At 39.0% G+C, this 72,089-nt stretch overlaps 1 protein-coding gene and 2 non-coding genes across 3 annotated transcripts; all 3 read right to left on the bottom strand.

The window, feature by feature from the left end:
- Positions 1-19,232: 19,232 nt before the first annotated feature.
- TRNAA-AGC (transfer RNA alanine (anticodon AGC)) lies at positions 19,233-19,304 on the bottom strand. The gene has a single exon. It is a non-coding gene; the product is annotated as a tRNA-Ala (tRNA).
- Positions 19,305-45,816: 26,512 nt separating this feature from the next.
- On the bottom strand, positions 45,817-45,920 carry TRNAL-CAA (transfer RNA leucine (anticodon CAA)). The gene is made up of 2 exons: positions 45,883-45,920; positions 45,817-45,862 (listed from the first exon to the last, which is right to left on the bottom strand). It is a non-coding gene; the product is annotated as a tRNA-Leu (tRNA).
- Positions 45,921-52,523: 6,603 nt separating this feature from the next.
- On the bottom strand, positions 52,524-68,102 carry LOC119054345 (zinc finger protein RFP). Its single transcript, XM_037152219.2, has 8 exons — positions 67,349-68,102; positions 66,043-66,138; positions 63,433-63,663; positions 59,610-59,632; positions 57,783-57,898; positions 57,629-57,661; positions 55,179-55,205; positions 52,524-53,345 (listed from the first exon to the last, which is right to left on the bottom strand). The coding sequence occupies exons 1-8, from the start codon at positions 67,766-67,768 to the stop codon at positions 52,750-52,752; spliced, it is 1,542 nt and encodes a 513-aa protein (XP_037008114.1). The 5' UTR covers positions 67,769-68,102; the 3' UTR covers positions 52,524-52,749.
- Positions 68,103-72,089: the final 3,987 nt, after the last annotated feature.

Genomic DNA, 72,089 nt, shown 5'->3' with positions numbered 1-72,089 from the left:
TAATCTGTGTTCTCAACAAGAATGCATGAAGGTATGTACACAATTGAATATTCCTCAATCAAAAATATGAAGGAAATGTAACTTCTTAAATAATGACAATGGCCTTTGAGTATATTATACTAAGATAATATAGTTAGAGAAAGAAAAATACCATATGAATTCACTTATATTAATACCCTAATGAACAAAACAAACAAAGACAATACAAAGACTCCTAGATATTGAAGACAGGTAGACTGACAGATGTCAGATGGGATGGGTTTGGAAAGCTGCATATAAACAAAGAGTAAAATTAAGCAGAAAAAAACCTCATAAGCAAAGACAAAAATATGGTAACCAAAAAAGGGAAGAAGGGTGGGGCAAAGTAAAAGAGTGTAAAAATAATTAACTGTTGATTAAAAAAACTTGTCACTGGGTGGTGAACACAATAATATATTCAGATAAAGTATCATAAAATTGTACATTTGAAATTTATATAAATTATTACTGAATATCAACCATATATTCATTACTAAATAAATAAGTAGTGAAAGTATAGTAGTGAAAATAATTAATTAAAACTTCTCTACCTGTTCCTTGGTTCTTCATCTGGAATTCAAAGACAAAATCCTCAGGTACAATAACTATACCTGAAAACACAGTGACTGGCAGAAGTAACACCTGCTTGAGTATGGTTGGTACCATAATAATATGGGTGTACTAATTTATAGTTTTAATTTCAACATTTCACCTTAAATGTCATATGGTATGCTTGAATGTGATATTGTTTTGTTACATGATTACATGCTTATGATTTTGTGATAAAAGATTTTGTAATAAAATCGGTGTTATTTGTGCTAGACCCTGTATGTTGTGTTTTCAAACTGTTTGAAACTGTACTTTGTCTCTTAGGAATATATGCTTATCTGTATGAGGCTCAGTTTTCTTCTCTGAAAAGTGAGTGTTCATATATATGTATTTTATGAAATTAATTGGATCATCCATGAAAGGTGCTTATCTGCTGCCTGGTTGTGCAGAATATGCTGCTGGACCTGCTGTGGTTGTTCAATTATATAAATTTCCACTCCTATGTGAAAGTTGTCTCCCTCTTCTCTCAAGGCTTGTTGCCATTCTGAGTTCGGAACAGCACATGGAAATGAACACGTCATAGACTTTAAGGTGCAATCCATCCTCGCCAGTTTAGGTATCTCTAGAAGTAGCAGAGGAGCTATAGACCAACTCAGATATTTGGGATGAATTCAAATGAAGTTCCTTCATGCAACTGGGGTTAAGATACCTTACTACATACTGTAACTTGCTGAGACATTTAGCATAACTCAGTGAAGTAATTGGCATAATTCTCAGTTGTAGCCTTAGCTAAACAGTCACATTAGACATCATTTGAAATTTCTTTCCCATGTCACAGATGATGTGTCCACAGTCTTCTGTGTACCTGGAGAAATGTTCCTAATGCAGAATGGAATAGTTGATGGCAGGATTATGTAAAAATTTTAGCGACCTTTGAGTCTTTAAAGAGGGGTATTTTTTCTTTCTCTTTTTTAAAAAAAGGAAATATGAATCAGAAAGGCAAGCATGGGGGTGGATGTTAGGAGTGCCTGACATCACCCTGGATTCAAGTCTGTCTGAAGATATGATCTCTTTTTTGTCATTTCTACCTCAGCTCCTGGCCTAGCTTTGGTGCCCTTCAAACTTCACTTCACCATCTTTCAAAATTTGAAGATAGAACACAGAGTCAGTTGTACAAACCTGGCAAGATTTCCTGCTAGAAACAATCCATTTTTTTTTTATTTCTAGCTTTCAGTTCAAAGAGACAGGAATAATTTTACACCTGCCACTGGTAAATTATATAAATTCAAATACTGAATGTGTTTATTATTTTCACCATTGTAATAGAGTCATTTAAAAAGAAGCACTTGTCTCAAAAGACTATTTTAATTTTTTAATTGAACTTATTGGTGTTATGTTGGTTAATAAAATTATATTAATTTCAAGTGTAAAGGTTGATAATAAGAAATATGTATATTGTACTGTGTTTTTACCACCTTAGTTCAGTCTTTAATGGTTAAGTAAATGTGGTATGAGATGTATAAAAAGAGTCATTTTAGCCAGGAGTGAAAGACAAATACCATATGCTCTCACCTACAAGTGGAATCTTATCAACAAAACAAAACAGCAAGTAAAATATAACCAGAGACACTGAAATAAAGAACAAACTGACAGTAACCAGAGGGGAGGGGGGAAGAGGTTAATGGGAAAAGAAATGGAAGTGTCATCAAGGAATATGTATAGAGGACCCATGGACAGTAGGATTCAGGGTAGGATGTGGGGGTGGGTAGGGTGGGGGAAAGTAGTGGTGGGAAAATGAAGACAACTGTACTTGAACAACAATAAAAAGGGAAACAAAGAACTAAAGGTGCAGTTTGATACCTTTCTGATCGCCAAAAAAGATCAACAAGTAAAAAATAAAATAAAATACAAATTACAAAATGTCATTTTATTTTAAATAATATATTTAAAATTTAATAAGAAAAAAATGGGAGATTACCAAGATAGGGGAAGAGTAAGAAGGAGAGGATACTGCTTCCTCCCACACTTGGGAGAAAAACCTGGCCAATCTGGAGAGGAATATAGCAAATAGCCAATAGTGCCCCAGCATATAGGAAAGTAGGAGTCCAGAAATTGTAGCGGACACTGAAAAACCAGACAATGAGGAGATGGATGCAGGTCAATAAGGTCCGAGCGACCTCTGTGCTGGGGCCAGGGGCCTGGGCCGGGTCTGCCCCAGACTCTTTGGGAGCTTAGGGATGGCAGCAGGGTCCCTGGGAGAGCTGGGTCATCAGCTTCCTCCCTACTCAGATGGGAGCGGTTTTCTAAAACACCAGGAGAGACTTGTTTGCTTGAAGTGTCAGAGAGAGGAATGGGCACAAGGAGGCAAATGCAGGGGCCTTGATCACTTGTGGAGTCTGTGGTCAACCACGTGGGAGAATTGAGAGTCGCCCTTGCCTTCCCCTGTAGCACTGGGAAAGGTTTGTGCCCAAGCCTGTGGGACCAGGGAAGCCTGGCTGGGTGCACACCCTCACCCCAACCCCCGGTGGTGACTCCTGAGGAAAAAGTGCTCTAAAAAAGGACCTGGATTCCCTCAGTGGGATGCTGGGGAGAGGTGTTGGTCTGGATCTTGAGAGAGTGCTCTTGAGACTCACTGAGTACACTGAGAAGGAAGAAAGGCCACACCAATTGCTCCTCAGCCTCCTGTAGCCAGTGAAACCAGAAAAACTGGTTTGGCCAGCTGGAAACCAAGAGGTGGGTTTAAATTTTTTTAATAATTATTTAACTAATTAATTAATTAATTAATGTATTTATATTTTATTTAAGTAATCTTTTATTTTTTAACTTTATTATTGTTTTATCTTTCAACACCTTTTTCCTCTCCTTTTTTCTTGTTTTATTCCTTTTTCCTTTCTTTCTAAACTTATTGTGTTTTCCTCCCTTCTGCTGCCTTCCCCACCCCCCAAGTGAGACAAAAAACTTGGAACTGCAAAAAGACCAGAGTTGGACCCAAAGAGGGGGCATCCCAACAGTAGAGACAGACAGACAAACTTCACTTTGCTATAGCAGCAAAACTACAAGTTACTGCATATTTGTATTATTATTTTTATTTCATTCTTCTTACATCTTTTATTTTAATAGTATCTTTGTATTTCTCCTCTTTCTGTATAGTCTTCTTTGCCTTGGCTGGATATATTGTACCATTTGACAGGTTTCCCCTACCCCCTCATTTATAGTGCATTGCTAATTTACTGTCCCTTACTTCACCTCTGCTCCATTAGCACACTATTGAAGGTCCAATACTCCCTATTCTTGGTATCTTATAGATTCTGTAATATGATTGTTGCTCTAATATTATTATAAATAATAGCTGTTCTATACTATTGTAAATACTATACAACACCCCTCCCAGATCTTACCCCACATCATTGTTTCCAGAAATACAATACTGTAGTGGATAACCCTATTCTCTCTCAAACTACACCTATTTACTATCCTTTACTCTCACCTTACCTCAAAATCTGACCTCCCATAACCTCACTGCTTTCTAAATCCAACTCACAAAACTTCCCTCCCTAACAAGAGCCTTATCCTCTTTCCATCTTTTCTAAAAAGTGGCTAGTTGGGTTGAATATTATGGTCATCACTATACATACCCAGAGAATCTCCTATCTCTTCTCTACTGGCTGCTACTGTAAATATCATAGAATACTCTCCTGCTGTCATAAACAAATTTTCCTTCCCCTTCAACTGATCACACACACACACACACACACACAAAGAGTAGGTGGAAGTGTTAAACACTAGGATACCCACTGAAAGAGGAAACCCAACAACAAAGGAACCACCAACAGATAACAACAGAAGAAGGTGAAGGAGAGAGTGGAAACCACATAAACCTCAATCCAAGACCTATCTGGAAATACAACTAAACAGTGGAGGAACTACCCAGGGCAAACAACTGAACAAGAACAAAAGAGAACCTTCAAAATTTTGTAAACAGAAAAGAAATAGCTTCAACACAACCTTCCCTCGCCAGCACAACAAACTGAAATGGGTGGTGGACAGAAGGACCATCAGTTCACCAGCTGATGGGAAGGACCCACAAAAGAAAGACCCAAAAACAACCAAAACCCAAAGACAAACTCAGAGCCAACATAAAGGACAGCCCAAGACCAGTGAGCTGGGGAGATCAAGGAGACTACAACACTGAATCTCACAGGTATACCACAGAAGTTCATACCACGAACCCAGGAAGCTAGAACAAATCAATTTAAGAAGTTGAAGCTAACAAGAAGGGTTCACAAACAATGGGAAGACAAAGAAACAATCCTCAAATGAAAGTAAAGGAGGAAGCCTCAGAAAGAATGCTAGATGAAATAGAGGCAAGTCAACTATAAGATATTGAATTTAAAGTACTGCTTGCTTATCAGGAAGTTCAAAGAGCTCACAATGAGCTACCAGAAACTACAGAGGAATTACAGTGAACTCACTGCAAACTATATCAACATGAAAAATAAAATAGAAACTATCAGCAAGAAACAAGAGGAAATGAAGAATACAATTTCTGAATTGAAAAACACAGTGGAAGGAATCAAAAGCAGAGGATTGGATGAGGAAATTGGAGGACAAGGTAGAAAAAACTCCCAGAAAGAGCAAGAAAAGGAAAAGAGGCTCAGAAAGAATGAAGAGGGAATAAGAGAAATGCAAGACAATATGAAATGTAATAACATCTGAAATATAGGGATACCAGAAGGAGAAGAAAAAGAACAAGGGACAGAAAATCTATTTGAAAAAGTAATGATGGAAAACTTCCCTAATTGGATGAGAGAAAAAGTCACACAAATCCAGGAATCACACAGAGTCCCAATCAAGAGGAACCCAAAGAGGCCCACTTCAAGACACATCACCATTAAAATGGCAAAATTCTAAGATGAACAGAGAATCTTAAAGGCAGCAAGGGAGAAAAAGGAAGTAACATACAAGGGAGCCCCAATAAGGTTAGTTGCTGACTTCTCAATGGAAACACTCCAATCAAGAAGAGAATGGTAAGAAATATTCCAAGTAATGAGAACCAGAGACCTGCAACCAAGGCTACTTTACCCAGCAAGGCTCTCACTAAAGATAGAAGGCCAAATAAAGAGCTTCCAAGACAAAGTCTAAAAAAATACACCTCCACCAAACCAGCTCTATAAGAAATACTCAAAGGACTGATTTAATGAAAGAGAGAGACAAAGAGGAACACAGGTATAAAAAGAACAATGAATAAGTACCTATCAATAATAACCTTAAATGTACGTGGATTAAATTCTTCAATCAAAAGATGTAGAATAGCTGAATGGATAAGAAAGCATGCCCCACACATATGCGGCCTACGAGAGACCCATTTCAGGACAAAAGACCTACAAAAACTAAAAGTGAAGGGCTGGAAACAAATTTTCCAAGCAAACAGCCAGGAGAAAAAAAGCTGGGATAGCAATACTCATATCAGACAAAATAGACTCAAAAAAAAAAAAAGGCCATAAAAAGACACCCAGAAGGTCACTTCATAATACTCAAGAGAAGAATCCATCAAGAAGACATAAACATTGTAAATATATATGCATCCAACACAGAAGCACTCAAATATATAAATAAAATCTTAGAGGACTTTAAGAAAGATATTGACAATAACACAATTATAGTTGGGGATTTTAACACCCCACTGTCAAAAATGGACAGATTTCCAAACAAATATCAACAAAGATTTTGTGGCAGTGAACAACACCCTAGATGAAATGAACTTAACTAATATATATAGAGCCCTTCATCCCAAAGAAGCTAAATACTCATTCTTTTAAAATGCACATGGAACATTCTCAAAGATAGACCATATGATAGGACACAAAACAAGCCTCAGCAAATTTAAGAAAATTGAAATCATCCCAAGCATTTTCTCTGACCACAAGGGACTGAAACTGGAAACCAACCCCAAAGGAAAAAAACCCAAAACACCCCAAATCATGGAGATTAAAAAGCATGCTATTAAACAATGAATGGGTCAAGAATGAAATTAGGGAAGAAATAAAAAAGTTTCTGGAAACAAATGAAAATGAACTCACAACAACCCAAAACTTATGGGACACAGCAAAGGCAGTCCTGAGAGGGAAGTTCATAGCAGTACAAAAAAGGCAGAAACATTTCAAACAAACAACCTAACCCTATGCCTGCAAGAACTCTAGGAACAACAACGACAGCCCAGAGCAAGTAGAAGGAAGGAAATAACCAAGATCAGAGCAGAATAAAATGACATAGAGATTAAAGCACAATTCTAAGAATCAATGAGTCCAGGAGCTGGTTTTTGAAAAGATAAACAAAATCGACAAGCCTTTAAGCAGGCTCATCAAGAAAAGAAAGAGGACCCAAATAAGCACAATCAGAAATGAGAGAGGAGAGATTACAACTGATACCACAGAAATAGAAAGGGTTGTAAGAAATTACTATGAAGAACTGTATGCCAAGAAATTTGAAAACCTAAGGGAAATGGACACATTTCTAGAAAAAGATGATCTTCTCAAATGAAGATGAAGCAGAAAGCCTGAACATACCAATACAGCAGATGAAATTGAAGCAGTAATAAAAAATCTACCAACACACAAAAGCCCTGGACCAGTTGGTTTCACAGGAGAATTCTACAAACCATTGAAGGAGGAGCTAACCTCTATTCTTCACAGACTATTCCAAAAAATCTACAGTGGTGGAAGAATACCAAACTGTTTTTCTGAAGTCAGCATCATCCTAATTTCAAAAACAGATAAAGATACAAGAAAGAAAAAAACTTCAGGCCAATATCACTGATGAACATAGACACTAAAATCCTCAACAAAATATTGGCAAATCGCATCCAACAATACATTAAAAAGATTATACGCCATGACCAAGTGGGATTCATCCCAGGGACGCAAGGATGGTTCTACATTCGCAAATCAGTAAATGTAATACATCGCATAAACAAAAGCAAAGACAAAAACTACATGATCATATTAATAGATGTGAGAAAAGCTTTTGATAAGGCACAACACCCATTCATGATAAAAACACTCAGCAAAGTGGGAATAGAGGGAGCATTCCTCAATGTAATAAAGGCCATATATGAGAGACCTACAGACAACATCATATTCAATGGGGAAAAACTAAAACCTTTTCCACTAAGATCAGGAGCAAGACAAAGTTGTCCACTTTCACCACTTCTATTCAATATAGTATTGGAAGTTTTTGCCCCAGTGATCAGACAAGAAAAGGAAATAAAAGGCTTCCAAATCATAAAGGAGGAAACAAAACTGTCACTGTTTGCAGATGACATGATAGTGTACATAGAAAATCCTACAGACTCTACCCAAAAACTGTTCAACCTAATAAATGAATTTGGCAAAACAGCAGGTTACAAAGCCAATATTCAGAAATCAAAGGCATTTTTCTATACCACCAATGAAACAGCAGAAGTAGAAATCAAGAAAAAAAATCCCTTTCAATATAGCAAAAACAAAAATAAAATATCTGGGAATAAACCTAACCAAGGAGGTAGAAGACCTGTATACAAAAATTACACAACACTGAAGAAAGAAATCAAGGAAGACACAAACATGTGTTCATGGATTGGAAGAATTAACATCATCCAAAATTCCATACTACCCAAAGCAATATACAGATTCAATGCAATACCTATTAAAGTACCAATGACATACTTCACAGACATTGAACAAACACTTCAAAAATTTATATGGAACCGTAAACAACCTCAAATAGCAGCTGCAATTTTGGGAAAGGAGAGCAAAGTTGAAGGGATCAAAATACCTGATACCAAACTGTATTACAAGGCCACTGTAATCAAATCAGCCTGGTACTGGCATGAAAACAGGCATATAGACCAATGGAACAGAACGGAGAGCCCAGAAAAAACCAATTCTCTATGGGCAATTAATATTCAATAAAGGAGGCCTCAACATAAAATGGAGTAATAATAGCCTCTTCAACAAATGGTGTTGGGAGACCTGGACAGCTACGTGCAAAAAAAAAAAAAAAAGAAAGAAAAGAAAAAAGAAAGAAAGAAAGAAAGAAAAAGAAACTCGAGCACCAGCTTCCACCATACACAAAAATAAATTAAAGGTGCATAAAAGATCTATATGTAAACCATGATATCATTAAAGTCCTAAAGGAGAACATAGGCAGGAAAATCTCAGATGTTTTATGCAGCAACGTTTTTACTGATATGTCCCCTAGAACAAGGAATATAAAGGAAAGAATAAACAAATGGGATCTCATTAAAATAAAAAGCTTCTGCATGGCTAAAGAAAACAGTATTAAATTAAAAAGACAACCAACTGTTTGGGAAAACATATTTGCCAATGATACCTCAGACAAAGGTTTAATCTCCAAAATATACAAAAAATGTACATGACTCCACTCTAAGAAGACATCTAACCCAATTTAAAAATGGGAAAAGGACTTGAACAAACACTTCTCCAAGGAGGACATACAGAGGATCCAGAGACACATGAAGAGATGCTCAGTATCACTAGCTATCAGAGAGATGCAAATTAAAACCACAATGAGATACCACTTTACACCAGTCAGAATGGCCATCATAAATAAAGCAACAAACAGCAAGTGTTGGAGAGCGTGTGGAGAAAAGGGGACCCTAGCTCACTGTTGGTGGGATTGCAGACTGGTACAACCACTATGGAAAAAGGTATGGAGTTTTTCTCAGAAAATTAAAAATGCAGCTGCCTTTTGACCCAGTAATTCCCCTGCTAGGATTATATCCTAAGAACCCTGAAATACCAATCCAAAAGAACCTATGCACCACAATGGTCATAGCAGCACAATTTACAACAGCCAGGAGTTGGAAGCAACCTAGGTGCCCATCAGTAAATGAATGGATCCAAAATCTATCCAAGGCATCCAATCCCTTGGAATTGCAGACTGGTACAACCACTATGGAAAATAGTATGGAATTTTTTCAGGAAACTAAAAATGAATATGCCTTTTGACCCAGCAATTCCACTGCTAGGATTATATCCTAAGAACCCTGAAACACCAATCCAAAAGAACCTATGCACTCCAATGTTCATAGCAGCACAATTTACAATAGCCAAGAGTTGGAAACAACCTAGGTGCCCATCAGTAAATGAATGGATCCAAAAACTCTGGTACATTTACACAATGGAATTGTATGCAGCAGAAAGAAAGAAGGCACTCCTACCCTTAGCAGCAGCATGAATGGAGAGCATTATGCTAGGTGAAATAAGCCAGGTGGTGAAAGACAAATACCATATTATCTCACCTATAAGTTGAAGCTAAACGAGAAAAGAAACACACAAGCAAACTATAACCAGACACATTGAAATAAAGAACAAACTGACATCAATGAGAAGAGTTTGTGGGGGGACAGTAGGGGCCGGGAATAGGGGAAGTCCATCAAAGAACATATATAAAGGACACATGGATAAAGCCAAAGGGTGTAGGTACAAAGGTTGGAGGTGGGGATGAATGGGGCAGAGGGGTTTTGGGGGGTGAAATCGGACAACTGTACTTCAACAACTACATAAAACTAAGCAAAGAACTAGAACGGGAATGAGGTGAAAGGAACAGGGAAGAAGTATATTTGTAAGCATGAAATAGGCAGGGGGATGTTAAGAATAATATAGGAAATGGAGAAGTCAAAGAACTTATATATATGACCCATGGACATTAACTAAGGGCTGGGGAAATCGCTGGAGGGAAGGGTGGATAGGGCAGAAGGTGATAAAAGGAAGAGAAAATTGGACAACTGTAGTAGTATAATACATAAAATATACTTTATAAAAGGATCCTTACATTTAAAAAAAATCCTTCAGAAAGAACAAAGTTCCAAAAAATCATACACTTATACTTCATGACCATAGTAATCAATACTGCATGGCATTTGCATAAAAACAGACCTACAGATTAATGGGACATAATAGAGAGTGGAGTAATAAACCTAAATCATTATGGCCAATTAATATTTTACAAGGGACACAAGAATATACAATGGGGTAAAGACAGTCTACTTAACAAACAGTATTGGAAAAATTAGACTGATCTGTGGGGGATAAAATGAAACTAGATCACCTTCTTACACCACACAAAAGAGTAAACACAAAATGGATAAAAGACTTCAATATAAGACTCGAAACCATAAAAAAATTATAGAAGAAAACAGGCAGTAAAATCTTGGACAATTTCTTGTAGTAATGTTTTTTCTGAAATATCACCTAGCGAGAGGGAAACAAAAGAAAAATAAACAAATTGAACTAAAAAATGTTTTGTACAGCAAAAGAACTCATCAGAAAATGAAAAGAAAAGCAATGAATAGGAGAACATACTCATCAATGAAATATCTGAAAAGAGGTTAATATCCAAAATATATAAAGAATTTATAAAACTCAACACCAAAGAAAATAAAGCAATCTAATTTTAAAATAAGCAAAAGATCTGAATAGATATTTCTGCAAAGAAGAAATACAGATGGCCATTAGATACATAAATAGATGATCAACATCACTAATCATCAGAGAAATGCAAATTAAAACCATAATAAATTGTCACCGCACACTTGTCAGAATGATCACCATCAATACATTAAAAAACAAAACACACACACACACATATATATATGAGTATATATATGAATGTATATGTATATGTATGTGTGTGTGTATATATATATATTCATAAACAACCGTTGAGGAGAATGTGGGGAAGGGAACCCAAGTGCAGCATTGGTGGGAATCAATAGATATATCCTCCAGACAGAAAATCAGCATGAAAACAACAGCCTTCAATGACACATCAAAGCAAATTGATTTATTGACATATTAAAGCATTTCACTCCAATGCAATTTTCTCAATTACCTACAGAACATTTTTTAGAATAAACCACATGTTTGGCCACCAAATTAAATAGATTGAAATTATATCGAGCATATTCTCTGATCACAATGGTATAAAAGTAGGTATCAATTAGAAGAAGAAAGTTCAAAAACACATTAATGGAAGCTAAATAACATATTATTAAAAATGAATGGTTTAACAGTGAAGTCAAGAAGAAATCAAAAGATATCTTGAAAATAATAAAAATGAAAATACGACAGCCCAAAATTTATGGGATATGGCAAAAAAACAGTTATAAGAGGGAAAATCATAGAAAAACAGGCTTACCTCAAGAAACAAGAAAAAATTTAAATAAATAACCTAATCTTACACTTAAATAACTAGAAAAAAAGAAAAGCAAACAAACTCCAAAGTGAATAAAAGAAAGGAAATAATAAAGAATAGAATGGGGAAAACAAATCACCTTTAACAGGAAGCTAAACAACAAAATAAACAAGCAAGCAGAAAAAAAAACAAACAAAGACACTGAAATAGAGAACAAGGGGACAGTAACCAGAGGGGAGAAGGAAGGGAAGTTAAGGGGAAAAAAGGGGGGAGGGATTTGGAGGAACAAATAGGAAGGACACAGGGAGGAGAACTAAGGGGGGTGGAAATGGGAGGGAGGTGGGGAACAAGGGGCAGGGGAGGCTGGGATGGGAAAAATAGACAAAAAACTGTACTTGAAAAATAACTAAATAAAATTAATTATTTTTTAAAAAAGCATCAGCAGGAAAACAATGCTAACTTGATATTTGTAATGCAGGAGCTCCAAACCAAGGGGCCGCACTTGTGTTCATGATATTCAAAAAAACCCCCCCAAAAAATCCACCTGGAGGACCAGCAAAATATATATATATGGTACATATACACAATGGAATTCTATGAAGCAGAGAGAAAGAAGGAGCTACTACCCTTTGCAACAACATGGATGGAACTGGAAAGCATTATGCTGATTGAAATAGGCCAGGTGTTGAAAGACAAATACCATATGATCTCACCTTTAACAGGAAGCTAAACAACAAAATAAACAAGCAAGCAGAATAAAAACAAAGACACTGAAATAGAGAACAAGGGGACAGTGACCAGAGGTGAGAGGGAAGGGAATTTAAGGGGAAAAAAGGGGAGGGATTTTGAGGAACAAGTATGAAAGACACAGGGATGAGGACTAGGTGGGGAGGAAATGGGAGGGTGGTGGGGAGCACGGGGGGGGGGGGGGGGCTGGGATGGGAGAAATAGACAAAAAACTGTACTTGAAAAATAACTAAAATAAATAAATAAATAAATAAATAAATAAATAAATAAATAAAAACTATTATGAGATATTTAAAAAAAGAAAAGAAATAAAACAAAGACAAAGAGATCAAGAGCTGGTATTTTTATGTGTCCCCCACTGGGGACCTGGCCCACAAACCAGGCTTGTGTCCTGACTGGGAATCAAACCAGCGACCCTTTGCTTCACAGGCCCATGCTCAATCCACTGAGCTACACTAGCCAGGGCAAGAGCTGGTTTTTTTAAATAAATAAATAAAATTGATAAACTTTTAACAAGACTCATAAAAAATAAATCATCCCTCTTTGTCAAATATTAAGTGCCCATGGAGACTTGGGTTTATTTCTGGGCTCTCTGTTCTGTTCCATTGGTCTATGTGCCTCTTCTTCTGCCAGTACCAGGCTGTTCTGATTACAATGGCTTTGTAATACAGTTTGATATCAGGTATTGTGATCCCTCCTACTTTGTTTTTCTTTCTCAAAATTGATGCAGCTATTTGGGGTCATTTATAGCTCCACATGAATTTCTGAAATGTTTATTCTATATCTGTGAAATATGTCAATGGTACTTTAATAGGGATTGCTTTGAATCTATAAATTGCTTTGGATAGTATAAACATTTTGATGATGTTCATGCTTCCAATCCATGAGCATGGTACATGCTTCCATTTGTTTGTGTCTTTCTTTCTGACAGTTTGGATGGAACTGGAGAGCATTATCATAACTCAAATAAGCCAGTTGGTGAGGAACAAATACCATATGATCTCACCTTTAACTGGAACATAATCAACAAAAGAAAAAAGCAAACAAAATTTAACCAGAGACACTGAAATTAAGAAAAATTTAATAATAACTGGGGGATGGGTGGACAATGGGGAAAAGGGTTTTCAGGAACTACTGTAAAGGACACATGGACAAAACCAAGGGGGAGGGTGGAAGCAAGGGAGGGAGGTGGGTTTGGCTGGGGTGGGAGGGAGTGGTGGTGGGGAAAATGCAAACAACGAATTGAACGACAATAAAGTAATTTAAATAAATAAATTAAATCAGAAATGAAAGTGGAGTGTTGGGAACCTTACACCTGGCTTCTAGCTAAAAACATTGCGTTGATTACAGGAACCTGTGCGCTCCACAAGCCAATCGGCTACAGGCACATGAGGTGTGCATGCGCTCCACAAGCCAATCAGCTACAGGCACATGAGGTGTCCATGTGTACCAGTTGCACCCAAGTAACCAATAAGCGGGCCCTTCTTTGTCTCAAGCTAGCCAATAGCAAGCAACCTCATCTCCTTCCTCTCCCTCCTTCCCTATATATATACCCAATTTGGAAAAATAAAGTTTGCAGCTTGATCAGAATCTTTTGTCTTGCTGCCATTCTTTGCGCCTCTTGTCCCCCCAACCCATTTGTTCTAGGTAGGTGGTTGAGTTCCAGTTGACTGCTCTGTGGGCCAGAGCAGTGGAGTAGTGACTACTGACACCACTGAAATACAAAGGATTATAAGAAAATTCTATAAGCAACTATATGCCAATAAATTGAGTAGTCTGGAAGAAGTAGATCAATTTTAGAAATATGAAATTTTCCAAGACTGAGTCAAGAAGAAACAGTAAATGTGAACAGACCAATAACTACTAATGTAATTAAATTAGTAATCAAAAACTCCCCCCAAACAAAAATCTTGGACCAGATTACTTCACAGATAAATTTTAGCCACACATTCGAGGAACTAACACCTCTCCTTCTAAAACTATTTTTAAAAATTCAGAAGAAGACTCCCGAGCTCATTTTACAAGGCCAATATTACTCTGATTCCAAAACCAGACAAATACATTATTTAAAAGTAAATTATAGCCCTGGCTAGTGTGGCTCAGTGGACTGAGCATCAGCCTTCAAACCAAAGAGTCACTGGCTTGAATCCCAGTCAGGGCACATACATGGGTTGTGGGACAGGTCCCCAACTGGGACCTGCGAGAGGCAACCACACATTGATGTTTCTCTGCCTCTCTCTCTCTCCCTACTTCCCCCCTCTCTAAAAATATTTTTTATTTTGTAAAGAACTTTTATTCAGAATAAAGAAGTAGTAATCAGAATTAAGAACTATAGAAACTCAATAATATGAAAACAAAATGACACAATGGAAAATAGGTAAGAGCCCTGTCCAGAGCGCCTCAGTTGGTTGGGCATAGTCCCACGAAGAGAAAGGTCAGCAGTTTGATTCCCTATCAGGCCACACACCTGTGTTGGGATTTGGCCCTTAGGGGCATGTGCAAGAGGCAACCAATGGACAAGAGGCAACTGATCAATGTCTCTCTCACTTTGATGTTTCTCTCTTTTTCTTTCTCCCTTCCTTCTCTCTCTAAAAATATTTTGAAAAAAAAGTGTAATATAGATTAATATTGTAGATGCAAAATTTCTCAACAAAATATTAGTAAAGCTAATTCAGCAATACATTAAAGAGATTATATACTATGATCAAGTGGGATTTATTCAATATCTTCAAATCAATTAATGTAATACACCACATAAAAATAATAAAGAATAAAAAGCATATAATAATATCAATAGAGCCAAAATTTGACAATATCCAGTATCCTTTCATTGTAAAAAAAACTCTCAGTCAAATGGGAAGAGAAGAGGTGTACTCATACTTCAACATAATAAAAGCCATATATGAAAAAACTCACATATCAGCTAACAGCATACTCAACATGGGAAAGCTAAACACATTTTCCAGAAGATCGGAAACAAAACCAAGATGTCCCCTTTATCACTTCATTCAACATAGTTTTGGAAGTTCTAGCCACAAAAAGAAGACAAGAAAAAATATTAAAAGTCACCCAAAATATAAAGGAAGAGATAAAACAATCATCATTTGCAGATGACATAATACTAATGTAAAGAACCCTAAAGATTCCACCAGAAAACTACTGAACTGATAAGTCAATTCAGTAAAGTAGTGATATATAAAATTAATATTCAGAAACTGATTGCATTTTACACACCAACAGTGAACTTTCAGAAAGACAAATTAAGAAAACAATCCTATTTACAACTGCATCAAAAATGAAATTCCTAGAAATAAATTTAACTGGAAAAGGTTGAATATCTGTACTCAAAAATTATAAAACATTAAAGAAAAATTGGTAAGATACAAATAAATAGAAACATGTACCATGCTCATGGTTAGGAAAAATTAACATAACTAAAATGTGCATGCTACCCAAAGCAATCTATAGATTCAGTGCAATTTCTTTCAAAATAGCAATGGCATTTTTCACGGAACTAGATAAAATAAACTAGAAATTTATCTAGAACTTTAAAAGACTTTGAATAGCCACTGCAATTCTGAAAAAGAACAAAGTTGGAGTTATCATGCTACCTGATATCAAACTATACTACAATCCCATGACAATCAAAAAAGAATGTTAGTGGCATAAAAACAGATACATAGATAAATCCAACAGAATAGAGAGCCCAGAAATACCATGGGAACTAGACCACCTTCTTACACTGTACACAAGAATAAACTCAAAACGGATTAAAGACTTAAATGTAAGACCCCCAAACCATAAAACTTCTAGAAGAGAACATAGGCAGTAAACTCTGGCATTTCTCTTGGAAATATTTTTATAATATACTTCCTTGGGTGAGGGAAACAAAAAAATAAATGAAGAAACAGTGTCACTACATTAAACTAAAAAATTTTTTCACATCAAAGGAAACCATCAACAAATGACAAGACGACCCACTGAATGGGAGAACATGTTCACAGTAATAGATCTGATCAAGGGTTAATATCCAAAATTTACAAAGAACTTTTACAACTCAACACCAAAACAAACAAACAAACAATTCAATTGAAAAATGGCTGGGAACCTAAACAGACACTTTCCCAAAGAGGACATACAGATAGCCAATAGACGTATGGCAAGATGCTTAAATTAGTCATCAAAGAAGTTCAAATTAAAGCCACACTAGTATCTTTCTATAATGGTAGATTGTTATGAGTGAATATGTCCTTCTGAATTTTTAACATCATTTTTCAAAACTGGTTTACAATAATAGCTATATAGGGTATTTATTAGGGATAGTAGTTATCTATAAGCTTCAATATTCATGACTTACCTATTTTTCAGGTGTTGATTTTCCTCTAACAAATCATTAATATTTTCCAATTTTTAATATAAGTTCCAAGACAGTTAAAAATCTTTGTGTTTTCATATCATAGCATTCCAAAACCACAAACAATCTAAAGTTGTATGTACCTTCAGTATAGCTGTTAACACTTAAACCTTTAGCAAGGTGTCCTGCTCACATTAGAAGTATTAGTTCTGTCATCCAAGTAGATGTTTGCAAAAGGTAGCTTCCTTTAAGAGTGTTAAGCAGTTATAACACATCCAGCATAAAATACACCTTTAAATTTTAAAGAAATGGACCATAAACTAATCAGAGTTGTCTGTCGGAGATATCAGTCTGCACATGTTAGACAGAATGTATTCTCCCTTTCTCTATCTGTTAAAAGAATCAATAGATAATTCTAGTCATCTTAGTCTTCTTTACCAGCATTTTTCTCTTTATTTTCAATTACAGTTGACATTCAATATTATTTTATATTAGTTTCAGGTATACAGCACAGTGGTTAGACATTTAGGTAATTTACAAAGCGATCCCCCAATGACTAGTATCCACCTCGCACCGTACATAGTTATTATAAAATTATTGACCATATTCCCTATGCTGTACTTTAAACCCCATGACTATTTTGTTAATACCAATTTGTAATTCTTAATCTCTTCACCTTGTTATTTAAATCCATTTTTATTCAAGAATACTTGGTATGCAATCTTATATTAGTTATATTAGTTTCAGGTGTACAGTACAGTGAGTCAGCAGTTTTATAATCTACACTACCATGACCCAAGTAATTCTAGTACCCAGCCCTCCAACCTTCCTCCTATCTGCAACCATAAATCTGTGCTCTGTATCTATTAGTCTATTTCTGTTTTGTTTGTTCATTAGATTCTTGTCACACGCTTCTTCAAAAGTAGCATAAAATATTTGGGTCTATTTCTTTGGGTCTTCATCGCCTAATGAAGGTTCTTGTGTCACATATAACTCATATTAAATAAACTTTTATCCTTTTCTCCTGTCTTTGTCATTTAATTTGAAGACCTAGTCAGTAACCCTAAATGGGTATAGGAATCTAATTTTGTAATTATTGTCGAAATCTAATCTAATGTCAAATATACAGTCTTATGTCCAGCAGGTAAAAGGGAATTGCCAAAAGAAATAGTACCAGATACATACACTCATACATGAATCAGAAAAATGGTCAGTTTTGAAAAGGTACCATGGAAGGTGAACCTTAGAACTGCATTGGAAAGAACCATTTCAGGTACCGTTAAACAGAAATATCCCCTTAAACTCTCCCAGCATCACATTTAACCCTGGGCAAGAGGTTCTCATGTCCTGGAGCCTCTCCTAGCCACATATCTTTCTGTGGATATGCATAGAATCCAAACTTTATTTACCAGGGCTCCGAGAATTCTCTGCCAAAATAGCCTTGCTTCTCCTTGCTTCTAGGGCTTTCACAGGCTTTTTTCCTCACCTATCCTTCTGAGAGCAGACCATGTTACACAATGTTAATTGTGTAAATACTTCTAGGTCTAGGTGGTGGCCTTATAGTGGCCTGAAAGAGTGTGTTGAGGTGTTCATACATGTGAGGAGGACTTTCAAGATGAGGGATGGAGCCGGATTTTGATTCTCCTCCTTAATACATCTTCTAAAATTAGCCAAGCACTGCTGCTTCAGGCCAGTCAGACAAGAAATCTAGAGCTTAAACACAGTGAGAACTATCTAGAGCTGAAACTTATATCATACTTTAAAAGTAATTTTAAAATCAGGAACAATGGGGCAAAGAAATGTATATGAAGTGTAAAATAAGGAGGGAGAGGACAGGAAGAAAAGGATGGGTAAGGATGCATGGGGAGGCTGCAAGGGTAGGGTTGGTAAGAAAATCCATAGGGAAGCCTTCTCTTCCTCTAGCGTTCTTTGACCCTGGAACAGCTCCAAAAACGAAGCGAACTAAAGATTTCCTGTGGATTTTGCATTTGTTTTTGTTTTTCCTTTCTGTGTTTCTTGCTCTCCCATAGTACTGCGAAATATAACTATTGTGATTAACCTTATTAATTCGGTGTCTCCCTTGTGTTTCGGGTTCTGGAACCCTCAGGAGTGAATGCTTCCCCAGGTTTTCATCTCGTTTTGCGCGTATTGACGCAGCTACCGAGGGTGGTATCAAGTTCTGAAGCACAGATGCCTGGATTTAAACCAAAATAAAATGTTTGATTTTCTAGTGTTTTTGTTGTTGTTGTTTTGTTTTGTTTTTGATTAGTTAAAAATACTGAAAGACAAGAATGAAAGAAGCAGGAAAAAGTGAGTCACCCCCAGCTGCCTTTTTAATAAAGAAGCAAGTACTGCCGTGAGACAAAGATGGAGGTGCCGGGGATTGAACCCGGGGCCTCGTGCATGCTAAGCACGCGCTCTACCACTGAGCTACACCCCCTTACGCTGCTGGCTCTTAAAAAACACTTTCATGACATTTCACAAATTTTTCAGTAGCAGAAAGAAAAATTTTATTTTACTAGATTTAATCTTTAAATCTCTCCATACTGCACACTGCCTCGTGGCTAAACTGGGAGGAAAAAAACCTAAATATTATACCGAAAATCACCCTCTGATCCTAAGATCTCCGACTGTGGGTCATCCACTCCGGCGCTCATCCTACTCCCACCTTCGGACGGGGAAGTCGGCGGTCGGGCCTGGCCAACCCAGGACCAAGTCTGAGATAAAAATCTCTCTGCATAAAAATGTTACTATAAGACCAAGGTTATAATGAAAGAGGATTTAAAATTAAAAAAAAAAAACAAAACCCTAAAGGCTGCCCTGGGCACTTTGGCCAGGTGGGAGGAAATAGCGGAGGAGCTTGCGAAAGGGCTGACGTCGCTCTCAGCCGCTACTGCGGCTGGCTCAGGCTCAGGAACCGAGCAGCAGAGGAGAGTGCCAATGGAAAAATGGGCAGAGGGCTGAAAAGTGACCCCAGGGCTTTGTGGATGAAAATTCATTAAATAAATTAATAGAAAACAAAGGATTGAACTTGCCTCTGGATGCATCTTGCACCTTACAATTAATTCTGATTAGCATATGGCCCTGAAACATCCTTAGAGGACCCAAACATGTTTCCACATAACAGATTCCTATTCAGTGTTATTTTCCAGTCTTTTTCTGACCATATGGAACTATTCTATATACGCAGGAATCACTTGGAGTCCTCTTTGAACTTTACTGGTCTGGAAAAACTTCTAAAACTTCCTAGAAGCCACCCCAGAAGAAGGATCCTCAGACTTGTAGACTAACAAGGTGGGGGACCCGGGGGGAGGGCAGGACAGAAAACTGATGTCTTGTTACCAATGAGCTTGGGTTCTTGTCTCCTGACATAAAAGAACTTACACTAGGGACACTGATAAAATCAAAGGCAGATTTATTGAGGCTCTGCAGAGGGTGAGAACACTGAGACAGGGCCTCAGGTGCTGCACCCCAACTGTGGAGCTTGGGGACAGGAAGTTTCTCAGTCAACCATCCAGGGAGGAGGCTAGCAGGCTTTTCCTTTTTTGGGTTGATGTGAGGAATACTCAGCAAAGAGAGGCATTCTGGGATTATGGAGCATTTATTATGGGATGCCAGGAAAGACCTTTCCCAACCAGGTATTAAGTTGCTGTTTGTGGCTGGTGGCTTGGCTTTAGATCTGCAAAACAAACAACAAAAAGTCAGGGTCAGTTCCTGGACCATTGTTTTATAACTACCTATTGATAACTGCCACAATTCTGGTAGTGTTTGACTCGATTAGTAAGATGGAGCAATTTACTCTGGTAGAGCTTGACTCAGTGGAGCAATTCCTGGAAACATTCTGCCTGTTTCAGATCTCACCTAGGAGGAGACCTAGGTAGAGTTAACCTTAAAAATAAAAAGCCAAAGTGAGAGGCAAAAGAGTTTATTTGAGATCATGCCGCAAACCTGAGAAGTGTCAATCAAGCCACAGACCCAAATAGTGTTCCAATAATGGGGTGAAGGCCAGGGATTTTTATGAGAAAGGGAAGAAAATTAATTATATTACTAGAAAAAAACCTTTCTATTGGTGCTAAAATGTGAAATTATTCTTCAGCTAATGTAAGAAAATAATATAAATGAAGCCACTCTCCCAGAGAAACTGCCTTGCTTGTATAACTTCTCAAAACTTTGAATGTTAAAACTGGACAAAATAACCTTTGAACTAGCCATAAAACAGTTACTGTGTATCCCCCCCCCAAAAAAAAAACAACCCTGTTTGTTATTGTAACAGGGCACAGCCAAGAAGGGGGGGCCCAGAAAAGGATTTGGAATGGGGTCCAGAGCTCAGGGTGTCCAGGAAATATTAAGATGTCCTCACCACGCCCCCCCCCAGGGGGAAGGAACAAATGGAGCAGGGCCATTGAAAGCTATTTTGCATAGCAACAGTTTTGCAGCTAACCTCTGGAATGATTATTTAACATATCTATAACCTTTAACTGGCTTCATAGATATGTTAAATAGCTGTGGCCACGTTTTGAGCCAGGGAGAAGGGAGTGGCTTCTACCCTGGATGTAACTAGGGGCAGGTCCCCAGGTTACGGCGCCTGCGTGAGAGCTTAGAGTTGATTGGCTCCACACCATGGGGCCATACCTTCCCAGACTAACAATGGCAGCCCAGTAAACTTGTAATAATACATTAATACTGTCAGGTGTAACTGATTGTAGGAGGAGTTGGAAATGGGGCTGCAAAGGAGGATGGGTGCGGAGATTTAAACCCAGACGAGGCAGCCATTGAGAGGGAGAGCCACACTGTTTTGGCCAATGTGCAGACCCCTGCAGCTATTGAGGAGAGCCACGAGGTTTTAGCAGAGTAAGGATCCCCTCTTGGAGAGGTGAAGGAGAGAGCCATATGGTTTTGGTCAGAGTAAGGACAACCTCTTGCCCAGGTGAAAAGGAGAGAGAACCATGCGGTTTTGGCCAGAGTGCAGACCCCAGTAGCCAGATGAAAGAGAGAGCCACGCGGTTTCAGTAGAGTGAGAGTACCACTTGGCTTTGCCAGAATGGGGACCCCTGCAGCCAGGTGAAGAAGAAAGCCACGCGCTTTTGGTCAGAGTGCGGACCTCTGCAGCTTTGGTAGAAGAGGCCCACGCAGCTTTGGGGTGCCCCCTTTGGCAGTGTGGCCTGGAAAGCAGGAGAGACTTTGACTAGAACTGGGTACAAAGAACTCTTGCCAGTGGACCGTGAGAGGGTGCTACAGTACTTTGGATTAACTAGAGATCCTGCCTGCACGGTGACACAGCTGACGGTGCCAGCAGCCTGAAAAACAGACGTGTGCTCTTTTCCTGATTTGTGGTACCGGGAGTTGGGACAGTAGGAGAAGAGAGAGCTATGTGTGTGTGTAGGTGTATACCCTAAAGGAGTTTGATATTTTAGTGGAGGCATTAAGCCTAAATAGCATTAAATAAACATTTCGTTTCCTTTTCATAAATCTCTGGCATTGAGAGATGTTTTTCCAATTAGCAGCGGACAGAAGAGCCCAGTAGATATTAGTATTCCGTCCTTGGGAGGGGCCCCTGTTGTTCTGTAGCAGTTTTTGGCATCCGTAGGTGGGCCAAATATTGTCCCCCCCCCCTTGGACCTCTTGTTTGGTAACATTATGACTATCAAACTGAAAGTTAAAGACATGCTTTAGAATTAGCATCATTATGCAAGCTTATCTCTATCTATAGACATTCCTTTTATTCATGTAATTATTTCCCTTCCCTTGCTTCCATTGCCTAATCGGAACACTACTCAGAACATTACTTGGATTTCTACCTGAAACAGTGCTTCCCAAATAGCCATTTGGGACTGGGGGAATCTTAAATAAACATTTGTTACCTCTCAGTGTGGTCTTCTATGTTTAGGTTAACACAGTACATAGTAGTTGATGATTCCAAGAATATCCATAATTATCAGTCCTTTTGTCCAGAATATCTGCTTTCCTGTTAGCTTTGTAAACAGTTGTTAGGGAGAGACTGGCCTAGTCCAAAGGTTTTTTTTTGCCCAGTTCTAAAATTTAACCTTAATTCCAAATGTTAAAGATTTTATTTGTTTACTTTTTTTAGAGAGGGGAAGGGAGAGAGAAAGAGAGGGAGAGAAACATCAATGAGTGGTCACCTCTTGTGCATCCCCTACAAGGGACCTGGTCTGCAACCCAGGCTTGTGCCCTGACTGGGAATTGAACTGGCAAACTTTTGGTTCACAGGCAGTCACTAAATCCACTGAGTCACACCAGTGAGGGTTCTGACTTAATTTAGAAATTATTCTATTTATGCCATTTTTCACAGTATGTGGGAATCACAACGGAAGATATACAGTTACCTATGTGTAGACATTGGGGCATATTTGTGGAATAAGCTAATAAGTTATAATGTTCTCCCAAGAATTTAAACATTTAACATAAGGAGACAGAACATGAAAATGCCCAATATATTGGGAAAAACTCTAAAACATATGAAGTGTATAAGTCTACTCATCAGAGCTTCAGGGAATATGAAAACCAAGCAGGTAACTCAAGGTGGCATATTGGGAATGTGATTTGAAGGTGAGTTAATATCATGTACTCAAGATTGCAGAGGCATTTTCATGTATGAGCTCCTTTGATCTTTACAAAAAGCTTTATGCATAATCATGAATGGGCTTCCTTTACAGGTATGGAGGCTCAGTGATGTTTATCAAGTTGTTATGAAGTGTTTCAATTAATGGTCACTGGCACCAATTCAATGCCAACAAGAATACCCAATTTAAGGTACAATGAACAAGGAAACTTTATTCAGTACAAATAGCACAATTATGATAGAGCATTGAGGGGAACCCTGTCCCTCAGAGTCTTCCAGGTTGAGGATGAAATGAGTCATCCCAGACATAATCTGTCTGGTGGTAGAGGGGGTAGCAATTCCCTCTAGAGGAGAATGCCCCGAGCCCTTCTCTGAAATGGCTTTTATCAGAATCAGTACATGCAGGGGTATATAGCATGCATGCAGAGCTCATCAATTAATGTCCAAGGGCTATAGCTACAGAAAATAGCATTTATAAATAACAATTGAAGGAACACAGATCTGCCTCAGATCAGGGTCTGTTAGACATGCTGATGCCAGAGGGTGGTTAAGTCATGGCTCATGAGATAAGGAGTTCACTCCTTATGCTTCGAGCTTAAACATCTGGTTTATATCAACAGGGCTATACAGAGCAAAGCAAGCTTCAAAGGATACAATGTATTCTTCAGGTCTGATTTCCCATGGTGTTAGTATTGGGTCATGCCTGCTTTCCCAGTGTGCCAGTCAAGACTTACAGGCCTATTTCAAGGCCTTACTTGTGAAGGGCTACAGTATCCAATACCACACAAAGTGGTCCCCAACGGAGCATGGCTATGAGAACAGATCGATGGTGTTACAGCTCAATTAAGAGACGAGCACAATTATGAATTGTGACGCCACAGGTCTGAGGCTGCCCTCCAGCTCTGGATAAACAGCTCTTTTCTTTGCTGATCTTGTCCACTTCCCCCTGTCCCACTGCTTTTCTCTGCTCTGGTCTAAAAGCCTTCAGTCCTCAGTGGAAAGGGAAACCACACTTCCCAAGCCAGAGGGAGCTGACTTACATAATCAAAAGTCCTGAACTTGGTCTCTGATTGGTCCATCCCTATGCAAATGAGAACTCAAAATCTTTACACTTTGATTGGTCCAAAGGGCACTATTCTGACTGGTTAAAATGTAGCTGCTCTGATTGGTCAGTGAAGATGCTGATGGGAATATAGCTGCACAGGATTAATTAGATAGGGAAAGCCTCAGTCCTATTAGTTGAAATACATTTCTGGAACTTTTTTTATATGGGCCAGCTCAGATCGAAGAAACAATGCAGATAGGCAGTTCAGTGCAGGATTCTTCCTGAAGTGTAGTTTGTGGTTTGTGTGACAGTCCCCTCTTCAGAAATGGCTGCCAGGCTCTGCTTTTAATTTTGAGCCCAGCTACCAGGAACCCATATCAATAGGTATCGCCATTCTCAGGGTCCACAAGTGTAAACCTGGATTGTCTGAAAGCAATCTTGAGTTATTTTCTCTTAATGTCTCTTAATATATACATATATATACATGCACACACACATCCTAGTTAGTGGATTATTACTAAGTCACTGTGTGTTACAAGGCATGGATGCAAACTGCATGTTAGGGCTTTAATAAATCTTATATGACTATTATTGGTTACTACATTAGTTACTAACTCCAGTTATGTTAGTCTATCGCCATTTCTCCTAGTGAGAATTGAGAGAGGAGTTACCTTTCTTCTTTCTTCTCAGCTCTATTTCCATCTAGAAGTGACTAGTCTTTGAACCTTGTTTGGAGTGAGAATAAGTCTCCCTTACTTTCTAGCCTAAATAAACATAGAGCCTTTCTATAGTGAAGGGAATACTGTGCTAAATTTATTCTCAGGTAAAAAGGTCCAAAGTCTCAAAATCTCTAATAAACTGCTCATTTTTTTTCCATAATTCACTAAATATGTCATCTTTGGTATGGATAGACAAGGTGAAGTATCAGTAAAAATATTGTATAATAATCTCCCAAGTGCACTGAAATTTAAAAATATGTATTGGTGTAGATCCTCTTTATTCATTTTGCTTGTTATTTGCTAGATCTTTTTGTGGTAAATAGTACCTAGCTATCCATCACATTGGGCTCTCTTCTTCCTTGGCACACAAGTAAAACTACATTTCCCAGAGCACCTTAGAGTTCCATGTGGCTGTGTGACCGAGTTCTAGCCAATGGAATGTGAATGGATGTGACTTTTAACTCTTCCCCAGTTGAATCATAAAAGTATCTGGTAGCCAATCTGCAAAGTTATTTCTCTGCCTACTTTCTTAATGAGTAGGCAAAGTTAGAAATTATGTGTTGAAGATGGTGAGCCACATGCTGTAAGGAGCTTGGATTCTGACATTGTCTGAAGGAGTGCCCAACTGATTAGAGAGCCCAGGTCTTTTCTATATGTAAACAAGATATAATTTCTTTCTTGCTTATGCTATTATGTATTTAGGAGGTCATTTCATTTTACATCATGTAGATGAAAAAGGGGCCACATACTAACCCTTAACAAGTTCAGGGGAAGTTAGCATGGCAGTCACTAGAAACTCAGAGACCTAAAGTAACCACATAAGATGGTCAGAAATTAAAGCTCCTCAACTACAAATAAGTTATGGTGGGCAGTAATGTACTAAGCCATACCTTGTTAGACAAAAGTCAATCTGTACCTTTAATGAGGTTGTCTGGGGTCTTTTTGTATCTATAATAACATACTCTTGGACTTTCAGAGTAACCTTTTCTCCAGACACCAGATTGTTCTGGTGGCACAATCTCCCACCAGAACACAAGACCATGTACCTCCTCATATCTCATTGCCTGTATACCATCTCTTTTACATGATGTAAAAGAACTATGTTTCTTTTCATTTTACCTTTTATCCAATCTCAAAAATTTTCCTGCTTTGCTTTCCCCTTCCCTAATGGATTACATATAACAAGGGATTTCATATAACACCTTTAAAACTGCCTCTCTTTTTTATTGTTATTCATACAATAAAAGACACTCTGATGAAGAAAAGAAGGCAGAGTGACTAGAAGCCTCAGGACCCAAAGAATGACACACTGGTGATTTCTTTTTTTATTTCATATTTCCAAGACTCGAAGTTGAAGAAACCAGAAATCCAGAAACACCAATGGGTATAGAAGAACACCCAACAAAACTCTGCTCTCTCTAAGCAAATAACCAGTCAAGGGACAGCTTAGCAAGATAGAAAACATGCATAAAATATTTTTTTTTATTTTTTTATTTTATTTTTTTATTTATTTTTATTTATTTTTATTTTTTTTATTTTTTATTTTATTTTTTTTTATTTTATGAAATAATTTTTTCATTCAAGTCAAACAACACGGAACAAGACAGTGGTAAATATTAGAGGCCACAGAGATGAAATCCACTGTGGTCTTCTCCATGATTAGCAATAATTTATTTCTGGCATAGGTTTTTAACATTCTCTTTTGTCCAGCAACTTTGTGCATATTGGGTCACTAGAATTTATACTACAGTTTATTTCTCTCACTTATTATAATAGTTTAATCTCTTTATATCCTTATTAATACTGGTTCCTTTCCTGTTCATAGTTGGATGTTAGGAAGGAGATTTTTTTGAAATGTGGGTTTCTTCCCTGGGCTTTATGACTTTTTTTCTGGCAGCACCTGCACAATAGCATACAAAACATAATGGATGGAGTAACCGTCAGTCAACCAGCTGGAAGGAAGAACCCAATAAAGAACAACCCAACAACAATCAAAACCCAAATATATCCAGAGAACCAACATAAATTGCAAAAAGGGCATCCAAAGAGTATCAAGTTCAGATCAAGGAGACTGCACCACTGAATCTCACAGCCCCGATAAGGCTAGCACCATAGATCTCCCACCATAGAAGTTTACACCAGAAACTCAGGAAGTCAAAACAGATCAAGAAGCAGAAGCAAACAAGAAGTCTCACAAAATAAAAATTGCAACACAAGAAACAATATGCAATCAAAAGGAAAAGAGGAATCCTTAGAAAAAGGGCTAAATGAAATAGAAGTAAGTAAATTACTCATATACAGTTCAAAATAATGCTTATAAAGAAGCTCAGTGAGCTCAGTGAGAATTACCAAAAACTACAGGGAAACTATGAGGAACTTACTGAAAACTATATCAGCATGAAAAAAAGACATACAAACTCTCCACAAAAGCCAAGAGGAAATAAAGAATACAATTTTGGGATTGAAGAACACAGTAGAAGGAATCAAAAGCAGGCTGGAAACAGCAGAGGATCAAATCAACAAGCTGGAGGACAAGACAAAAAAAAAAACTTCAAGAAAGAGCAACAAAAGAAAGAGGATTCAAAAGAATGAAGAGGGGTAAGGGAACTGCAGGAAAATGTGCAACATAATAATATCCATATAATAGGGATACCAGAAAGAGCAGAATAGGAACAAAGGATAGAAAACCTGTTTGAACAAGTAATGATGGAAAACTTCCCTAATTTGATGAGAGAAAAAGTCAAATCCAGGAAGTACAGGGGGTCCCAATCAAGAAGAACCCAAAGAGGCCCACTTCAAGACACATCATCATTAAAATGGCAAAATTCCAACACAAATAGAGAATCTTAAAGGCAGCAAGGGAGAAACAGGAAGTAACATACAAGGGAGCCCCGATAAGGCTAGCAGCTGACTTCTCAATAGAAAAACTACAAGCCAGAAGGGAATGGCAACAAATATTTCAAGTAATGGAAAGGAAAGGCTGCCAATCAAGACTACTCTACCCAGAAAGATTCTCAATTAAAATGGAAGGCAAACAATGGAGTTTCCCAGATAAAAGAAGGCTGAAAGAATACGCCTCTACCAAAGCAGACCTGCAAGATACGCTAAAGTGGCTGCTATAAGAAGAGGAAGAAAAGGAGTAAGAGAGAGAGGGACACAGGTATAAACAGAAGAAAATGGCAATGAATGAATACCTGAAATAATAACTTTAAATGTTAAGGGAAGAAATGCTCCAATCCAAAGACATAGGGTAGCTCAATGGATAAAAAAAATATGACCCACAAAATGCTGCCTACAAAAGACCCATGTCAGAACAAAATATCTACACAGACTGAAAGTGAAGGGTTGAAAAAAATATTCCAAGCAAATGGACAGGAAGAAAAGCAGGGGTAGTGATACTTATATCATACAAAATAAACTTCAAAAGAAAGCCATAAAAAAAAAGACATAGAAGGACACTTCATAATACTCAAAGGAAAAACCATCAAGAAGACATAAACATTATAAACATATATACACCCAACATAGGAGCACCCAAATACACAAGGAAAACCTTGGAGGATTTCAAGAAAGATATAAACAGCAATACACATATCAGGGAATTTTAATACCCCACTGTCAACAATGAATAGATCTTCCTAACAAAATATCAACAAGGATATTGCTGCATTGAACAATGCCCTAGATCAAATAGACTTAACTGACATATGTATAGAATCTTTAATCTCAGAGAAGCAAAACACACATTCTTTTCCAATGCACATGCAATGTTTTCAAAGATAGACCACGTGATAGGACACAAGATAAGCCTCAACAAATTCAAGAAAGTTGAAATCATATCAAGCACTTTTGCTGACCACAAGAGACTGACACTAGAAACTAATCTCAAGGAAAAAACTCCAAGTCATGGAGATTGCATAGCATGCTATGAAACAATGAATGAATTAATAATGAGATTAAGGAAGAAATCAAAGTTTCTGGAAAAAATGAAAACGAAATCACAACAGTCCAAAATTTATGGGACAGAGTGAAGGCAGTGGTGAGAGGGAAGTTCATAGAAATACAATGAACTTTAAATGTTAAGGGAAGAAATGATCCAATCCAACAAACATGGAAACACTTCAAATAAACAACCTAACCCTACACCTACAAGAACTGGAGGAACAACAACGAAGAAGGCCCAGAGCAGTAGAAGGAAGAAAATAACCAAGATCACAGCAGAATTAAATGACATAGAGACTAAAAACACAATTCTAAGGATCAATGAATCCAGGAGGTGATTCTTTGAAAAGTTAAATAAAATCAACAAGCCTTTAAGCAGACTCATCAAGAAAAAAAGAGAGAGGACCCAAATAAACACAACCAGAAATGAAGGAGGACAGATTACAACATACACAACAGAAATACAAAGAATTGCAACAAATTATTATGAAGAAATATATATCAAAAAATTTGAAAACCTAGGTGAAATGGACAAATTTTTAGAAAAATATAATCTTCCAAAACTGAATGAAGAAGCAGAAAGCCTGAGCAGACCAATAACAGCAGCCGAAATTGAAGCAGCAATCAAAAAACTCCCAGCACACATAAGTTGTGAACCAGACTCCTGTAAAATTCTCACAGGAAAATTTTACAAAACATTTAAGGAAGAACTAACCACCATCCTTCACAGAATATTACTAAAAATCTAAGAAGATGGAAAACTTCCAAACTCTTTTTATGAAGCCAGCACCATCCTAATCCCAAAACCAGATAAGCACACAACAAAGAAAGAAAACTTGAAGACAATATCACTAATTAACATAAATAAAATCAACAGAATATTGTCAAACCACATACAGCAATACATTAAAAAGATCACACACCATGATCAAGTGGGATTCACCCAAGGGATGCAAGGATGATATCATATTCACAAGTCAATCAATGTAATAAATCACACAAACAAAAGGAAAGATAACAACCACATGATCATATCAATAGATGAAGAAAAAGTATTTGGTAAGGTGCAGTACCCATTTATAATAAAAACACTCAGTAAAGTGGGAGTAGAGGGAGTATTCCTCAACATAATAAAGGCCATATATGAGAGACCTACTACCAACATCATGCTCAATTGGGCAAAAACTAAAAGATTAGGAGAAGACGAGGATGTCTGCTTTCACCACTTCCATTCAACATAGTATTGGATGTCCTAACCACAGCAATCAAACAAGAAAAGAAAATAAAAGACTTCCAAATTGGAAAGGAGGAAGAAAAATTGTCATTGTTTGCAGATGACATGATAGTGTACATAGAAAACCCTATAGATTCCAGCAAAAACTACTTGACCTAATGAGTGCATTTGGCAAAACAGTGGGATTCAATATTCGCAAATTGAAGATGTTTTTGTACACCAACAACAAAATATCAGAAACAGAAATTGGGGTGGGGGGATCCCATTTGCTATAGCAACAAGAAAAATAAAGTACCTAGAAATAAACCTAACCAAGGAGGTAAAAAACCTGTATTCAGAAAATTATACAATACTGGAGAAAGAAATTAAGGAAGACAGAAAAAAAATAAAAGGAAATATAACATGTTCATGGATTGGAAGGATTAACATCATCAAAATGTCCATACTACCCAAAGCAATTTATAGATTCAACACAATCCCCATTAAAATGCCAATGACATATTTCACAGATACAGAACAAATATTTCAAAAATTTATATGGAACCAAAAAGGACCCCAAATAGCTGCAGCAATTCTGAGAAAGAAGAACAAAGTAGGTGTGATCACCATACCTGACTCAATCTATATTACAAGGCCATGGTAATCAAATGTCTTCTACTGGCATAAGAGCAAACACATAGACCAATGGAACAGATTAGCTAGCCCAGAAATAAACCCAAGTATATATGATCAATTAATATTTGACAAAGGGGGCAGCAGCATAAACTGGAATAAAATTGGCCTCTTCAAAAAATGGTGTTGGGAGGACTAGACAGCTACATATTAAAAAAATGAGACTCAACCACCAACTTACACCACACACAAAAATAAACTCAAGATGTTTTGGGAACCACCCTGCCTGGTTTCAGGAGCCGTAACCCCACCATGCCTAAGGCTGGGTGAGCGACCTTTGGACCATAAGCCATTAAAGAGACAAAGCTTATCTCTCTGGCAGAATCTCCACTTCTGCTCCTTCATTTATAACTGGCCCCCAGTGCTTGATCAGTTAGTCAGTGACGGGTAAGATTCCCCAAGGGGGGAATCAACTAAGACAGGCAGGATCACATGGAGGTCCCAAGGAAGGACTTGGGAAGCTATGGAGAAAGGGGGTGATGGACCCTCGCCCCTCAGCTTTGACAAAGCCTGAGTCCTCAGTCTGTCTTAGAGGAGCCTCCTAAATTCCTTGGCTATCTGCCTTCTCTGCCTGACTTAAGCCTGAAACAATGACAGAGGGTGGTGCAGCCCTGTGCTGGAAAGGGCGGGTTCCCCGGGTGATCCGGCCTGAGAAAGGATATGTAAAATACTGTGAAGCCTGCTTTGCTAAGAATGCTCTTAGTTAAATGATAAAGGCCCAAGCAGGAAATGAGTTTGTTTCCCAAAGTTTTGTAGCCTCTTAGCTGATAGACCGTGACTCAGAAGAAGCCCTAACAGTTCTTTGTATGCTCTCTACTGCTTGATCCTTATTGCCTGACAATGATTAATGAGCTTTACCTGTATTCCTGTGCTAATTGAAACCCAATTAAACCCTGGCCGGGCAAGGGTCAGGGCTCTCTCCTCTTGAGAGAGTTGCCAGGCCACTCTGAGGCACTCCCACCTTGAGGGAGTAGCCATGCCGTCCCTTTTCCTCCACAGGACTTGGTAATCCATGTGAATTTGTCTCATATCTCATCCATGATGCCGCAGGGAATGTGGGCTGGTGCATGCGTCAAAGATGAACAAAAGACAAATACAAGTCATGATATCAAAAAAGTCCTAGAAGAGAAAATAGGCAGGAAACTCTCAGCTATTCCATACAGCAACATTTTCACCAATATGTCCCCTAGAGCAAGACACATGAAGGAAAGAATTAACAAATTTGACTATCAAAATAAAAAAGTCTCTGCGTGGCTGAAGAAAATATCAGCAAAGTGAAAATGGAACCAACTGCATGAGAAAATATATTTGCCAATGATAATTCAGACAAGGGTTTAATCTCCAAATTATACAAAAACCTCACATAACTCCATACAAGAAAAACAATCCAGTTTGAAAATAAGCAAAGGACCTGAACAGACACTTCTCCAAGAAGGACATACAAAGAGCCCTAAGATATATGAACGGCTGCTCAAAATCACTAGCTATCAGAGAGATGCAAATTAAAGCCACAATGAGATACCATTTCAAACCAGTTAGAATGGCCATCATTAACAAATCGACAAACATCAAGTGCTGGAGAGGTTGTGGAGAAAAGGGAACCATAGTGCACTGTTGTTGGGAATGCAGACTGGCGCAGCCACTGTAAAAAACAGTATGGAATTTCCTCAGAAAACTAAAAATGGAACTGCCTTTTGATCCAGCAATTCCATTGCAGGGATTTTACCCTAAGAATCCTGAAACATGAATTCTAAACAATCTGTGCACCTCAATGTTCATAGCAGCACAATTTACAATAGCCAAGTGCTGGAAGCAGCTTAGGTGCCTATCAGTAAATGAATGGATCAATAAACTATGGTACATTTACACAATGGAATACTATGTAGCAGAAAGAATGAAGGAGCTCCTACCCTTCAAGTCAACATGGATGGAATTAGAGAGCATTATGCTAAGTGAAGTAAGCCAGGCAGTGAAAGACAAATACCATATGATTTCACCTACAAGTGGAACCTAATCAACAAAACAAGCAAGCAAGCAAAACAGAACCAGAGACTTTGAAATTGACAACAAACTGAGAAAACCTGAGGGAAGGGAGAGGAAAATAACTTGGGAAAGATAGAAAGGGTCATAAATGAACATGTACAAAGGACCCATGGTCAAAGCCAATGCGGGGTAGGATTGAGGGTGGGAGGTAGGAGTAGGTATGATAGGGCAAAGTGAAGGTGGGAAAATGGAGACAACTATATTCAAACATCTATTAAAATTTTCCAAAAAAATAATAACTTCCTGCCCTCAATCCCACTATCAACAACAAATGAACCAGTATTACTAATGGTGTAAAAAGATTAAAACTATGAAAGAAAGGAGCTCAAATATGAGATGACTGAAAAAAAAATGATTTTAAGAGGTAGCAGGAGGAACACTAATAAGAGTTGGGGTTCAGAGCAATGCAGAGAGAAAGTAAAATTTGCATAATGAATAAGAAAAGTAATGATGAAGGTGGAATATGCACAAAAATGATGGGTAAGAAATGAATGTTAAAAAAAGTATTCAGTAAATAAAATATCACAAATCATGAAAAAGACCACAGTGGATTTTGTTTCTGTAGCCTCTAGTATTTACCACTGTTTTTCTTTCTGGATCCACCTCTCATGATGTCAGATGGTGACCCTGTCTGACCTTAGGCAGTCTGTTTGAGACTTCAGAGATCTATTCTATGTGGCTGTCTCCTTCAGTTGTTACACTGCACTCAGTAGTCAGGCTTAAGCACCATAGGGTGGGTCAAATCACTCCTGGGGTTAGGGCTCTTGTTTCCACTTGGGCTGCTGCTGCTCAGAGGGAAGTGGCCTGCCTGAGAAGGATGGCTGCTGCCATATGGGGGATAAGTCAGCACCAGGATCCCAGTGGCTACTCTTTCAGTTCTCTCCCTGAAGCCTCAATGTCCCCTGTCTCTCCTCAGTCCTCTGTAGCCCACTCTGCCCCCACCTTTGCCAGAGCCCAGGGTAAATGGCTGCAAATAAAAATTTGTGTGTTGGCCCTTTAAACAGCTCTTTGCTTCTCCAGCCATCCATCTCTAGCAGAGAGCAACCCTTCTGCTTTTCGCTGCTGGTTGTGATCTGTGTACTTTCTGGGCTCTGATGCTCTAGCCTGGGGATCCCTGCTTAGGGTTCAGACCCTACTCTTCTCCGAGGAATCCAACTGGTGCTTAATTATCCCTCTGACACTGCCACCTGTGGGTGCCCAACCAGCTTTCTTGAGTCTCCACCACACTCCTTACCGGTCAGGTTGTGCTGAAGCTGATTCTTCTGTCTATCCAAGGTTATAAGGCTTCACTCTCTGTATTGTTCAGTTGTTTGGTCCAGGTTATGTCTCCACAATTTAATTGTAATTCCATATTGGTCCTTGGAGGAGGTTAGTGTGACTTCCATTCATTCTTCCACCATCTTGCCCACCTCTGCATTCTGATTGATCAAGACTCTCAAGCATTGTTTGCTTTTGAATGACAAGACCCAGAATCTCAGGTCAAGACTGAGTAATACTGAACAGTCTTACCACCAGTGCTCAAGTGTCTCTCATGATTTTGAGGGAGACTATGATCCAGGACTTAAAGGATAAAACTAAAAGGAGAAACTCTATTACAATATGCAGATTGCCTCTTAATTAACAGGACATCATCTCAGCAATGTTTAACTAATGTAGCTACCTTGAACCATCTGGCATCTGGCACATCTGGAATTGGCATGGAAGGCATAGATATGCCAACAAGCAATAAGGTTTTTTGGGTTCCTGTCTGAATCTGATAAAAGGACTTATTGGAAACAGAAAGAAAACTGTAATTCCCAATTAGATGATAGTTCCCAATACCAGAAAACAGGAGAAATCTTGGGAAAGACAGGCTAGTGACACATTTGAATTCCAAACTTTGGCCTCATTGCTAAACTATCATGTGAAGGTCTGAAAGAACCAAAAAATAGTCCTTTAAAATGTACAAAGGAGTCCACTCAGGCTTTTGAGTTCCTGAACATGCACCTGGATTTTGTACCAGGAAGTCTTGGGACTTCTAAACCTACTAAAGACCTTTCAATTATATATTCAGGAAAGGCACGGCACTTCCCTAGGTATCCTCACCCTAATAGTTACATTACGCAACCATCACATACTTGTCAAAGAAACTAGATCACACAGTTCAGAAGTGGCCAACCTGCTTGACAGCTGTGGCAGTCACCAGTGAGCTTTTACCAGAAGCTGAGAAGTTTTTTCTTAGGACAGCCTATCACCATTTCCATGCTCCACTAAGTGTTGAGCTTGCTAGAGAAAAAAAAAATTGTGGTCACTGCTGAAGGTATGTACTGAGTAGGTATGTACTGAGCAATTCTTCTAGAAAATCTCAATGTCCTCCTCAAAACTGTAAGTTAAATCCTGCTTCCCTTCTCCCAGAGCCTGACTTGACCATACTGATGTATAATTTTGCTAAAATAGTTTATGAAGTTTATTCTAGCAGAATTAGCTAAAATAAACAATCCTGCCAATCAAACAGTGAAAGAAGCTGCTGAAGGAACATTTATAATGCCTTTGACACCTGTTCTAGACCTGTCACAATTTGACCCTGAATATTGAACTGCAAACTTAGAAAAGATTAAGAGGTGGTGTCTTGATGAATAAGGTCCTGATAAGAGGTGATGATATTTGATGATAATAGATGAAAAAAAGACTAGGAAAGGAGCTACACTTCTTCCTTGGCACTTAGTAGAGCCAGTTGTGAAGCATTTACATGAGGCCACTTACTACGGAAGGGATTCATTAACCACCTATATTAAACTGTTGCTCTTAGGTCCTGGAATTTCTAAAGCCATACAAAAAGTAATTGCTAGATGTATTGTGTGCCAGAAGAACAACCTCAAGACTTATTCCCATCAAAAGAAAACAGGGAAACAATACCAAGAGCAATGTCCATTTGAGGACTGGCAAACAGACTTTACCCACATGCTAAGGGTTCAAGGGTAAAAATATTCGTTAGTGTTTGTTGATACTTTTTTGGGATGGGTAGAAGCCTATTTTATTAGAATGGAGAAATCCTCAGAGATAGTGAAAGCCCTACAGAAGTAAGTAATTTATCATTTTGGCCTACCCAGCAGTGTTCAGAGTAACAATGGACCTTCTTTTGCTTCAAAAATTATATAGAAGATTAGTAAATTTTTAGGAATCAAGTGGAGACTCTACATAGCATAGATATCTCAGGCTTCTGGGAGGGTAAGATAGACGAATAACAGCTTGAAGAAAAATATAACCCAGCTTTGCCAAGAAGCTCATTGGCATCAAGTTTTACCTATTTCCCTGCTCAGGATAAGGGTGGCTCCATGAAGTGGAATTCAATTGACTCCTTATGAAATTCTGTACAGAAGATCATTCAGGCTGTGATTGGTTTAGGAGCTATGTATGTAGATTAAGAAATGAAGGTAAAAAACTATGTACAACATTTACTCAGACCTTAGTTGTAATTGATGACCTTGCTTGTATTAGAGACCTCTCCCTTACAAGTTCACTACATTCCTTTGAGCCTGGAGATAAGATGTTATGCAATACTTAAAATATAAGATTCCCAAAAAGCCAACTAGAAGGAAATGGCCTTGACCTTGGAATGTATTCCTCACCAACCCAACCATGATGAAATTGACAGGAATAAAACCTTGGATGCATCACCAGAGCAAAGAAAGCACTGGAAGAAACAATGGACCATTGAACTGCAAGAAAATAGTGAAAAGAAAGTAATCTTTTTAAAAACAATACTGTGTTCTTTTCATTACTTCTTGTTTTACCCTGTATTATGGAGAAATTATTCCTTTAAGTTAGATTAAAATACTTGGGTATATTTAACAAAGAAAAGTTCTAAATATCTCTGACCTTATTCTTACAGACAAAATCTATATTGAACAAACTTTCACTTCATGTCTTATAGATATTTGTACTCCACTAGAAAGTCTTTGAAATTATACTCTGTTTCAGCATATTGATAAGACCATAACCTACTGTGATATGTATAACTGGGTACTTGTGATAACTCTAAAGGACAGGGAAATATTTCCCTTAACAGTCATTAATGTTGAGATTTCCAGTCAAGATGGAGGCATAGGTAAACCTGCTTCATCTTCTTGTGCAACCACAGAAATAATTACAACTAGACCTCAAAACAAATAACACCCAGAACTGTCAGATAATCAAGCTGTAAGGAAGTCTAACAACCATGGATTTAAAGAAGCCACATTCATCCAGACAGGTAGGAGGGGCACAGAGATGCAGGGTGGCACAGAGAGGTGGCAGCAGTGGAACAGGTGGTCCCACATTTATGTGTGGTGGATAAAAGTTGGCAGGTATATCTTGGGAGTGAGTGATCCCAGCCCCAGGTCAGACCACACAGCCCAAGGTTCTAGCACCAAGAAGATAAATACCCAAAACTTCTGGCTATAAAATGTACTACTGATTGGGGTGGTGGAAGAAACTGTCAAATTTACAGGAGACTCCACTGAGATAATTGCATGGATTTAAAACATATGCAGACCCACCCCCTCTGGGATTCAGCATGAGGGCAACAGTTGGAAGAGTGCCAGTCACACAGGATGAATGCCCAGCAAACATCCATAAGACAGGCAGTGGCATTGTTTCTTCTTTGAGCCCTCCACCTACACAGAGTCACAAAGAGATGAAGCAGGTTGCCCTGCCCTGGTGATTACCTGTGGCTCTGCCCTACACAATTTACAGGTGTCTCTTCTGCAATAGGCAAAGACAGGAAGCCAAAGCAGCTCTGCCTAATACATACCAACAAACACAGGGAGGCTGCCAAATTGAGGAGAAAAATAAATGTGGCCCAAATGAAAGAACAGAACAAAACCCCAGAAAAAGAACTAAATGAAACAGAGATAACCAACCTATCATATGCAACATTCAAAACACTAGTGATCAAGATGCACACAGAACTCATTGAGTATGGCAACAAAACTAAAAAGACCCAGGAAGAAATGAAGTTTACACTAAGTAAAATAGAGAAAAATATATAGGGAACCAACGGTGGAGGAGATAAAGCCAGGATTAAAATAAATTATTTGGAACATAAGGAAGAAATAATCATTTGACCAAAACAGCAAGAAGAAAAAAGAATTATGAAAAAACAAGGATAGTATAAGGTGCTTCCAGGACATCTCATAACATACCAACATCCAAATCATCAGGATGCCAGAAGGAGAAGAGGAAGAGCAAGAAATTGAAAACTTATTTGAAAAATAGTGAAAGAAAGCGTCCCTAATCTAGTGAAGAAAAGAGACATAAAAGTTCAGGAAGCACACAAGAGTTCCAAACAAGCTGGACCCAAAGAGGACTACACCAAGACATATCATAATTAAAATGCCAAAGGTTAAAGATAAAGAGAGAATCTTCAAATCAGCAAGAGAAAAGTATATAATTACCTACAAAGAAGTTCCCATAAGACTGTCAGCTGATTTCTCAAAAGAAACTTTGCAGGCTAGAAGGAACTGGCAAGAAGTATTCAAAGTCATGAAAAGCAAGGACCTACAACCTACATTACTCTGTCCAGCAAAGCTATCATTTAGAATGGAAGGGCAGATAAAGTGTTTCCCATACAACATAAAGCTAGAGAAATTCATAATCACCAAGCCATTATTACATGAAATATTAAAGGGACTTATTTAAGAAAAATAAGATCAAATCTATGAACATTCAAATGGCAACAAATTCACAACTATCAAAAACTGAATAAAATAAAGAGTAAAAAACAACCAGAACAAGAACAGAATTGTAGTATGGAGATCATTTGGAGTGTAATCAGCTGGAAGAGGGGAGGGGCAGAGTGAAGAAAAGGTGCAGGAATTAAGAAGCATAACTGACAGGTACAAAATAGGTGGATATCTAGAATAATATAGGAAATGGAGAAGTGAAAGAATTTATACACATGAACCATGGACATGAACTAAGGAGGTGGGGATTGCTGGAAGAAATGGGGGTAACCAGGTAGAGGAGGGCAATGGGGGAAAAATCAGGACAACTCTAATAGCATAATCAAAAATATACATATTTTTTAAGTTACTAATGTAGCCCCAGCTGGAGAGTATGCAACTTTGTCACCCATACTAAAAACTGTTTTATGCTTTCAGCAGACATGGAGGTGAATTGCAACACCATCATTAATGTATCTTATGCCTTTAGTCATGTTAAATTGCCTGAAACATGGTTTCTAATATGTGGGAGAACTGTTTATCCCTATAATCCAACAGACAGTTCTAGAGAACCATGCTTTTCAGGAAGACTGAAGGTGTTTATATCTCATAGGCTCCACAACACCTAGGTTTGATGGGAACTCTCCCTTGCAACTGATTGTAACCATGATTTTCACCTTTTTAGTCCTGCTGAATATATACCTTTGACTATATTGTAATGCCAGTCATGGCAACTTCTTTGACTATAGAAATAAGTAGATTAGCCTGCACTATGGTAAAAGCTTTGAATGCCACCTCTCAAGACATTAATGCCATCAGTAAGCATAGGACAAGTTATAGAAGCAGTATTTTAAAAAATCACACAGATATGGACTTCCTCTATTTAAGACATAATCATGGATGGAAAGAATTTAAAGGACTCTGCTGCCTCAACCTGACTGATAATTCATAGCTCACAGACCATAAAGTAAAACAAGAAAATGAAGTAGTGTCCAAGAGAAAGCAAAGAGATTCTTTGGTATTTATGTGTCTAAACTAACCTCCTGGCTTACCTAGTATTACTGGTCTAGAGAGGCCTTTGTTGTTTTTATTCTTTTTATCTTTGTCAGTATGATACCGTGTTGTTGTATACATTGTGCCCCCTTATGTGGTTCTGCAACTAAATGTATTTCTAAATCCCCTCTGAGACTTTCTAATGCTAAGATACATGCTCAGTAGCAAAATGTTTACTTCTATATGAACTAACCTCATAGAAATGGGATAGTTAAAAACTAACAAAGGGAATTACGAGGGAACTCAATATTTAAAATTTTTTAGCTTTAGCTTGTAGTTAATAGGGTTACTGATTAATGCATGTACGAAGTTGTTCCAAGAACTGGAATGTATGACCAAACCTACCCTAGCTCCAGGAGGACTCAAAGCAGCTCAACTTTTGTACCCCAAACAACTGTAAGCCATCAAGATGGTATTTGAGTCATTGTGTTTCAGGAAGGGAATTCCTGTTGACCAGGATGCAGATAAAGAATCACTGGTCAGCAGATGAAGAGATGCTAGGAAAATTGCTGGACTGCAGCTTTTATCTGATTAACCTTTTGCCCTGTATTCCAAACCATTTACCTACCCTTTTTTTCTCCTTAGGAAAAAGATTGGTTTGAGATGAGATGTTAAGATGGTTTGTAGGGTACATAACCTGCAATCTTCTCAGATTGCTGGCCATCTAAATAAAGCACCTATGAATTTCAATTCTTGTCTCTACTTATTGGTTTTTACAGTGACAGACAGCACAAAGTCTGACCTTTTGAGCTTCACTTTCTTTAAATAATCAACCATTTATTTTATTTTTCTTGTTAGGGGAAGTAATTTTGTGGATGTAAAATGTGCAGGGAAGTCTCCAGTATTCCAGAATTAACACGAGACTGCCAGGAAATCGAAGAAGAAAGAGAAAATGAAAACAGGGAAAGGATTGCAGTAGTCTTGTAATATAGTTTTTTATCAGGTATTGTGATCCCTTCTACTTTGTTCTTATTTCTCAAAATTGTAAGGCTATTTGGGATTAACTTGGTTCCATAAAATTTTTTGAAATATTTATTCTATATTTATGAAATATGACATTCATATTTTATTTTATTTTTAAAAAATATTTTATTTTTATTTATATTTAGAGAGAGAGGAAGTGAAGGAGAGAAACATCAATATGTGGTTGCCTCTTGTGTGCCCCCAAGTGGAGACTTGGCCTGTAGCCCAGGTATGTGCCCTAACTGGGCATCGAACCAATGACACTTTGGTTCCCAGCCCGCGCTCGATCCACTGAGCTACGCCAGCCAGGGCTGACATTGGTATTTTAATAGGGATTGCATTGAATCTATAAATTGCTTTGGGTAGTATGTACACTTTGATGATGTTAATTCTTCCAATCCATGAACATGCTATATACTTCCATTTATTTGTGTCTTCCTTAATTTATTTCTTCAATGTTGTGTAGTTTTCTGAGTATATGTCTTTTACTCCTTGGTAAGGTGTAGTCCTAGTACTGGCATAAGAACAGACACACAGACCAATGGAACAGAACAGAGAGCCCAGAAATAAACTGATGTCTCTATGGTGAATTAATATTCTACAAAGGGAGCTGAAGCACAAAATGGAGTAAAAATAGCCTCTCCAATGAATAGTGTTGGACAGCTACATACAAAAAAATGAAACTTGGACACAGACTTATAACATACACAAAAATAAACTCAAAGTGGATAAAGAATTTAAATATAAGTCACAACACCAAAAAAGTCCCAGAGGAGAACATAGGAGGGAAAAATCTCAGATATTCCAAGCAAAATTATTTTCACTGATATGTCCACTAGAGCAAGACATGAAGGAAAGAATAAACAAATGTGACTTCATCAAATCAAAAAGCTTCTTCATGGATAAAGGAAACATCAGCAAAATGAAAGGGGAACCAACTATATGGGAAAATATATTTGCAAATGATACCTCGGACAAGGGTTTGATCTACAAAATATATAAAGAACTCACATGACTTCACTCCAGGAAGACAAACAACCGAATTAAAAACTGGGCAAAGGACCTGAACAGACACTTCTCCAAGGAGTACCATAAGGAGAACCCAGAGACCTATGAAAGGATGCTCAAAATCACTAGCCATCAGAGAGATGCAAATTAAAACCACAATGAGATACCACTTCACACCAATCAGAATGGCCATCATAAACAAATCAACAAACAACAAGTGCTGGAGAGGGTGTGGAGAACAGGGAACCACAGTAAACTGTTGGTGGGAATGCAGTCTGGTGCAGCCTCTGTGGAAAACAGTATGGGATTTCCTCAGAAATCTAAAAATGCAACTGACTTTTGACCCAGCAATACCACTGCTGGGATTATACCCTAAGAATCCTGAAACACCAACTCAAAAGAATCTATGCACCCTGATGTTCATAGCAGTACAACTTACCGTAGCCAAGTGCTGGAAGCAATGTAACTGCCCATCAGTGAATGATTGGATCCAAAATGTATGGTACATTTACACAATGGAATACAATGCAGCAGAGGGATCTGGAGAGCATTATGCTATGTGAAATAAGCCAGGTAGTGAAAGACAAATACCATATGATCTCACCTTTAAGTGAAACTTAATCAACAAAACAAACAAGCAAGTGAAGTATAACCAGAAACACTGAAATGAAGAACAAACTGACAGTAACCAGAGGGGAGGGGAGGGAGGATAACGGGTAAAAAAGGGGGAAGCATCATCAACAAACATGTATAAAGGACACATGGACAAAACCACAGTGGGGTGGGATTGAGGGTGGGAGGTAGGGATGGCTGAGGTTGGGGGGAGTGGTGGTGGGGGAAAATGGAGACAACTATACTTGAACAATAATAAAAAATAAAAGAAAAAGAAAATTCTTAAAATTAGGGTTTTTTTTAAAGGACACATGGATCAAGCCAAAGGGTGGTGGGATTGAGGGTGGAAGGTGGGGATGTTTGGGGTGGTGGGGGGAGTGGTAGTGGGAGAATGGAGACAAGTGAACTTGAACAACAATTAAAAAAAGGATGTAAGTAATCCCATTGATATTATTTTTGTTATTGTATGTTGAAATTATATTTTGAAAATATTACGTTAAATAAAATATGTTAAAATTAGAAAAAATGGGCAAAGGACTTGAACAGAAACTTCTCCAAGGAGGACATAAGGAGGACCCAGAGACCTATGAAAGGATGCTCAGCATATTAGCTACAAGAGAGCTGCAAATTAAAACCACAATAGATACCACCTCACACCAATCATAATGGGCATCAGAAACAAATCAACAAACAACAAGTGCTGGTGAGGTTGTGGAGAAAAGGAAACCCTAATACATTGTTGATGGGAATGCAGACTGATGCAACCACTATGGAAAACAGTATGGAATTTCCTCAGAAAACTGAAAATAGAACTATCTCTTGACCTGGCTATTCCACTGCTGGATTATACCCTAAGAATCCTGAAACACCAATTTAAAAGAACATATTCACATAGCAACATGATTTACAAATATATCCAAGTGCTGAAAACAGCCTAAGTGCCCACCAGTAAATGAGTGGATCAAAAAACTGTGGTGGTACATTTACATAATGGAATACTACACAGCAGAAAAAAAGAAGGAACTCCTACCCTTTGAGACAGCATGGATGGAACTGGAGAGTATTATACTAAGTGATATAAGCCAGGCAGTGAAAGACAAATACCACATGACCTCACCTATAAGTGGAACCTAATTAACAAAACAGACAAGTGAGGAAATATAACCAGAGACATGGAAATAAGAACTGACAGTGATGGGGGGCGGGGGATGGAGGGAGGGGGTCATGGGGTAAAGAAGGGGAAGGTTCAAGTCAAGGAACATGTATGTGGGAGGTGGGTGGTAAATGGTGCAAGGAAAGTAATTGGGGAAAAATGTGGAAAACTAATTGAACAATGAAGAAACATTAAACATTTTTTCTTTAAGATTTTGTTTATTTTTTAGAGAGGGGAAAAAGAGGGAGAGAAACATCAATGTGTGGTTGCCTTTCACACACCCACCACTGGGGACCTGGTTGGCAACCCAGGCATGTGCTGTAGACTGGGAATGAAAACAGTAACCATTTGATTTGCAGGAGGGTGCTCAACCACTGAATCACATCAGCCAGGGCAAATTAAAATTAAAAAAAAAAAAACACTTCATTGTCTTGAACGGAATAGTCATGCAAGGGTTTATATGGGTGTTACACAAGGCTTTTCTATGGCCCCCTTGTTCCTCCTGTAAGGGGGGTCTGCCACATGACTAGTGGTGTACCAGAAGAGGAAAGGTCAGAGGAACAACTGAAATGCATTGACCACCTATCTGAAAGGTCAGGAGGACTGAACTACAAGACCAGCTGATAGGGGAGGAAAAAGACCCTGGGGACAAGGTCCCCACCCTATAATACTTGTACTCCCAGTTTTGCTCATTGCTAGGCACCCCGGCTTTCCACCCTTGTCCTTCCCTCCTTGGCCTATCCTTCCTGTTCTGATCATATCTGTCTAACTTAACTGCCTACTATATCACAGGGAGCTGAGGCTGTTTGACAATACTTAAAACCATTGGTTCTAGTATCTGAATTCAGAATGTGGCCTCTCAAATGGAACTGGGGCTCATCCTTGCAAATGTTTCCTGAGAATTTTATTGTCAAATAAGCCAGCTTTTTTTTCCTCCTCACTTGTCTAGTCTTTCACATTTTGACTCTTAGGATAAAATTAAAATTAATAATCAAATGAGTAAAGTCATGAGTGGTCATAATGTTGGAAAAATACATGGTCATGCAGATATGAATGTTCAATAGCTGGTATTAAACAGTCTCAAGATCCAGGATTTATATTCTTGTAAGATATAAGGAAATCTTGCAATGTGGTGTTCCTGAAAAGAACCAAAGTCATTTAACTGGAATATAAAAAACATAAGGGCAGAAACTTATGTTATTATTTTTAAATATTTGTTAATTTTTTTTATCCTATCCTATTTTATATTTTCACTGCCACAGCCCTTAGTGCATGCATCCTCTCACACATAGCAAGCACCCATTCAACATTTATTGGATGAATGATAATTAGAAATGCCTTAAATGTTCACCAAAAACCTCCAAAAACCCTAAAGTGGAAAAATGAAGTAGGATATATCCATCCTGTGGAGTAATTTGTGGTATTTTCTTTGAAAGGAAAAAGAATGTGTTCCCATGGAAAGAGCCTAGGAAACACCAAGTGAAAAATTTGTCAGAGAACAGTGTGTTTGGTATGACTGCATTTCTATAAAAAACAAATGAAATATTTTTGAATACATACAAGCAAATGCAGAGAAAATAGAACAGTAAGATATACAGTGAAATACTGATGATTTTATCAATCATTTGGAGGAAGGTATAGCTTTCATATTCAGAAGTTAAAATGGTACTCAATTTTGCCTGGAGGGAAAAAATTATTTCAGATGCCAGGGGAGTGTGAATGCTCATAATTCAAACAAAACATGTTTGAGAACTATGTTCATGTCTTTTGAAAATGGGGAAGAGAGCAGACAACCTGTGCAGAATTTCTTTAGAGAGGGCACTGCCAGGAGACAGAGGTGAGTGAGACGTGGTGAAGCACTGGAGGTGGTGAAGTTCACCGGAGGGCCAGGACAAAGTGGAGGAGCCGGGTGGAGAAACAGTGACAGCACAAGTCCAGAGTCCCCTTTCTCGCCAGCACAATGAAGCAGAAAAGATACCCGGTACCAGATTTTTTAGTTTTTTTGGATTATCTTGCAATTCCTTAGAGAAATCACCCCTTCTATAGCGATCTCTGCTTTTTATTAAGCGTCTTTGCCCCAAGTCTCGCGGCTTGCAAAAAATACCGCGATGATTCTGCTTTTAACGGTTTCTGTTCACAGTTCCTGTGAGCATATTTAAATTTTAAAAAATAACATAGGTTGATAAATTGTTTATACATATTGTTGAAATACGTTGCTTCCGAAAATGAGGAAAAAAAGGAAACACGTGTCAGAAGTGGGATTCGAACCCACGCCTCCCTTCGGAGACCAGAATCCCCACCACGGAAGCAAAGCTTGAGTCTGGCGCCTTAGACCACTCGGCCATCCTGACACCCTAGGAAGTTTTTCACACTTTTTGCTGGAATAAACTCTCTCTCTGTGACGTGCACTTAAAGAAGTATTTTTGTCAGGATCACTAGATAAATTCACGGGATAGGAAAAAAAACCTCAAGAGGATTGAAAAGGAAGACTTTGAGAGAGTAGAAAAAAATGTAATGCATAAAACTGCACACAGACCTCTCAGGGGACTGACAACGGTCAGCGCATGCGGAGAAGAAGGGTGTACGAAGCTGTCCTGTGTTCGGACGGACCTGTTCTCCGCCTAGTAGAACGATGCGCGGAGGTCGTTTTATCGGCTTGCTAGTCTCTATTCCTCAGTGAAATCTAGAGCGTGATTAGCTTTCATTTCCTCTAGGGTTTATTTTGAAGATAGTGAGAGAAAAATAATAATAAAAGCGACGAAATGACCCCAAGTCTACGACAGGGCCCCCATTTTTCTTTATTTAGTTCCTTTTGTACCCAGCTCTGCGTTGCCGCTCCCCGGCGATGAATCTCTGTCGGGCTCCGGAAGTGACAGCGCGGAGCGGTCCGGGGCGGTCCGTGTGGGAAGCGAGGTCTCCCGCCGGGGCTGGCGGGACACAGGCAGTCTCGACCTCGCTGCCCGCCGGGACGACAACGGCGAATTTTCGGGGACAGGGCGGGCGAGATCCGGGGTACCGCGCCACACCTCCTAATCAGATTCCTCCAGCTCCTCCTCGGCTTTTCGCAAAGTAATCCGAGTTCTGGGTTTGCCCCTTCTGAGGACACTTTTTTCCAAGGGTCCCTAAACTCATCAATGAGAACTGACTCCTCGGAGCGAACAGAGATCCTTTAGTCAGGGCAGAAGAGGGACGCGGCGATGCTGCCCCGGGCAACATCTGCACGTGTGCTGGGCTCCATAAACACGTCTGACGCTTAATTTAACTGCTGTACTTTTCACCATGTAGTTCGGAAAGTCGAAATATAGATTTGGGAATTTTACGTGAATTTTGTCTCTGTAGGTTGTTTTCTGTATTTATTAACACAAAAAGGTTTCCCTTTTTCTTTCTGTAAAAGTTAGGTCTCTCTTCTGCATGGTAAATGATTAATTTACTACACTTTCTTTAAGTTACTCCCAACATGGCAAGAGTAACCGCTTCAAAATTTATAATTATTGCAAAGTACTGCAGATTTCCTGTATTGAAGTGGTATTTGAACACTGGATTATTTCTAATTTTTCCTTTTCATGAGCAACACACTAAAGAACATCCTTGTTTGGATATTTTCAAATACCAGTATTTTTTTTCCTCAAATTTCTAGAAGAGAAAGTACTACATCAGTTTATCCAGTTTTAAAAGTTTTTGACAAATACCGTCCAACTGCTTACCAAAAAATTTTAAACACTTTAGATATCCCAAACCTGAACAACACAGGGTATTATAATTAAGCAAGAGCAACAGTTTAACAGATGAAAAAGATAACACATTGTTATATGGCTTTATTAGTGAGGCTCAACATTCCTGTTTAAAGGATTTTTTTCCCAAATTTTTATTGAGGTATTTTTTTGATTTATTAATCTCATTATGTGAAAAATAAACCCTTTTCATGGCAGTTTCTATTTACCAAGAACCCAGGCAGAAACTGGAGAATCCCATTAAGTCCCTTAACCACTTAATCAATTTCCATCTCATAAAAACTAAGAGCTACAAAATTAACAAGCTTCCCACCTCACTGTTTAAAAACTAAACTGTGGCCCACATTTAATGTCCTTGTAAAGTAGTATTTACTTTTATTCCTGGACTTTTGTCCCATTCTTATTTCTCTTTCTTTCTTTATGCAGGTTAAACTCCTGTTACCTTATTTTGCTTTTGTTTTGAACAGTTTAAAGTTCTTTCTGGATTAAGGTGAGATTATAATTAAACAAGTAAATATTTTTACTATTTACTAACTATAACTGCACCAGAAGTCATTCTTTTTATGAAAACATCTTCTGTAAGAGAAATTTTGAAACCACCCCCAAATTACTTTAAATAACAGGGGTAAAGGTGAAAATTCAGATGAGGCCGCATTCAAAATGGGATTGACCATATTTAAGTTTTTGAAGTTGAGAGATGGTACTGTGTACTTTCTTCATTTTGTGTGTTTCAAGGTTTCCATAGTGAAGGGTTCAACACAAGGTAGTGTGGGGAAATGAACCATAACCTCATCAAAAGAATGTTACTATTTTGACATTTCTTTACATTTTTAAATGTATAGGTTGGAAATTATTACATCTCACTACATCTGTTCTTTTTCTATTACATCATTTTGTGTATCACAGACCTCAACATGAGTTTGGCAATTATATCCCATGTTATGAACCAGATAAATTCTGTATGTGTTCTGAATGAGAAAATTAGGTTGAGATATAAGTGTACCTCAAAAGGTCACCCTCAAACGCCCTGGTTACATTTCAAACTTCAAATGCAAAATTAAGCCAACAAACCAGATCTGACAAATTTATGATTAAGCTAAAAAGAAAAGGCCTTTCAAAGTGAGAGGCAACAAGCTTTTTGTTGTTGTTGTTTTAGTATTAAAAATAATAGCTACTCAGGAAGCACTAATTCAGGCAAAAGCCCAAAGAGTGTTCCCATTAGGAGACAAAGACAATGAGTATATATGAGAAAGGAAATGGTAACAATTACATCAATAAAAAAAGATATTTCTATCATGCAGAAAAGCTAGCTAATACAGTGATGTTAATTCTAAACAATGTTTTTAATTTTCAGTCCAACAGTCCATACTGCTTTCTTGTTACTGTTGCAAAAAGTTTTTAGGGGGGGCATACTGTTACCCTAGGACCCATTCAAAGGTAATTTTGCTGTTTTAATATTTCAAAGTTTTGAGGCATAAGACTCTCAAGGCAGTACCTTTGGTAATGGCAGCTCCTACTCTATTTTTTTTCACTCCAAACAGAAAAAAGAAATGTAACAGGGGCATTACTGTCAAATTGAAGTACAGCATATCCTCAAATAACATTATAACACTGATGAGATGCCACACTCTTGTTTATATCTTAAGCTATAGTAATATGGATTTCATTATATTACATTTCCCTTTGACCACATTAAGTGAAGACTTCATTGTATTGTTTGCACTTGGAAATCTAAACTACTCCATTAACATCTTAGGCAAAGCCAATTCCCTTATAACAATTTACACTGGTTTGGTTGGGCCACCTCATTATTCTTCAGAGACTTCATGTAGGAAGAATTTGTGGGATAAAAGAGGGGCAGGAGGCTACTGATTTAATTACATAAACAAGCAAATTTACTGCACGACCTATACTGACCTCTCAGCCTCAAGAAAAAAGGGCACCAATTGAATTTAGACCTGGGAGTTCAGCTTCCTTCAGACACTGTGGTTCATACTGTCTTGAGCAGTACCCAATATTTCACTTATCTACAAATCTGTTATTCTCCACTTTGGATGTTATTTTTTTCTCCTAATTAATTTTAACTTTTTCACCAACAGAAGCCATGTTCTCTCCTATTCTCAGGAGTCAAGTTCAGCCGAACATACCCAACACTGGTTAACTGTGTATTTCTGTAAAAAAAAATCAGTGTCTTTCATTTTTGAAGAGGGAACCCATCCACCATTGGTGCACTAATTACCTTTTGAGTTTTGTTTTTTATTTTGCTGGGAGATGTCTATTTACACTTTTTGGTTGGGATGCAGAAAACAGAATGGCTCTCATTTACCATATGATAGCTAATACTCTTAATTTCATATAGTGCCTTTAATTGTTAGGCGGTTATCACATGTATTCTCTCTCCTCTCACTTGTAATCATGCAGAGGAGGGGCCTGTTCAGTTCCCTTTCGCTCTCTGAATCTGCTCCTTGTCTGCTCCTGGGAAGATGCTCTTCTCTACCTGTCAGACCAGTATTAGAAAAAATGAGAGCAGCTAAAGACACAAGATTTTCCTGGGGCAGCAAAAGAACTAAAGAAAGAGGAAGTTTTGAAGCCCTAATGCATAATTAACCTGAGGAAAGAACCAAAGAGGAGCCATACACACATAAAAAAATAAAGTGAAAATAAAATAAATTTTAAAATGCTACTAAGCCCCATGTCTGCCTTAAGAGGACCAAATCCCTGTTCAATGAATTCAAATGTTGCTATCTTTTTGTAAATGGGTAAACTTAGAATCACTTACAAGTTCATTTAGATTCATCAAAAATGACAGGGTTTTAAAAAATTAAAAATTTAAATACTTATGAACTTGTCACAATAACCTATGTCCTCCCCTTCCTCCCACACATCCCACTGGTAATCACAATTCTTTTGTCCATCTTATAAAAAGGGTATCATAAGATATATAGTCTTGAGACTTTTTTCACTAATTATTTTTAGTAAGAGTCACTCTTGTAATACATCCCCATTGAAATTGAAATAAGCTTGCTGAAGCCAATGAGGTTGCTAATTCCTACACCAGTTGCTGCTGTTATCAGAGATGCTGCTCCTGAAGCACTGGGGATAAAGTAGACCCAGTTACCCTCTAAGACAGGAGTGTCAAACTCACTTTCACCAGAGGCCACATCAGCATTGCAGTTGCCTTCAAAGGGCTGAAATAATTTTAGGACTGTATAAATGTAACTACTCCTCAACTGTTAAGGAATTGAAATTACATTCAGCCCTTTGAGGGCGACCTCGAGGCTGATATGCCCCCAGTGAAAATGAGTTTGACACCCCTGCTCTAAGAACTCGCTCCATCGGTCCCACAGTGACCAAGAGTCCATACCGACATCATTTTCTTGAACTGTTATAAGGTGCCCTCTTTGTAAGCCCCAATGGAATACATTAAATGAAAGTGGAATGTAAGCTTGATTGGAACTCTTCACCCAATCTTCCAGTTGCAGACCCATAAGCCTAGAGCAGAGTTACTAAACTAGGTATCCCAAGTACTGGCATTCTAAAGGCTCCCAGTCTCTGCTCTACCTTCCCATGCAGAAAAGTGTAATACATATATATAGTGGGAAAAGATATGATTTGATCAATCATGTGTTCCATCTCAATTTATATCCTGGCTCTGCTGCTTCCTGACTGTGCACCTCAGATAAGTCCCTTTTTTTCTCTGCTTGTTTCCTCATCTGTAAAATAAGGACAATGCCCATTTTGCAAGGTTGTTATGAACATTAAATGAGTTATTATGCATAAAGCACTTCATATCATATATTTGAAATATATGTAAAAATATGTACATGCAGATACGTATTTTTGGTATCATGTATTTATATTTAAGAGCATTCAGCAAAGCTAACCTAGTCTCATGGAAGCCCCCACTCTATAGCACTTGATTATGTTATTTCCCTTAAAATCTGGCAGATAAATAAATAGATTAGGACATACAACCAACTCATGATCTTCATCCATGGTATAGGACTAAGTGTAGATAAACAAAGTCTTATCTTCTGAGGCCATGTCCAAAACAGAAAAGATACAAATCCCCAGGAATGGAGATGTCCTTTCAACCTGTGGCAACCTCCATGACCCCAAGGGCTTAGCTTGGTTCTGGGTTGGGAAGCAAGTTCTGGACCTTCTGATAATGCTAAGTACTGCTGCATTATTCCACTGCCCATTATCAAAAGGACGTGAGAACACCCATTCCTAATGAAGTGGAATGGGTCCACTTCATTCCACTGTGCTAATCAATAGAAATCTAGGCACCATTAGAAAGTAGTGGTATGATCCAGCCAGAAGTAAAATATTGGCCAGAACAGAAAATCAACACCATTAACTATTTTCCCTTCCTCCAACATCAATGAACCCAATCCTATCACGACCAAGAAAACAATGTAAGCAACATCTATACTCACTTCACTTAAAACAGTGGGGCTTATACCCCAGGTAGAACTAAAAGCCATCTTGGGGACTTACTCAAAGTAATATGCCTTAGCTTTTGACTCAAATACCTTGTGATGCAATGGCCACAGGGAAAGAACTGTCCCTTGATAGGATGCACACTAGAAAGGTCAATTTCCCCATCCTCAAAAAATATGAAGAGGAAGGAACACGTCAATGAATCCCTGGAATACTATCCCAGAATCTTCCCAAGGACCATTAGTCCACAGACATGATTGGGAGGGGATGTAAACAATGAGTGATGAGTGGTATTGGGCAGAAAATTACCCTTAATGTGTATCCAGCACCAGGGCACACTTTTTAATGAAGTAAGCACACAAGTTCTCAGGATACAAGCAAACAACACAATGATTAGAACATTATCTCATAACAGAGAAGGGGCCATGTTTCCCGCATTATGGTAAAATAACTGTGACTAATCAAAACATATAGCCCTGCTTAATGGAGCGAGTTAATAAAAGTATGGCAGATTGGGAATCAGAGAGAGGAACTATTCCCAGAAGAAAAAACTGGGAAAAAGGGAGCCATGCTGACGGAGCCTCCTAGTTCCATTTCAGGTTCTCAGAAAGGAGGCCTAGTGCATGAATGACAGCAAATACCCATGTCCACTATGTAGGACTGAACCAGAGGAAGCCAGGCTGAGCCAAGCTATATCATGAATAGCTTTCCAAATTCAAAGATTATCCATTTTCTTTATCCCCTCCAGTAATGTACAAAACCAAAAACTGACACACTAGAGATGGACATCTGATTTTTATTTCTGAACAATCTTGATGCTTCTCATTACACCTCATTATTTTTGTGGGAAGAGGATGATAGAGACCATGGACATCCTATCTCCCACTGCAGGGGCATGGAAAGTGGTAAGGATATCCGGCTGTAAAGGACTCAAAGTGGCAAGGCAACAAGATCCCTTATGCCTGGGGTAGGATTATGGCCAACAGCCCTTCTGATCTGTACCTCCTCAAGGAGAGATCTCCATGGAATGACTGTGATTCCCAACGTGGCCAGAAAACCCATCGATCCCACTCATGGGGCAGATGATCAGAGGAGCTGCACTCTTCCCTCCTGAGTAGCTCAGACTGAAGTAAGGCCGGACAGGCCCACAGAAAGTAGCATGAGAGAAAGTAAAGGTGTGACACCTCTCTGTCACATTGTAGAAGGACACCTCACCAGCATCATAGTCCAAGAAAATCCCCACCCGCTGAAGAGGGGTCCTCAGGGGGAGGGCAGTCATTGGGGAGGTAAGAGCCCAGTATTCCTTCCCATACCACAAGGACACTGCCCAGAATCCATTCTGGGGGGCAGAGGTTACCCCACCTTTTCTGCACACTGAGTCTTCACAGACCCCTATGGTCCACTTGGCTTTATCTCCCACCTCTACCTCCCAATAATGTCTCCCAGCGATGAAGCATGGAGAGCCCAAGACACAGGGAAACAGATTGAAGCGCTCAGGGTTGTCAGGCAGGTCCTGCTGGAGGTAACTGTACCGCACTTGCCGCAGATTGTCAGAGAGGATCAGGCTGGGGTAGGCTGTGTCTGGGTCTAGAGTCACATCCACTGCAGAGACAGGGGAAGGGGAGGTCAGTTGAGGGCCAGGAGAGCCCACTAGAACGCCCCGCTTCTCTCCTACCTGCCTGAGAAAGGAATAAGAGCTCCCCGCTATAGGCTAAATTCATTTTATGATGAAATACATCCTCAACTGAACATTCAAAAAAATTACAGTTTGAATTATCTGGTTACCTTTTAAAGCCAAAATATACTGAAAATACTGAGGTTTTTACCTCTATTCCCATTCTTTCACATCTTAGGCCATATTATCCACTATAAACTGAATTTCCCACATATACTCAGAGTTTTGGAATTGTGACTAAGGAACTGGAAATCTGGAACAATTTGCCCATCTTTCAATTCACTTTTATATTCTCCACTCCATGAGAGGGTTTACTCAGCACATCCTAACCCTATTCTTCTTTTTCTAATATCCAACACATGACCCACACCTTCCTCAAAAAGTTGTTTTTACCAGCCCAAGCTATTTATAGTTTCCCTCTCTTAAATCTAAAACTGTGTCACACATGCCTCATACTCTGGTATTTAGTATTACAGCACCTTTCAATCATGTGGACTTCCTGCTTTATAATCACTGATACTTATTCTTGTATTTACTCTTCACAGTTTGTTCAGGAGAAAGATTCCCAAACACTATCCCTCCAAACCAAAGCTGAGCTGCATGAATCTCACAAAAGAGTCATAACAGGCAACTTGGTAGAGGTGAGCAAGACCCCAGATGGTCAGTTCTTTGTTCAACCATCTGTCCACGGCACTTACTCACGTCTTACTCATGCCATGGGTATACTTCACACATCCAACCAGACACAAACTCCCAGGGTAACACTGTGTCTTATGGTTTCTTGTTACCTTTATAGTACCCTGCACAATCTCAGACAGTTTAAGACATTAACAAGGTATTCAATTAACAGTTGTTGAAAATTAAATATGGGTCACATCAACTAGTTAACTCCAGTGAAGGAAGAACTGTTGTATGTGGAGTCTTTCTCTTCATAAAGAGGATTCCACATAACAGAAGATGGTTATGTGACTATGGAAAGTACACCCCAGATTTGAGTAACTGAGAACACAGATTTACCCAGTCTCCTTGAACATTAGGTGAAGGTATGGCCTAGAGGAGAGCGCAGTTTTAAATCTTTCCCCAAGGTATACAGACAGAAAGACACACACACAATTCCTAGACTTCCTAGTACTCAGAATGAGTTGAAGTCAATTACTTCTCCAATCACTCTTTTTGGAAGAATAGTTGGTTTCTGCAAACTATACAATGCACTGAGGCTAGGCAGGCAGAGCAATGTTGCAGGGTACTAGCAGTGTTCTCCTGTTTGGGAACTTCAGTTTTGCTCTGTAAATATTTACAGCACCTGATCTTCACTTTCTTCTCTTTCAAACGTCCCTGACTTCAGCTCTGAGTCATTGCAAACACATAGAAGCAAGCAGTAATTTTTTTAATGGTGTTTGTTTATAATTTTTTACACAGGTAACCTAAAGGACCCAGATTAGGCTGTTTCTAAAAGCATTCAATAGTGGTAGCCCTGGCTGGTGTAGCTCAGTGGATTGAGCGCGGGCCTGTGAACCAGATAATTGCGGTTCGATTCCCAGTCAGGGCACATTCCTGGGTTGCAGGCCAGTTCCCTGCAGGCCAATTCCCAGCAGGGGATGCATGAAAGGCAACCATACATTGATGTTTCTCTCGCTCTCTCCTTCCCTTCCCCTCTAAAGATAAATAAATAAAATTAAAAATAAAATAAAAGCATTCAATAGTGGTTATATTCTTAAGGATTTGTCTGCCTTTTCCTGCATAGTTTTTCTATCACTTACCTGAATATAATTGAGCCTCTCTTAATTCTGAAAAAACAAAAGTGAAAGGAAGTTATAGAGTCACGTAAGTATTTCCAGGAAATACCCACCTTGAGGGAGCTTTGCTTAGAGTCATCACACAGCAGATATCTCTATACTAGAAACTATTTCTCAGTCATGCACTGATTCCTTCATAAAATACATGACTCAATCATCTGGCTTTAAGGGAAGGGGGAAGGACTGGGAACTTTGGGTCAAAGGATAACCACATGCCTGACACCAGTAGCCTATTCAATTAAACTGAGGCAAAATCAAGGATTCCACCCTCCACTGTGCAAGTTGGGTCTGCAAGGGGGATACTGCTCTAAGTCTACACCACACACAACTCTTGGCTTTCATTAGGCACCTCTGTTCTAGGGGCTGGGTTGCTTGAGTGAGAGACACCTACCACACTGGGACAAATAAGACCATTTACTTAAAAAGCACTTTAGCCCTGGCTGGTGTGGCTCAGTGGACTGAGTACAGGCCTGCAAACCACAGAGTCATAGGTCTGATTCCCAGTCAGGGCACAAGCCTGGGTTGTAGGCCAGGTCCCCAGTAGGAGCTGTGTGAGAGGCAGCCACACATTGATGTTTCTCTTCCTCTCTTCCCTTCTGTCTAAAAATAGAATCTTTAAAAAAAAGAAGGCAGTTTATAAAGTTGACAAGACATTTAAGACAGATATGTTCACAGTAAGCCTTTTGACCAGTATGAGGGAAAAGAGAAGTGAGAACCAGATTGAGGAAGGTCATGTCTGAACTAAGGGCTTCTGGTATTATCCAATGTATTAAGTGGAACTTCTCCCTGTGTCTTTTACTTATGGACATGTGGGTATCCCTTAAATCTGTTGGTAGATACCAAAAGAGTATGTACCATACTCTGGCATGTATAATGCACATCCATGTTTTTGGCCCAAACTATCAGGGAAAAAAAATCCTTCATTTTAATTTTTAATTCAAATTTTATTTATTTATTTATTTATTTATTTATTTATTTATTTATATGTAGAGACTTGTGGTTTTTTGGTATTATAAAGGAATTTTAGCTTTTATTTTTGAACATACAGATATTGTTATTACTTTCTAGAGTTACACTTTTAACATATAAGCATTACTAAAATAATTAAAAACATTTACAGAGATATAGAATTATATAATATACATCCTTATTTTTCTCTCAAAAATTTGGGCAAAAAGTGAGCATTATACACAGCAAAATATAGTATATGAAAAGATATAATGCAAATAAAGAATCAGCATACATAATGTAGTACATTATCAGAGATTACGGAGAAATGTAATTTGTAATAAGTAAGAAAATGGTTTACCTACATATAAGGATTTCAGATTCCACCAGGCTGCCTAGGAATTTTAGCAGTTAATACATAGCCAGCTCCTAACTGAATTGGCGTATAAACAGAAAATTTTATATTTGAAAGAGTTTTCCTTAAATACCTAGAAAACTTCATTTAATAAAATACAGAGTTTATTATGTGAATCAGACTCCATTATAAAGGCTTTAGAAATGGCACCTAATTTAATTTAATCCTTACAACCTTGTGAGCTAAGAGCTATTATTTTCCTTATTTTTCAGATAAAGAAACTACAAACACACCTCATTTTACTGAGCTTCACAGATATTGTGGTTTTTATACAAAGTGAAGGCAAGACCCTCTACCAGCAAAAACATTTCAATTTGCTGAGGGCTCAGAAGATAGTTAGCATTTTTTAACAGAGTATTATTAAATTAAGGCATGTACATTTTTTTAGACATAATTCTATTACACATTTAACAGACACTACAGTGTAAACCTAACTTTATATGAAAGTTACTGGGAAACCAATATTCTGTGACTCACTTTATTGCAAAATTTATTTTATTGTGATGGTCTAGAACCAAACCTGCAGTGTCTCTGACCCATGCCTGTATGGTACAGATCCACAAGGCAGTGCTGGGCCCGGGACCCAGGCACCCTCACTCCTGAATCCCACCCCTCACCACTTCCCTGAAGGTGTTGGCCTCCTACACCGGTCAGTAGCTATACCCGGAAGCAGTAGGAACTCTGTAAATTATAACTATAAAAAGTGGGTGAGATCAAATGTAACTACGATAGTTTGTATGTACTCTCTTTCCCAATTAAAGAATAAAAATAAAAACAATTAACACTAATTTTGGATTAATTTTGGATTGTCTATTTTTTCCTCCATCAATGTAGATTGAGAACTAAGTGCATATAGTTAAAAGACTTCAGAGTGAAACAAGAAACTATTAAGTGAAGAAAATTAACAAAGAAAAAGGAGAGTGTAAAATATCAGGGACAGCTGCCCCGTGGGCATCTATCACCCCTACCCCATTTCCCCACACTGTTAATGCAGATGCTTGTATTCCTGAGAAATTACAACATCAAAAGCCCATTAAGTAGATAAATTTACCTTGAATTTTCTCCATATCTGACTGCATTTTTTCTAAGGAGAGAAAAGAAGATAATCAGTTTGCACCTTACCACCTGGAAAATGTGTCCTGTCAGGCAACACATTTTCAGAGCATAAATCCATTTCCCCTCACAGGTCCCTCTTCTCATATTACCTGTGAACTGCTTCAGACTCTCAGTCATGAACAGACATTTTTGTGCAAAAATATGGATCTTCTCTTGCAGATCTGGAGGTGTAATCCAAGGTTCAGGGATCCTAATTCTTTCAGCCCTAAGTTTAAAAAGAAAAAAGAGTGAATCCCTTCCCTGACTCCATGACCTTCCAAGGGCCAGAACAGGGCCTGAGCTGCACTAGCTAACAGAAGTCAACAGTTTTTAAAAACCACCTTTTTCCATAGTCTTTTCCTAGACTATGATCCTTTAGACCAAAAAAGGAGAGATCTTATTTTTTTATCCCCCAAAGCATAAAGCTCATTGTTTTTCCAAAAGGTATACTGAATTAAATTGAACTTAAGGCCAGAAAGCCCTATACATAAAGTCCTAGATATTCATAATGGTCAATGACCCATAATCCTCAGGTTCCCAAATATAATGAGAATATTTTCAGACAGATGGGTAATCTCTGGACAATACCCAATTACCCACATCTTCAAAGGATCTGTGGCAAAGACTGAGTGCTAATTGTCTACCCACAAATATCCCTTCTTCCATCTTCCAAACTTCACTGGGTTTTCAGCTGCCCAATCTAGCTGTGACCTGTGACAGAGTTCTAGCCAATAAGAGGTTAAAATGTATCTTGTATTAATTTAAGACGTTGGCCTAAAAAAGAAATACAAAGTGACTTATCTCCTTCCTGCTGGTTGGCATTCTAGCAACTATCTTGGATTATAAAAACGAGGGCCATACTTTAGGGATGGCAGAAGAGTGAAGGAAAAGAAACCCGAGAATCTTATGATCACTGAAGCTATCATTCTAATCTTGGGCACATTTCTTACATGGTAACAAAATTTTTTATGTTTTAGCCTAAAGACCATGAAATTTTGGGTTTCCTATCTCATATAGCCTAACCTAAATATTAATAGAACAAATGCTAGAATCCTATGTTAGGCCAAAAGTCAAAGTAACAAGAAAGGTAGTATTTGCTGGGGCAGCTGGCTGGGACATTTCCACGTACCAACTCATCTCCCTCCTGGAGGCCTTCAAGAAACAAGTCTGTCAACATGATTCTACCACAACTGTGAGACCCTTCCCCATCTCCTCAAATGTTCCTACACGATCAAGCTGCATTTCCTCTGGAGGGTTTTCATCACTTAGGATTTTGATCAGCTTCATAGTTCAGCTCCATCAAAGTCGGTTTCCACCCCTTTAGGCACTTCACCAGACATCATGTCCCCAGGCCTACCTGGCTGCCCTCGCCACCTGCCTGCAAACACAGCTTTGCTGTGGCTTCTTGCCCACTCTAAGCTCTCCCTTTTTAGTCATGTTCCAAAACCCAGGGAGCCCCTTTTCTTCCTCACTTTCTCTCTGATGATACTGTACAGAAATATTGAGAATATAAGCCAGAATCCAGGTGTCTCAACACTAATTACATAACTATGCTGATCATACCTTTTTTAGGCTATGCAGAAAGAAAGAATAAAACAGAAAGGATTCTGAAATGTTTAGAACACAAAAATCGTAAGATACCCCTGCACTCTTCACAAGTCTCTGTAAGCCTCTACCCTCCCCATGGAAGTGTCCTCACAAGCACCATTCTAAGTGAGCCCCCTACTCCAGCACCTCACCCCCATGATTTGTCAACAATTCCTGAGTTTTAATGAGAAAAGCTCTGGTCCATCCAATTTCTTTGAGCACTAGTGATTCTGTGCAGGGACAGGCAAATTACGTGACCATTTGGTAGCTTTGAGCTCCTTTCATGATTTATTAAGTAAAAGGAGACAGTCTTCTGCTTGATTTAACACTGGGGAGAGAGAAAACGGTACCTGCTCAATGTGTCCCCGATGTCCTATAAGAGGAAGGAAAAGGATAACCATGAGAAGTCATTCATAACTTCAGTTTTCTTTCATAGATGTTTGCTGAAAACCCAACTACAGACTGGTCCTGGGAGAAACCAGGAAGACAAGGAACCCCATTCACAGTCAAGGAGCTAAAAATCAGGCAGAGGAAGCTTGGATGCACACTATTTGCTGAATGGCATTTCCTGGGTCCTCCTACTATAACACTGCTCAAGGACTTCAAGATGTCAAATGAAGCATCCCACCCTTGGACCACAAATGTTCAACTTGCTTCCTTTGATTTGTTGTGACATAATTTCAAATACACAGAAAAGCTGCTAGCACAAAAAGCTCCTATATACTTCTTACCCAGACTTACCAGATGATATAAATGTATTTATCTTAAGGACCACTTAAAAAGTCATTATTTAATTATATCCCTTGACCCCTTTATGTGCATTTCCTAAGTATATTTGCTTATATAACCACTGCATAGTTATCAAACTCAGGAAATTGAACATTGATGTTTATCTAATCCATACTCCATATTCTAATTTAACCAACTGTTCTTTATAGCTACTCCTCCCTGCTAAAGTAATCCAGGATGATCTACTGCACTTAGCTTTGATGACATGTGTCTTTATTCTTGAACAGTTCCTTAGAATTGATTTTATTTTCCATGACACTGACACTGGTTTAATAATGGCTAGGTATTTTATAGAATGTCCTTCTATTTAGGTTTGTCAGATACTCTCCTCAGGATTAAATTTAGCTTGTACAACCTTTGAGCAATGTCTTTGTGCCCTTTTAAAGGTACACAATATTTGCTTTCTTCTTACTAATGATATTCTGACCACTGCATAGCTACTATTTTTCCTTATTAATAATTAGTAGGTATAATCATAAGTAACCTAAAAATGATCATTCATACTTTGAAATTGTTACTATTCAATTCTTATTAAACTTTCCTTCCCTTTTTTTAACATTCATCATTATGGTCTGAATTAACTTTCATTATGATGGTTGTCAACTGACCATTTTCCAACTTCAAATTCCTTATATATTACTTAGTCAATATTCTACTAGAAAGAACTTTCCCTTCTTATTTATTATTAGCATGGACTCAGATTCTTACACTATTCAATGGGTTATAATCTATCACTGTTTTTATTTCAGTGCTCAAAAAGTCTGAGCACTGGCCCTAGAGAATCTGTCATTCTTTCTTCCATTTCTTCCCATCCTATTCTCCTCATTCCCGTATTTTCTGGTTTACCCTTACAGTATTATTCTATGCAAACATAAGCAAAATGCAGGTATTTTGCAATTAGCTCTTCTTCAGCACAAAAAGTAGCATACTCTCCATTTTGTGCTTTGATTTTTTTCACTTAAGACTGTATCCTGTAAACCACTCCGTTCATGTGTCTTTTTTGCTTCTTTACAGTTACATAGTATTCCATTGTATGTGGATGTACACACACAACTGCATGGGTATGCTTGCAAATGACTGACTCAACCACTTACATGAAATATCCGGAATAGGCAAATCCAGAAACATATAGCAGATTGGTGGTTGTCAGTTGGTAGAATGGGATTAGAAATGAGTACAGGTTTCCTTTTGTGGAGATCAAAGTGTTTTATAACTAAACAGTTGTGATAACTATATAACACTGTCAGTTTACTGAATGCTACTAAGTTGCATACTTTGAAATGGTTGAAAAAGTGAATTCATTAAGCACATTTTATCACACATAGACACACACACAAACAAAACCCTGAAGTCCATCTTTCAAAGCTCTCTTCCTGGATGAGCCCAACTACCTGTGTTCCCTATTCCTGTTTCAGAGCAGCCATGGTCTAAGAAAGGAAAAAGATGGGGCAGACTGCCTCCAGCATAACCCCAAGTTCACTGACCAAGTATTATGTCTCATGAACCACCTGGCTTTACTTTGAAATGGTGATTTCAGAACTTTCCCTCCAGGCTGGTGTGGCTCAATGTGTTAAGCACCAAAAGGTTGCCAGTTGATTCCTGGTCAGGGCACATGCCTGGGTTGCTGGCCAAGTCCCAGTTGGGGGTGTGCGACAGGCAACCAATCAATGTTTCTCTCCTACATTGATTATTTCTGTCCCTCTCTTTCTCCCTCCCTTCCCCTCTCTCTAAAAAATAAAATTTTATTAAAAAAGAAAAGAACTTTCCCATATTCTTCGAAGCTCATATTTTCCCTAATATTTTCCTTCTCAGACATGATCTTGCTTTTTAACCTCAAAAGAGAATGAAGGTCACCAAGTTTTTATGAAATCTTACAACCTGCCTGCACCTACCTCTCTTGACAGTCCATTCTTCCCAGACAATAGAGAATCTTCCAAAACCAACTCCTGCACACATGCTTTAGTTCCCATTCCCTTCTGCCTTTTCGGGAACAACACAATGGTTTTCATGGTTCCCCTTTGCAGTAAAGTCATTTCCCCTTTGCCTTCCAGGCAAAGTATGCTCTGGTCTCTTAATTTTTTCTGGCCTTTACCTTCAGTGCTGCATCCAGACAGAGCTGATTGCCTTCTCAGCTCTGTGATAATCAGTGATTAGTCCATCACTGTTATAGTTTCAAGATTTTTCCTTACCTTGTTCCTTATATATAGGCTCTCCTCCCTATACATTTTTTAAAAATGTATAATTAGTTTCTTTAAGAATCCCCTCCCGTGAAACCCCACAATTCTACCTCATCTCCAAGTATTTTCTTATATCTCCTTCAGTCTTACTTCTTGTAACAAGTCATCTATCTACTCTCATAGTCTCCACTCACCACACCCAGATCCTACCACCTTCCCTGACCAAATCCTGACCAAACTGTCCCATGTGGCAGTTCCACAAATATCATCCCAATGGCCATGTTTTCTAAAGATTTTATTTATTTCTTTTTAGAGAAAGGGGAAGGGAGAGAAACATCAATGTGTGGTTGCCTCTCATGCGTGCACCCCCCACTGGGGACTTGGGTTCCTGGGGAACCCAGGCGTGTGCCCTGACTGGAAATAGAACCAGCAACTCTTTGGTTTGCAGGCTGGCACTCAATTCACTGAGCCATACCAGCCAGGGCACAATGTTTTCAAAATCCATGGACATCAGCCCTATTATTTCACCTCAACTTTGCTGTCCACTCCCTTCTTCCTGCAACATTTTTCCTTCTCAACTGCACTTTGACTCTCTGGTCACCTGTTCCCTTTGCAAGCCGTTCCTTCTCTCCCTGGCAATAAAATACTGGTGTTCATCAAGGTTTGAAGTTGCCCATCCTCTTGTGGTTCTAAAGCAGGAGTTGGTAAACTTTTTTTTTTAAAGGCCAGACAGCCCTGGCTTGTTGGTTGAGAGTAGTCCTGCAAAGCAGAAGGTCGCTGATTCGATTCCTGGTCAGGGCACATGCCAGGGTTGTGGGCTCAGTCTCCAATTGAGGCAACAATAGATGTTTCTCTCATGCATCAGTGTTTCTCTCCCTGTTTCTCCCTCCCTTCCCCCTCTCTAAAAATAAATAAATAAAATATTTTTAAAAAAGAATATAAATTTCACGAGAACTTATTCACCACTTAATCCTATTGTCTAACCCAGAGCAGATCATTCACAAATGTTGAATGAACAAATGACAGACAGGCATCACCACTTTGCTAAGGTCTTGGCTGGGTGAGGTCTACTGCAGCTTTACCACCTGCATTATGAAGCTCACACCACAGAACCACTTAGGTTAACCACTCCTGCTCACATCCATGCTGTTTAAGAGAAGGGAGACTTGTCAACAGGCACTGTCTGGGCAGGGAGCTCTAATCTTACCTGCAGGAGTTCCCTGGTGGGCTGCTGTTGCTTCTCTTCCAGCTGGGTGATCAGGCTGCTGAGCTGGGAGATGTTGCAAGAGAACTGTGTGATGGCACCATTGATGCTGTTGTAGATAGCCAAGTCCAGTTCCTCAAGGCGGGCTAGAAGGCGATATTCATGCTCCTTCAGGGAGTGATACAGCTGCTCGAATTCCCAAATGATCTTCTCCCTCTCCATCTGGGTCAGGCTCTGTGCACACAGGGAGGGGCAATGAAGACAGGAAATGTTTACTTTTACAGCCCTTCCCCATTTCTCACCTACTACCCACTCCAAGATCTCATGATTGCATCCAGAATACTAAAAAGTTATCTTGTTCACTCACTTGTTTTTTCCAATCTTTACTGATTGGCTATATAATGGCCAAGAACTGAATTGCCCCAGGGATAATTAAGACAGTCACTGCCCTGAAGAAACTCAGTCAAGTGAGGGTCAATTCATGTGACACATGTATGTAATCATGGATGGAAAGTAAACACAGGGTGACAAATGTAGTAAGAAAAGTTGGTACAGCCTTTACAAAAGCAGTGTCCAGAGACTTCTAGGATGAACAGGAGCTCACGTAGTCAAAAGCCAGGAGAGCTTGCCAGGCAAAAAAAGTCACACAGGCAAGAGAATAGAGAGAGACGGCAATCAGCTCTGTCTGGATGCAGCACTGAAGGTAAAGGCCAGAAAAAATTAAGAGACCAGAGCATACTCTGCCTGGAAGGCAAAGGGGAAATGCCTTTACTACAAAGGGGAACCATGAAAAGCTATAAGAGAAACATTATAAGCCCGGTAGAAGACCATTCGCAACATTCAAACACAATTTCTACAATAATCCTCACATAATAACCTTAATCTACACCCTCCATCTGACTTTCAAGGTTCATTGGTGCAGACCTATTTGCCAAAATACCCTTCATTCTCTATCCCATCTCCCACAGAAAGGGCCCTATCAATACTTTGTTGTAAACAAAGGATGAGCAAACTCCCTGTGTTTACTCCCTCTGAGTAAAGTTTTATTGGAACATAGCCACACCCATCATTTACATATTATCTTTATATGCGTTGGAACTACAACAGAGCTGAGTAGTTATAACTGATGATATGGCTCACAAAGCCAAAAATATTTACTATCTAGTACTTTATACAATGCTTATTCACCTATTTAAACTCAGCTCCTGAGAACCTTCCCTCACTAACCATCCCTCTTAACCACCCTTCTTAAGCACTTGTATAAACACTTTTGTTTATAAATCCCTTTTAAGCTCATACCTCTCCTCAGCTGGATAAGTCTTTCCAAGACATACACCACATAATATATCTCAGAAATGGAAAATTAAAGCTGAAAGAGACCTTAAAGATCAACTAATTGAAAGTGCTTCTCAAGGGGACGTTCTATATCTATATCTATATCTATATCTAATCTCCACTAGGGGGTGGAGTAGGAAGCAATTCTGTCTAGCATGGAACTGTTTCTAGATTAAAGTACATTTAGCATCCCTGCCCCACCCTTCCCAATCACTGCATTACTTGAATGACAGACTAAGAAACACATACCACTGAGGAGGGCACAGCACTACTAGGCTTAGTGAAAAACAAGTAGAGTCCAACCTACTCATTTTACATATGAGAAAATTGAGGCCTCAAGAGGTTATATTACTCTGTCCAACTATCCCACTGGCTAGTGTTAGAGCCAAGAAGTATGTACAGGTACTCTATGAGAGAAGGGCTGTCTCCTCTCTTTGACAATCCCCCTACAGAAGATAAAGTTGTATGTGAAATAATTTGACTCTGCACAAACTCACTAGAAGGTTTTCCATCCATCAGACCTACTTTCAAGCAAAGGGAACTGAGGTCTCCAAGGACTTGTGTGAGCAGAACAAGTGGTGGCATCTAAGGGCATCATGGGAATAAGTTCCTTGTCCAAAAGTTCTCAGCTACACCCTGGCCAGGACTGAAAAAATTTCTCACAAGATGGTGTTAGACAGTACTAGTCTAACAGTTTGCTTCTAACATGCAAATACCTGTAATGGGTAGGAATTTTTAATACTTTATTTATTGTTCAAAAAAATGCTTGAAAACCCAGGTGATGGATTTTTAAGAATACATTATAAAAGTCTCTGTACTTCTTGTTTTCGTTCTCGTAACAAAACCCCCAAATATCCCTATCACAAATTAGCACACAAGCCACTTGCTAAGGCCTTGGGAGACTAGGGCAAGGAAACAAAGTGAAATGTTCAGAATTGAAGTGTCAAGAAAGTGAACATTCCAACAAGAAGCAAAAGTAGGGCTTATGCAAAGCCACTATCAACATCTGTCCGCAGAATAGGACCAAAGGAAGCTAACTCTGCCCAAGAACTTAATTCTTGTCAGCTTTGTCAAGGGTTAACCCATACCTACATAAAGCTAGAGGGTTAAACTTTTGATAGGTCAGACCTCCAGGGTTTCCAACCACCATAAGGCACTGTTTCACCTTTACCTAGAAGTATGGGTGACTTGGCTGGACAAGGTTAAGTAACATCAGGTTTACGAAAGAGAAAATAACCAGCAGAAGTGTTATTATGTGTAAATTCCGAAGGCCCTTACCAAGAGTTCAGCTCGTGCCTGCTCCCCCTGTGCCCGGCGCCTCTTCTTTAAGTCTTTCACTCTTTTTAGGTGGTCCAGCTGGTTCTGAATTTGCTCCTAAGAAAAGCAAGAAAATCAGGCCATTCAAGATTAGGCAGACCTTAGCACCAGCATGACTATTCTTCTCATCACACATGAAACCCACATTTCTGATGCCAAGACCTGGGTTAGAGACTGTTCTTTGACCACACTGCCATCACCAAGGCACAGTGGTCACCACAACCTCTCCTTTGGCAGTTTCTGTGTAACTTGAACAGTGAGTCAACTACCTGACCCTGAAGGTGACTGCATGGCCTAGTGCCACAATTTTCAACCTTTTTCATCTCATGGCACACATCAACTAATTACTAAATTCTGCAGCACACAAAGAAATGTATTTTTTGCTGATCACACACAAAAAACATTAAAAAAGGTATAATTTTGATTCATTCACAACAGACAGCCTATCATTGTGTTGGCTGTTGTTATATTTTTATTTGACAATCTAAGAGAAATGAGCTCAGTGGCCCTGACTAGTCAGGTGCTGCATGTTTTAAAATTTTCAGGGCACAGGGGTTTAAAAATCACTGGCCCAGTGGAAATGTGACTGAACTAAGAGGCTTCAAATTAAGTTGCAGCTATTCCATGGCATGCTGAAAACATTACTTTGTTTCTATATTATTGTTTAGCTGTGCTATCTGTTCAACCGTTCACAAAGGGGTTCCACACATCATTTTATTTCATTTAATCTTTATAATAACTTACCATCTGTGAGTCTTAGTGGTTGAACTTAAGCAGTAAATAGTTGTGTTCTTTTCCTTGAGTTTCTAGAGCAGAACAGAGCACTGGGAAGTGCTGGGGAAATGTTTATAGACTAGGTGGTAGATAGCTGCTATATATACTGCCTATTATATATATATAGCCTATTAACGTGTGTTTTTGCCTCAAATAGTTTTACAAGCATCCTTTGTACAGCCGGTTGGTGTGAGATTCCCGTGGGCCGACTTCCTATATAATGTGCCCGTGAGCCAGTAAACATGGGGGCACGGAAGGAAAGGAGAGTGGGGACGGGGAAACTTGTGGCTTCCTTACTATCTACAGGTTTTCTTCCCAAATCGAAGTGCCCAGGCTCGAGAGCTGACAGAGAGGAAATGACGGCTGTGAACAAGTCCGGCTCAGCCATTTTCTAGACGGAGAAAAAAAGGAAGCCTCTGGCTCTCTCCTCCCTTCGTCAACTGGCCGCCCCTCTTCCCTGCCACCCATCCTTCTCCGCGCACTCGGACCTCACCTTGAATCCCTCCACCGCTTCCTCCAGGGGCAGCACGCTGTGGCCGCGGTGCTCACGCGAGCGGTCGCACACCACGCAGATGGGCATCTGGTCCTCCTCACAGTACAGCTTCAAGGGCTCCCGGTGTTTCTCGCACACGCCCATCTCGCCTCCGGGCCCTGACGGCCGCTCTGTGCGCAACTGCTTCACCAGTTGGGTCACGTTGGCCAGGTGCCGGTTGGGCCGCAGGTGCCGCTGCGGGAAGGTCTCTCGGCACTGCGGGCACGATACGTTGGTCTCCGCCGCGCCCCAACAGCGGATAAGGCAGGCGCAACAGATGTTGTGGCCACAATCGAGCATCATGGGCTCGGCAAAGTACTGCAGGCACACGGGGCAGGTGGTCTCCTGCTGTAAGCACTCCGCCACGCTCCCGGAGGCCATGGCGAGGGCCTGCAGGGGTGCACAAGCATGGACCCCAGCGCCCAGCTCTTTGCGAAGCCGAACCCTACTGCGTTCCCCGCAGTTCGCAGCGTCTCGGCGGTGTAAGAAAGCAAGCTGGGCCGGCAGAGGGCGGTGCCTCCCGAGCCCAGATCCTAGGCGTGCCTGTGCGCTGGAACCGCGAAGGAGACTGGCCACTCCCCTCGCCCCTGTGCCGCGCTGAGTGAGCTTGGGAATACGGCGACCCCACAAAACCAGCAAATACGCCACAGGAGATAGGGGGTTTGAAGCGGTGGGGGTGGGGAGCGGTTGCAGCAAATGCCAAAGAGCAACGTACCACGTGGCCGCGTCCGAGAAGATTCCGGAAGCCGCACGGAACCCAGTCTGAGAGCGGAAGGGGCGTGCCCAGGGGCGGAGCTTAACCGGAGCATCCTACAGCTGTAGAATTTTGTGGCCTCGAGTCCTGAACAGTTTCCTCCAGGAGAGCACAGCGGCGGCCCGGCCGCTGAAAGACGGAACACGCAGGAGCACAAGCCTCGGGCACTGGTAATAAAAGCAGTGTAAACCGGGCGTGACGGTAACAGAGTAGCCCTTGCCTTAACGCTCTGGGCCCACTGCCGAGCTTCCGCAGCCATAGGCCTGGTCCCCTGTCTTTGACTGGACTTCCTGTACCGTGCTCTGGACTCAGCTCCCAAGAGAGAAGAAAGCTGGCTCTGCGTTGATGTGGGAAGAGTAGGCATCTGGCCCCTTCCCCAGGAGGGACAGAGGTAGCCAACAGGGCTCCACTCGGTCTGTGGGGCGTTTTATTAAACAACCCCGTTTACCGGCACCCGCAATTTTGTTTCGAAAAAGGAAGGCTTAATTATCATACGGCAACAGAGAAGGAGAGAGGGAGGGAAAGAAACCCGCTTCATAGACTTATATTGAATAGGACCTAAACATGCTTGCTCCTTCCCGAAGTATAGGAGCTTGATAATACTGCAGTAACTTGGGTTCATTTCATTATCTAGTAGATTTACAAATCTTTTGGGTTGCTCCTTCATCCCTACCGTATTTCTTAGTTTCCTTTGCTATTTTCTCAGTGTTGTCTTTTATCCTGTAGATTTAATTGAATCTTGACAGACTTGCTTCGCATATCTCTCAACTTGCGTGTGTTCAAGTTCCATTACTATACTTTGACCTAAATTATTTCAACAACGTCAGTTTGCAAATGTTTTTTTTTTTTAATGAATTAGTAACTGGATCAACCAGTTCCACTAGTTTACCTATTTCTAGTCTTTCCCCGTACCCTAATTTACATAACAACCTGAAGGGAGAGAATCATCTTAAAAAAAAAAAAAAAAAACCTAAAATGTTTCCTTCTTTCTGTCACTTCTCACTTAGAAATCTTCAAAGCATCCTTTTTGCTTCCAGAGCATTGTCCAAACTTTGAGCATGGAGTTCAGTCCAAGCACTTCTGGCTTCCAACATTGGCAGCCATCCTCACTGTCTTCTAATAATGTTGCCAGCCCAGCTTCTGGTTCAGATTGTGCTCACTACAATCCTCTACAGAACCTACTCATGATCCTGTCCCTTTCTTGGAGCTTAGCCTAAACAAGCAGGCCACTCAGTCTCTGTCCAATAAGCCTCCCATGTTTACATAGCACCTCAAATTCTGATACTTGGTTATTTTCTATCTAAGACTTTTTTTGACTTTGCTTTGTATGGAACTCTTACCTGTTAAGGATTTTTTAGAACACTAACTTTATAAATAAGGAAACAAGTCAGATCCTTAAGTAACTCTTATGAGGACAGAAGCTCCTCTGCAAACCTATGTTCTCCATTATCATACTGATGGTACTTAAATTCTTGTCGACTTAATTAGACTGATGGTACTTAAATTCTATTCCACTTAATAAGTGGAATAACTTAATTATTCCACTGTCATATTTTGTGCATACTTCTTTATAACAGTTATTGTGTATTCAGTTGTAAAATGATGGGCTTAAACACAAATGCCTATTGAAAACAAAAAGGTAACTTAAATGAGCAGGCCAGACCAGTAGGGAAAGATGGGAACAGTGACTAATTGGAGGACAGGTAGCCCTTCTGAAAGCTGAAGATATCCATTGACAATGTGGTCTCAGCATATTGCCATTTTTTAAATATTATTCAAGAGAAGGCAAAAATCTGGAGTTTTCTGTGAAATATATTGACTTTTAGCTGTTAAATCTAACTAAAGATTAGTTAGATAAAATTAGTTTCATATTGGCATATCTCTGCCAATATGAAATTTGTCATCTCATTTTCATTTTGGGACTTTTGGTACAGCTTTTTATTTTAATATGTGCTTATAGGGGACAGTTGTTGACTATTTTACTCCTAATCTCTACTTCTTCCTTAGAATTTTATTCCAGGTAGCAGTATGTTCAGCTAAAAGGTACTTCCCTTTGCTACCAATATTGTAGTAGATTTATGGAGGCTACAGTATGAAAGCTTGTCTGGCTGGTTATGGATGTTCTCAGGAATACCCTCAACTCACCAACACTTCTTTTACACCTTAACACAGTCCTGAGCTTGTTGATAGTCAATGATAACTACGTGGAACTTTTTGGATGGGAATTCTGAGAAAGCTTCTAAACACTCAAGCTGGGAAGTATACCCATTTCACCTTCCCCTTCCTAATGCTTCCAGCCTGGAATGTGCACATGATGGTAGGACCTCAAGCAGCTGCCCTGGACCATGAAGCAGTCTTGAAGATGGAAGCCAACACTGAGATGGTGCAGTAAGGTAGTGAAGCCTGGCCCTTCACTGCACAGTCACTGCGTCCAAACGTCCCCTATGTGAGACAGACAAAAGCCACTATCTTGTTTAAGACACTTATTTGGATTGTCTTTATATGCAACAGAAACTGACCTATCTGATAAAATAGAATTTTAATTAGTAAAAATTCTTATTTTAAAATAAATTCCTACCTAACCCTTCTATACAAGCTATGTGCCTTAAGAGTACCAGTGATTTCCAATAGTATTGGCTAAATCCAGAGGACACTGTTCTGTCTTCATGTTAATGTTTCTGAGGCATTTGACACCCTTGGTCCTCCCTCCTTGGATTGTCTTCACTTGCAGGCACTCAAATCAGTAGTCCCTGATGAGGTGTAAGGTATTTCTGCTTCCTCTGTCTCCTCTGCTTCCACCAAGTGATACTAAAGTTAGTCTGGAAAAATAAAAATAAAAAGTAGTCGTGAGAAACAAAGCTACAAGTAAGAATAAACTGATAGATAAATGGGACAGAATAATAACTGAGAAGGCCCAAATATGAATAAGAATTTAGTACAAGAGGAAGAAGAAATTGAAAGCTAATTTTGCACATTCAGTAAATTATCCTAGAACAACACATTAGCTATATGGAGAAAAGATAAAAAGATCCCATTTTCTTATACCAAAATTTATTCTACATCAATGAAATATTTAATTTTTTAAAAATCTATAAAAGCTATTTTTAAAACATTGATTTTTTAAAAGTAAGCTTGCCCAGAAATTCTTTCTAGACATGACCCCAAACCCAGAAGCCACAAATGGATATATATAATTATATAAAATTAAAAGTAAAAAAAAGTCAAATGACTTATATACAGAAATGTGCCTCTAAACAGTCAAGTGAGAGATGAAAAATGGAAAAAGTTATTTTTATCAAAGGGTGACAATGGATATATTTCCCAGAGAGACAAAATGTATTGGGTTTCAATTCACTATTAATAAAGTAATGTGATGTTGCTTTTAATTTTTGATAACAACAAAGATTAAAAAACTCAGTAATAGTATTGGTGGGAATGTAAGGAAATAGGTATTTCAGTACACTGTGGGAAGGTAAATCAGGAGAACATTATTGAGAACAATTTGGCAATAGCTATTTTTTTTTAAATGCACAAACTCTGAACCATTCACTCATCTTCCATCTACACAAAGACTATTGATTATATAAGGCTTGTCATGATAGCATTGTTTGGATGTCATTAGCATTTTGTAAAATACTAGAGCCAACATAAATGTGCTTGAGACAAGAAGTTAATGAAAACACTCTGCAGGCATACAGTGGAATACTTTGCAGGTAACCAAAAAGAAGGAACCAGATCGCACATACCAGTATAAAAGATATCTAGGATTTATTCATTCAGCATTTGTTGAGTTTATACTATGTGCTAGACTCTTCTAGGCTTCACAATAAAACAAAGTTCCTTGGCTAACAAAGTTGCTTTCCAGGGGTGAAGGTGGACAATAAGCAAACCAATAAATAAATACTTAATATGAAAGATGTCATGAGGAAATGTGAATCAGAACCTGGA

The sequence above is a fragment of the Artibeus jamaicensis genome, unplaced genomic scaffold (assembly GCF_021234435.1).
Source record: "Artibeus jamaicensis isolate MK-2021 breed Jamaican fruit bat unplaced genomic scaffold, CSHL_Jam_final contig_469, whole genome shotgun sequence".
NCBI lineage: Eukaryota > Metazoa > Chordata > Mammalia > Chiroptera > Phyllostomidae > Artibeus > Artibeus jamaicensis.
Note: the sequence above shows the minus strand (reverse complement) of the source record. Positions and strands in the feature narration are given on the sequence as shown.

What these genes read in the sequence shown, in the direction of transcription:
- LOC119054345 (XM_037152219.2), bottom strand. Translation starts at nt 67,768, where the DNA reads ATGGCCTCCGGGAGCGTGGCGGAGTGCTTACAGCAGGAGACCACCTGC. An exon ending in AAGCGGTGGAGGGATTCAAG is followed by an intron (nt 66,139 to 67,348) that starts GTGAGGTCCGAG and finishes TGCTTTTCTTAG; the next exon opens with GAGCAAATTCAGAACCAGCT. An exon ending in GAGTCTGAAGCAGTTCACAG is followed by an intron (nt 57,662 to 57,782) that starts GTAATATGAGAA and finishes TTCTCTCCTTAG; the next exon opens with AAAAAATGCAGTCAGATATG.